Source organism: Triticum aestivum, chromosome 5B (genome assembly GCF_018294505.1).
Source record: "Triticum aestivum cultivar Chinese Spring chromosome 5B, IWGSC CS RefSeq v2.1, whole genome shotgun sequence".
Classification (NCBI taxonomy): domain Eukaryota; kingdom Viridiplantae; phylum Streptophyta; class Magnoliopsida; order Poales; family Poaceae; genus Triticum; species Triticum aestivum.
Window position 1 is genome coordinate 650,089,963 of NC_057807.1, and position 72,089 is coordinate 650,162,051.

Sequence of the window (72,089 nt, forward strand, 5' to 3'; positions counted from 1 at the left end):
ATGGGGATCATTGGACAGCGGTCAAAAATTGTCCTTAGAGTAAATAAAGGACATGTTTCTCGATTATGGAGGTGATAAAGAGTTCGGCGTAAAGGGTTACGTCGATGCAAGCTTTAACACCTATCCGAATGACTCTGAGTAGCAAACCGGATACGTATAGTGGAGCAACCATTTGGAATAGCTCCAAGTGGAGCGTGGAAGCAGCATTTACAATATGACATAGAGAATTGCGAAATACATACGGATCTGAATGTTGCAGACCCGTTGACTAAAACCTCTCTCACTAGCAAAACATGATCAAACCCCAGAACTCATTGAGTCTTAATCACATGGTGATGTGAACTAGTTTAGTGACACTAGTAAACTCTTTGGATGTTGGTCACATGGCGATGTGACCTATCAGTGTTAATCACATGGCGATGTGAACTAGATTATTGACTCTAGTGCAAGTGGGAGACTGTTGGAAATATGCCCTAGAGGCAATAATAAATTAGTTATTATTATATTTCCTTGTTCATGATAATCGTTTATTATCCATGCTATAATTGTATTGACAGGAAACTCAGATACATGTGTGGGTACATAGACAACACCATGTCCCCAGTAAGCCTCTAGTTGACTAGCTCGTTGATCAATAGATGGTTACGGTTTCCTGACCATGGACATTGGATGTCGTTGATAACGGGATCACATCATTAGGAGAATGATGTGATGGACAAGACCCAATCCTAAGCCTAGCACAGAGATCATGTAGTTCGTATGCTAAAGCTTTTCTAATGTCAAGTATCTTTTCCTTAGACCATGAGATTGTGCAACTCCCGGATACCGTAAGAATGCTTTGGGTGTACCAAACGTCACAACGTAACTGGGTGGCTATAAAGGTGCACTACAGGTATCTCCGAAAGTGTCTGTTGGGTTGGCACGAATCGAGACTGGGATTTGTCACTCCGTGTAAACGGAGAGGTATCTCTAGGCCCACTCGGTAGGACATCATCATAATGTGCACAATGTGACCAAGGGGTTGATCACGGGATGATGTGTTACGGAACGAGTAAAGAGACTTGCCGGTAACGAGATTGAACAAGGTATCGGTATACCGACGATCGAATCTCGGGCAAGTACAATACCGTTAGACAAAGGGAATTGTATACGGGATTGATTGAGTCCTTGACATCGTGGTTCATCCGATGAGATCATCGTGGAACATGTGGGAGCCAACATGGGTATCCAGATCCCGCTGTTGGTTATTGACCGGAGAATGTCTCGGTCATGTCTGCATGATTCCCGAACCCGTAGGGTCTACACACTTAAGGTTCAGTGACGCTAGAGTTGTTATGGGAATTAGTGTGCAGTTACCAAATGTTGTTCGGAGTCTCGGATGATATCCCGGACGTCACGAGGAGTTCCGGAATGGTCCAGAGGTAAAGATTTATATATGGGAAGTTCTATTTTGGCCACCGGAAAATGTTCGGGATTTTTCGGTATTGTACCGGGAAGGTTCTAGAAGGTTCCAGAGTGGGGCCCACCTGCATGGGGGGACCCACATGAACGTGGGTAGTGGGGGCAAGGCCCCACACCCCTGGTCAAGGCGCACCAAGATCCCCCCTTAGAAGGAATAAGATCATATCCCGAAGGGATAAGATCAAGATCCCTAAAAAGGGGGGATAACAATCGGTGGGGAAAGGAAAGGATGGGATTTCTTTCCTCCCACGTTTGCCAACGCCCCAATGGACTTGGAGGGCAAGAAATAATCCCCCTCCACCCCTATATATAGTGGGGAGGCACATGGGAGCTGCACCCTTGCCCCTGGCGCAGCCCTCTCCCTCCCCAACACCTCCTCCGTAGTAGTAGTGCTTGGCGAAGCCCTGCCGGAGAACTGCAAGCTCCACCACCACGCCGTCGTGCTGCCGGAGCTCTCCCTCAACTTCTCCTCTCCCCTTGCTGGATCAAGAAGGAGGAGACGTCCCCGGGCTGTACGTGTGTTGAACGCGGAGGTGCCGTCCGTTCAGCACTAGGATCTCCGGTGATTTGGATCACGATGAGTACGAATCCTTCAACCCCGTTCTCTTGAACGCTTCCGCTTAGCGATCTACAAGGGTATGTAGATGCACTCCCCTCTCTCTCGTTGCTAGTTTCTCCATAGATAGATCTTGGTGACTCGTAGGAAAATTTTGAATTTCTGCTATGTTCCCCAACAAATAGTTCCTTAGATTCTACACTAATAAGCATGTGGTCGAACTCTACACTAAAACATATCATCGACTAGATTCCACACAACATACCATATCATTGGACTGTACACTAAGTATTTCATCGGATAATTTGCATTTGTAAGTATAACATACCATATCATGTCGATCAGCCATGGTACTTGTCAGGCGGGTCACGAATGGCACCCCGACAAAGTCAGCACGTGGCGGAATTATGTCCCACAGGTTGGACACCTCCTCCTCGCTCAACCTCGTTCTTCGAACTACGATGGCTTCATGAAGTGGGTCCTCATCATCTTCATCGAGTGGGTCCTCATTATGTTCATCATATTCATCATCTTCGTCATCTTCATCATCTTCCACCAGGTTGAGATAAATGACAGCCAACTTCGGTCTTTCTGCTCTGAAGGAGAAGCTGATCAACTCACCACCAGTAAGACGCATGCGGGCGACGAAACGGGCCCATCCATCTCCTCCAATCTGCGACATATTGCGTCCTTCCTCGACCTCCATAGTGTACGGCCCCCCAGGAGCCTCAAATGTCACAGTGTCTCTTGTCAGCTTGTTGAATTTCAACCTCACATTGCATGGGATGATCTGTATAAAATAAGAAAAATGACACAATGCAGTAATGCCAACACTAAAAATAAAATAGTTATTACACTTCATCTAATTTCTTACCGCCGCATGATGAAAACTCGGCTGGAAGTAGATGCCGAACAACTTGCCAGTTGCAAGGCTGCTGGCGCACCTTGACTTGCGCAGTCGACATAGTGGTGGTGGTGGTGGTGGCGCCATTTTTCCTAAAGAAATATGAGCAAAGGATTAACGATCCACTTCACAGGAAAGAAAAATAGTAGCATGTGATATTTTTGGTTCTTCCGCGAGAAGCAATTTGATGGACAATTATAATCCTAAGATCTAGTAACATATTAGATGACAAGGTACCACCTACATTTTGCCAAAAAATAACTTATTACAAAAAAAAGCATCTACCTATCCATGTACAGAAAAATAAAAATAAAATGGTGCATACTAAATCAACTAAATCAACTAGGCTACTAAATCAACTAAATCAAAATGTTCTAAATCAACTAAATCAACTAGCCTACTAAATCAACTAGCCTACTAAATCAACTAAATCATGTCAACTAAATCAAAATGTTGCATATGAACTAGCCTACTAAACCAACTAAATCAACTAGCCTACTAAATCAACTAAATCAACTAGCCTACTAAATCAACTAAATCAACTAGCCTACTAAATTAACTAAATCATATCAACTAAATCAAAATGTTGCATATGAACTAGCCTACTAAATGAAAATGTAGCAGGAAGGAGGGAGAAGGAGGGGCGACTCGAGGAGGGAGAAGAGAGTGGGACGGAGGAGGAAGGCGGAGCGAGGAGGGGCCGGCCGGTGGCCAGTGGAGGAAGGACGGAGGAGGAAGGCGGAGCGAGGAGGGGCCGACCAGCGGTGAGTGGAGGCAGGACGGAGGAGGAGGACGGTACCGAGTCCAGCAAGGAGGAGGAGGTGACGGCGGCGTAGAGGGAGGAGGGGCGATGGGGGAGGACCGGCGCGGGGGGTGAGGGGGAGATCCAGTGAGTGTGTGAGTGTGAGTGGATCGGATCGAGGAGAGGGGGGTGGGAGATGGAATGGCTTAGCAGTAGCGCGCTATAGATAAAGGCACTACTGCTAAACTACCTAGCAGTAGCGCCTTTCACAAAGAAAGCGCTACTGCTATGTGTCACCATGTAAAAAATAGACTTCAAAAATACATTGATCATCAACGATCTTTTTGTGTACAATCTGATTTGTCAATATGAGTCCTCACCTGTTTAGGAACAGGTGAAGACTCATATTGCGGCCACAAATTCTACACATAGAGTTCAATGAAGACCAAGTGCTTGTCAAAGTATGAGAAGTAACATATTTAAGCTGGTACAAACTCTCTTCACGGAGTGAGGTGGGACTAAATTTTTGTAGTAAACTTAGCAGTAGCGCTTATTGGCGAAATGCGCTGCTACTATGCTACGTAGCAGTAGCGCTCTTAGTGATAGCGGGCTGCTGCTAGAACTAGCCTCGTGGGAATTATATCAGCAGCGTGTCTTAGAGTGGGCGCGGTACTGCTATATCTATTTCAGCAGCGAGTTAGTCTTGCGCGCGCTACTGCTACGTAGCAGCAGCGCCTTATTTTAGAGCGCGCTGCTGGTAAGATTCTGTGTATAGGCTTTTCCCTAGTAGTGTATTTGTGATCTTTAGTGTTGAACTATATTTGTGACTGAAAAAATGTCAGCTATATATGATTGTTGTTTGTTTAGTCATCTATAATTGTTTGCTTTTTTACATTTTGCAAAGATTTCAACCCTACCGCCATAGGCCGCGACGGTAGGGTGTGGCACCCAACTGCCAGCAGGAGTGGCGGTAGGTCCCCAACTCGCGCGTCGAGACAGACACTTGTCTATTGGGGTGCACAATAGGAAGGGACCCTACCGCCAGGGGCAGTGGCGGTAGGCTGTGGTTCCCTACCTCCATAGCCTGTGGCGGTAGGCCCAGGTACTCGCGCGCACAGCCAGACACTTGTCTGGTGGTGTGCGCAATAGGACGGACCCTACCGCCATAGGCTATGGCGGTAGGGTGTAGTGGCCTACCGCCATGTGCAGTGGCGGTAGGTGTTGATCCCTGCAAAACCCCTAGTAGTTAGAGATGGGTGTGGTAGACTATGTTGCACAGGGCAAAATGAAAAAAAGTGAGATGCAACACCCGGTACATAGTTCAAGTGACACATGTCATGTCCAATAATTGAAATAAGAAGCAACACCCGGTACATAGTTCAAATGACACATGTCATGTTCGATAGTTCAAATGACACACATCATTTCCACAAGTTCAAATGGTCAACATCATGCCAGGTTGCATCGTAAGTACCCAAAAAGGATTGCCTAATAAGCCGGAAAAGAGGCCCTAACCTGCTTAATATGTTCGATTAGTGCAACACGCTTTGGATTAGGCTTTGGTTCTTACTCTGCAGAACCCGCCCAATGGATCATGGAACCCTTTTCCTCGCGGAACCAGGCCCATCGTGCATGTCGGGTTGGATTCTCCGACACTCCTTGTTTGATTGCCCATCCAATGATCTGTCCGGGCTTTGCCATGTACACCTCCTCAAATTCGTCAATGCTTACGGAGAACGCTATCTCCATTGCCAAAGTCCATCTACAATCATCTTCCTTCTCCTGCAACTCATTAACTATCTTCCATTTTTCTCTCTCGAGCTCTCCAGGGAACTCACAGAACACATACTTGTTGAAATCAATCATAGCCGCGTTTGCCTCTTCACAACTCTTAATCCATTTTCGAAGCTCCCTCAGCATCCTACGGTGTCATTCTACTTCACACTTCTCATATGCTATCTGCACCTCAGGGGTCCTTTTTTACATGCTACATTGAATGGAAAAAAACAAAACTAGGGTCAAATGATATAAGACAAACACATTGGACATTGAATGGAAAAAACCAAAACTAGGGTCAAATGATATAAGACAAACACAAAGCATAACTTATTCACAGTGACCTAAGACACAAAGTTCTTAGCGGTTCAAATGAAATAAGGTACATAACATAAGATCGAATTCAAATGACTTGGCTTACATAACATAAGTGGAAATTCTATTCGTCCATCATAATCGAATTCAGATGACTTGGATTACATAAATGATAAGGGTACATGCCATTATATTCCAAATGACACTAGAACATCATGTGTTTGAATCCACTCTATTCGTTCATCAACACGACATCTTTGTCGTACGGCCCTGGGTTGCAGCAAATGACATCATTTCTTTCACGGACCCAAGCCCAACGAGAAGCCCGACTAGCTATCGGCGAAGATGGTTGCCTAACTAGCCAATCAATGATCTGGCCGGGGTTTTTCAAGTACATCTCATGCACTTCATCCCTTGTACCGCACAATGCAATTTGCCTTGCAAGAGGACGTCTATGAAATTTCTCTTCATTCTTGAGCTTGCTTATGTTTTTCTGTTTACCTTCATAGAACTCAACTTTGTCATCGTCACACTCACTCACATAGTACTTTGAAAAGTCACTACAAGCCGCATTCAACGCATCGGCGGCTTCTACCCACAGCTTCATCTTTTCCTCAATGACTTCACTTTCATGCTTTGCCGCCACCTCCGCGGAAGACTCAATGAAGATGATTGGTTGCATCCTACAAGTCGAGGGGTAACTATAACGGTCATCGTAAGCATAACCTTAAGCACTAACCGTAAGCACCAACCCCCACCCCACATTTGATCTTCTCACACCAAAAAACCAAAGGCATCATAAGCTTAACCCTAAGCACTAACCCTAACCACAATCCTAGTTTGTACTATGAAGTGTCAGATCCACTAACTTGGCACTATAGTAAGCACATATAACCTTACAAATCAACTTGATAGTTGATTTAACACAAGATGACTAAAACTTTAATCATTAGCATAACCCTAATCACTAACCCTAACCACAACCCTAGTTTGTACTATGAAGTGTCAGATCCACTAACTTGGCACTATAGTAAGCACATATATAACCTTACAAATGAACTTGATAGTTGATTTAACACAAAATGACTAAAACTAGGGTTTGCAACAAAGCTAACAATACAACCAAATGATGTGATTCCAACCAAAAAAAGTGAGAGGGGTGATAGAAATACCTTCAAAGATGAAAATAGTCCGGATCCACCAGACAAATCTCAAAGAATGAATATGGAATAGGGAGGGCTTCAATGGGGAAGGAGGTGAAAAATAGAAGACCAGCTCGGGAAGAAAGATGCTAAATGGGTAGGTATGTGTGTGTGTGTGTGGGGGGGGGTACCTTATCCTTTTCAAGTGGTTGTGGTGAGGGAAGGACCCTACCGCCATAGTCTTTGGCGGTAGGACTGCGTACCCTACCGTCAGAGACTATTGTGGTAGGGTCTTGCCCTCACCACAGCAACAAAACAGACCTATGAACAGCAGTTTTCACAGTTTTTTCAGATCAAACAACAACATATATGCACAGTTTTCATAGCAGTTCATCATATGTAATAAATAGAGCATAAATAGTACAAAATAAGTCCAACATAACACTAGAAATATAAGTCCTCAAGTCCAACATAAAACTTGAAAGAAAAGCCCTCAAGTCCAAAGCAAAACAATAGCTCATGATAGTTCAACATGGCCAAACACTAGTTTAACATGCCCAAACACTAGTTCATCGTCCCATTCTTCCTCTCTTAGAGCACCCCTCATTCACGGTCTTCTTGCGGCGATGAGGGAGCAGCTTTTGGAACGGTGACGGGATGAATGGATCATCATGAGGGTGAGAAACCCTTTTTGCTTGGGAGGCCGGTGGTGCATCCATCATTTGTGACATGTTCATCTCTTCCGGGGCTTCGTTGTCCTGCAAGTCCACCTCCTCTTCCTCCTCAGATTCACTAGTCACTGCCATCACCGGCGTGGCTAGAAGAAGCACGAGCGTGGCTAGTATTACCACTGGCGTGGCTAGAAGAAGCGGCGGCTCCACTAGCCTGCACCATCGATGTGCTCGGAGCATGCACATCTACGTCACCCGGGCTTGCGCATCCAAGAATGGTGACTAGCTTCCGTCAACGTTTCATGAAACGCTGCAGCAACGACAACAACAAAGAGACAAAGATTTTTAATCCAATAGAGTAAGGACTTGTGAAGTAAAAAGACTTGTGAAGTAAAACATTTTTAATGCAACAGACTAAGGATCTCGAGTGCTTACTTTCACTGTTTCCTTCAAGGTAGCATCTGACTCGGGAGTCCCGGGGTTATGGATTAGTGCGTTCGAGCCTTCGATGATACTTCTATTGAGCTCAAAAGTCTGAAAATTAAACGTAAGCTCAAAAGTTTAAACAATCAAGATAATATGAATCCACTCTTCAAATATGTTCACAAGACTTACCACTCTATCAGTCAAGGGCGCATACTCTCTGTGAGAACCTTGGGTACTTCTCACTATGGCGTCATACTCATCATCTGATTCATTGTTTGCATCATGATCTGCAAGATCTGCGTCGGTCCACCTTGGCCTCAAACGCACTCGAAATCGCCTCCCATTGTCATACCACTTTAGATGAGTTTCTTTGTAATTCCTCATGTCTGCCAAAGTCATATCCATCTCTCTAGAACCAAGCCTCTGCTCCCACATCTCGACATACCTAGCATGGTGTTGTCCCCACTCAATCACATTCTGATTATTCTTTCGGTTCTGACTGCAAAGAATGACAACAACAAAGCATAAGAAACAATTTGAAACATTGTATTGTTGGTTAACATAGCCTCGGTTAGGTAACTCACTTGTGAAGCTCAAGTCCACCCGTGCTTACTGGCTCCGGTTGGGTGTGTTGCCTCATACCATATTGCATGGCCACTCGATGTGGTAGATGCCACTCGACAGCATAAATGCATATGAGAGCGCATCTGATCCGCCAAAGATGGGAGTCCCTAGTGCACATCTGGTTCAATGTGAAACTCCTATTTGCCTCGTAAGGCCTCCAATTAACCTGTCAACGAGCTATTAGTTCGGCTAATGCATTTGATGGAAGCTTAGAGAAAATATTGAATCGGTATACCTGACGATATGTGAGGCTGTCCATCTCGTTGATGAAATTCTTGTACAAGGACTTGTTCTTGCTTCCAAAAATTCTTACCCGGTCCCAAGAGAATGCCACGGTGGGGAGTCAAAAAACACCATCTTCTTCATTAAGACCTACCCACACGTGCGGTGAGGGATGCTTTTCAGGACACCCAACCGGCAAACGCTCCCACATCCAGACCGAGAGGCCCCAAATACATCCATCCATGCATGGCTTTGAGGTGGTTTTCCTACATGTGACGTCGAGCTGCAAACCAAAAATAAAACTGGTTAAATGTACTAACATAAGAGTTGGAGGAGTGCTGTTTGTAGGATTCATGAACATACTACCATGCTTATTGGATATTTGCATTACTTGTTACCTGACGGTATAAGTAGGCGAGCCCAGCAGACCCCCAACTGTACTTCTCATCCCAGTCGGCCAAGAAGTCAAGAAACATCCAAGGAGCAACATCTCCAGAGCAGTCTGCAAAGACCACCTGTGATAGGAGGTGCCACATGCACGCTCGAGCATACTGCTCCATGATCTCCTCATTAGCTTCTCCAGGTCATCCCGACCTACGATGCTGGAGCCAAGGGAATGGGACACCGGTTGTCCTATTGTCAGTCCTTCCCTAGGCACTAAGAGAGGCCGAGCAGTCACCGATGAGAGTTGTAACCCTCGCACGCCAGTTCTTGCCGTCCACTCGTCCCGGTGAGAGCCTTGCCGTCAATGGGAAGCCCGGTGATCATAGCAAAGTCCTCAACCGTCACCGTCAGCTCGCCACAAGGGAGATGGAAGCTGTGTGTCTCCGGCCGCCAACGATCGACGAGGGCGGTGAGAGCTGAATGGCACATCGACGGTGGCACGCGCTTGAACTGAAGAAACAAACGGTAGTAGCCCGGCACACTCAAAGTACGGCTCGTAGCGCACGTCATATTGCAACTGGTTTTCCGTCGTGTGGATCCTAAAGCGGAAGACAGCAAGTTTCTATAACAATTGAGAAAATATGTCAGAAGCTTCCTTCATTCAAAAAATAGCATGAAAATGACAAAAACAATTGTTTCTCAAAATTGTTACCTCTCCACTCTCGATAGCACGGGCATGATGGTCCTTGTCAAAAGCAATGTCAAGCCACGTATACAAACGCCCATTGTCCTCATCCTCGGCCATCCTAACAAATATATAATTTTTTCACTTATTAGACAACATCGTCTATACATATGAATAAAAAAACTAAAACCAAACATCTTCAATTATAAACTGTGAAATATGAAAATACCGTACAATGACTATGCATTCTCCATCACAACAAAAAGCATCTATATGAAATACACACATTTTCACACTATGCATTAACCACCTACAAATTTTGCAAAAAATTCATCCTCACAATTTTACAATGCATTAACCATCTAAGAATTTTGCAATGCCTTCATCCTCACAATCTTGCATTCACCATACAGAGAAATTTCTCATACAATTCATATCTACATAACAAAAGAAAATTGACCAACATATATGCATTCACCAACATATCCTCACATATCTCACTATGGTTTCACCCACACATCCTTTCATAAGCATAATACTAAATCATATACTACTAAACAACTAAAACATCATTAAAAAATCAACACCAAAACCTAGGTCGCACCTACTGCTAAAAATAGCTTCAAAAATAAAAAAGCATTTCGAAGCAACACCAAAACCTAGGTCCCTCCTACTCGTAAGCATACTTTTGCCCCTGAAGTGGACCCAGCTGATTTAATAGATGACGAAGCTGAGTTTGAAGCCTTGAGTGGCATTGACTGGGCCTCGTGAACTTTCCAGGACAGAACAGCCGACGGAGAGGCAGAGAAGGATAACCCGGAGTTTTCAAGCCCACCGAATGAGTAAAGCGTCATGTGAAAAACAATGCTTCATTTGTTCAGACTCGGGGACTCTTGTAATAGGGTAGAAAAACTTGTCCATGTTTGTCATGCCTTCGCGCATACTCCTAGCGCTTTACATTTTCGTAAGCCACCGTTTCTATATACTTATGGCTTATGTTGATCGGTTATGCCCTTGGTGTTTTAAATTTGCTTACCTTATCCTGCACATAAAAACAAACAAAAATTCCCTTGGCGGTTTATTGCACCGGGGGTCCCATAAAGTATTGACAACCCGGAATACCAACCAGAGATACCATATACGAGCCGGTTTACGACTATAGTTGTTTAAACATAACCATGATAACATACCTGCGATCCCCTTGATAATCTTTCCTGCTGATATGATGCTCACCTGGTATTTAACAACCTGGTGTGACCAATATTAAACCGGAAAAGACAGAAAACATCACATAATGCCTTTCACAAGGTCTCAGTATATTCAAAATAATTTATGCTTATAATGGATAATAACCAACATTTACAGGCTTCTGATTCGAATACGATCAGTAAACCGTTCCAAAGGGGTTAAGCTAAGATTTGGATATGATCATATAGACCCCACTGGCTTGGCGATGCCGATCAAATGGGTATCGACAGCTATGTTCTCTTTGGTTCGAATACGACCTATGTTTGAGCAGGAAGCCCCCAAGTGACCATAAGAGTTGTTTAATGACGCTGATTCGAATACGATCCATGTCAGATCTAAAGGGGTTAAGCTGTGATTCAAATACGATCAAGAAGCCCCCAAGTGGGTTTGGCAGTATGCCGATCAAGCGGGTATCGACAGCTATGTTCTCTTTTGTTTGAATACGACCTATGTTTGAACAAGAAGCCCCCAAGTGATCATGGCTAGATTCAGATATGATCATAAGCCGGACCAAAGGGAAAGCCGGATTCAGATATGATCCACTCCCTGTTGGTAGTGTCCACCACTTGATAAAGAAGACATAAAAACATTCTTTATGGGGAAAAAAGGACAGAGGTCCTGCTTTATTGTTTTATATAATATGTACATCGTCAAAAGTGTATACATCTTAAGAGCCGGTGGCTCAAGTATAGTAAGGCCGAAGATGGGCTATATTCCACGGCCGGCGGGTCTCCTCATCCGACTTACATGAGTCCTTGTGCTCTGGAATATCAATGAGGTAGTATGACCCGTTGTTCAGATTCTTGCTAACCACAAAGGGTCCTTCCCAAGGCGGAGATAGCTTGTGCATGTCAGATTGATCCTGGATGAGCCGGAGCACCAAATCACCTTCCTGAAAGGTTCTGCTCTTGACCCGGCGGCTGTGATAACGGCGCAGGTCTTGCTGGTAAATCGCCGAGCGGGCTATTGCCAACTCTCGCTCCTCATCCAACAAGTCCAGTGCCTCCCGACGAGCCTGTTCGTTGTCCGCCTCAACATAAGCCGCAACACGGGGTGAGTCATGTCGAATGTCACTTGGTAGAACTGCCTCTGCTCCATAGACCATGAAAAAAGGTGTGTAACCCGTAGATCTGTTAGGCGTAGTGTTGATGCTCCACAGTACAGAGGGTAACTCCTCCACCCAGCAACCCGGAGTCTGTTTTAAGGGGACTAAGAGCCGGGGCTTAATACCCTTCAGTATCTCTTGATTAGCTCTTTCTGCTTGACCATTGGATTGAGGATGAGCAACGGCCGAAACATCAAGCCGGATATGTTCTCGCTGACAGAACTCTTCCATGGCTCCCTTGGAAAGATTAGTACCATTATCAGTTATAATGCTGTGTGGGAAATCAAAATGAAAGATCACCTTTTTCATGAACTGAACCGCTGTGGCCGCATCACACTTACTAACTGGCTCTACCTCAACCCACTTTGTAAACTTATCCACTGCCACCAAGAGATGTGTCTTTTTATCCTTCAACCTTTTGAAAGGTCCAACCATGTCAAGCCCCCAGACTGCGAACGGCCAGGTAATTGGGATCATCCTCAATTCCTGAGCCGACACATGAGTACATCATGAGAACTTCTGACAACCGTCACATTTACTGACCAGATCCTCTGCATCAGCATGAGCCATGAGCCAGTAGAAACCATGACGGAAAGCCTTGGCCACAAGAGATTTTGAGCCGGCATGATGACCACAATCTCCTTCATGAATCTCATGAAGTATCTCTTGTCCCTCTCCAGGTGACACACAGCGTTGAAACACACCTGTTACACTGCAATGATGCAACTCAACATTAACAATCATCATGGATTTGGATCGTCTGACAATTTGTCTTGCCAAAGTTTCATCCTCCGGTAACTCTCCCCGTGTCATGTAGGCCAAATATGGCACTGTCCAATCCGGGATAACATGAAGAGCTGCCACCAGCTGGGCCTCTAGGTCTGGCACCGCTAGTTCTTCCTCGGTAGGCACCTTGACAGAAGGGTTATGCAAAACATCAAGAAAGGTGTTAGGTGGCACCGGCTTACGTTGAGATCCCAGCCAGCTTAAAGCATCAGCCGCCTCATTCTTCCTTCGATCAATGTGCTCCACTTGATAACCTTTGAAATGTCCAGCCACAACATCTACTTCACGTCGATAAGCCGCCATGAGAGGATCCTTGGAATCCCACTTGCCTGACACCTGTTGAGCCACGAGATTGAGTCGCCCAGACACCTTACCCGGCTTAATTTCATCTCCTTGGCCATCCGGAGACCATGGAGTAAGGCCTCGTACTCAGCTGCATTATTAGTACATGGGAACATAAGCCGGAGTACATAACGAAATTTGTCACCTCGAGGGGAAGTTAAAACAATTCCAGCCCCCGAGCCTTCTAGCTGCCTGGACCCGTCAAAGTGAATAGTCCAATATGTGTTATCTGGCTTCTCCTCCGGCGCCTGCAACTCGGTCCAATCATTGATAAAGTCCACCAAGGCCCGAGACTTAATAGCAGTACGTGGCATGTACTTCAAACCATGAGGCCCAAGCTCGATAGCCCACTTGGCGACTCGTCCTGTGGCCTCCCTATTCTGGATGATGTCTCCCAAAGGGGCAGAACTTACCACAGTTATAGGATGACTTTGAAAGTACTGCTTCAACTTTCGGTTGGCCATAAACACTCCGTAAACGAGTTTCTGCCAATGTGGATACCTTTGTTTAGACTCAATGAGCACCTCACTGATATAATAAACCGACCGTTTAACCGGATGCTCCTTGCCAGCTTCCTTACGCTCCACCACGATGGCAACATTGACCGCTCGTGAATTAGCAGCCACATATAACAACAACGACTCTCTGCCAATGGGAGCCGCAAGAACTGGTGGTTCAGATAATTGCCTCTTCAAGTCTTCAAAGGCAGCATCCGCAGCATCACTCCAGACAAAAGTGTCAGTTTTCTTCATCATCTGATATAATGGAAGGGCCTTCTCACCTAATCGGCTTATGAACCGGTTTATAGCAGCCACACGACCCGCCAGGTGCTGAACATCATTGATGCACGCCGGCTTAGTCAGAGAGGTAATCACTTTAATCTTCTCCGGATTAGCTTCAATGCCTTTGTTTGACACCAGAAAACCTAAGAGCTTGCCCGCAGGTACACCAAACTCACACTTGGCCGGGTTAAGCATCATCTTGTAAACCCGGAGATTATCAAAGGTCTCTTTCAGGTCAGATAGCAAGGTTCCCTTTTCTCTGGACTTCACCACAATGTGATCTATGTAAGCATGAACATTACGCCCAATTTGATCATGCAAATAGTTCTGCACACACCGCTGATAAGTCGCCTGGGCACTGTTGAGTCCAAATGGCATAGATACATAACAGAAGGCTCTAAACGGAGTGATGAAAGTTGTCTTCTCCTGGTCCTTAACTGCCATCTTGATCTGATGATAGCCAGAGTAAGCATCCAAGAAGCTCAAACATTCACAACCCTCCGTAGCATCAATGATTTGATCAATACGGGGGAGAGCAAAGGGATCAGCCGGACAAGCCTTGTTTAAGTCCGTGTAATCCACACACATCCGCCAAGTGCCGTTCTTCTTGAGCACTAACACCGGGTTAGCCAACCACTCAGGGTGAAAAACTTCAACAATGAACCCGGCCGCTAAGAGTCGGGCGACCTCTTCCCCAATAGCTTTCCGTCTCTCTTTGTTGAACCGTCGGAGAAACTGCCTGACCGGCTTATACTTTGGATCAATATTGAGAGTGTGATCAGCGAGTTCCCTTGGTACACCCGGCATGTTAGAAGGTTTCCATGCAAAGATGTCCCGGTTCTCACGGATGAACTCGATGAGCGCGCTTTCCTATTTAGGATCCAAATTGGCACTGATACTGAACTGCTTAGAGGCATATCCTGGGGTAAAGTCAACAAGCTTTGTCTCAGCGGCCGATTTAAATTTCCACGCCGGGTCATGCTCAGTAGTTGGTTTTTTGAGGGAGGTCATATCCGCCGGGTCAACATTGTCTTGATAAAATTTGAGCTCCTCCGCGGCACAGACAGACTCAGCGTAAGCCGCGTCGCCTTCTTCACATTCCAAGGCCACCTTTTGACTCCCATGCACAGTGATGGTGCCCTTGTAACCCGGCATCTTGAGCTGTAAATAAATGTAACACGGTCGTGCCATGAATTTAGCATAAGCCGGTCGCCCAAACAGAGAGTGATATGGACTCCTGATTTTAACCACTTCAAACGTCAATTTCTCAGCCCTGGAATCATACTCATCTCCAAAAGCCACCTCCAATTCAATCTTGCCAACTGGGTAAGCCGACTTGCCAAGAACCACCCCATGGAAAACAGTGTTGGATGTTCTCAGATTCTTCTCAGTCAACCCCATGCGCTGAAAAGTCTCGTAATAGAGGATATTGATGCTGCTACCTCCGTCCATGAGTACCTTAGTGAATTTATATCCACCAACCTGGGGTGCTACCACCAAGGCTAACTGACCCGGATTATCGACTCATGGAGGGTGATCCTCTCTGCTCCATATAATGGGTTGCTCTGACCACCTCAAATAACAAGGAATTGTCGGCTCAATCAAATTTATGGCCCTCTTATGAACCTTCTGGTCACGTTTGCATAAGCTAGTGGTAAACACATGGTACTGCCCACCACTCAACTGTTTCGGATGGCTTTGATAACCCGACTACTGCTGCTGTTGTCCTCCCTGGCCAGATTGCTGCTGATTATTTCCACCCGGTTGTCCCTGAAAACCGGAGTTTGAACCGCCGCCCGGGCCATGAAAACCGCCAGCCCCTGAACCGCCGCCAGATCCATGACTGCCATCAAAGGTATTGGAATTTTTAAACGCCTTCATGATCGCACAATCTTTCCACAGGTGTGTAGCGGGGTGCTCCCGGGTGCCGTGTTTCGGGCAGGGCTCATTGAGTAGCTGCTCAAGAGATGGGCCTGACCCGCCGGATCGAGGCCACTTACCCTTACATCTCTGATTGTTACCCTGTGCATTAGCATTGGCTACAAACTCCGGGTTGCCGTCCGCCTTACGCTTATTGCCGCTTTGGTTCACCGTTCACCGGGTTGTGCTGTTGATCCTTTCAATTGTCGTTCCTTTTTCCCTTCCCTGTCTTCTCATCGTCAGACATGGGATTCTTGGTACTATCAGAATCGACATATTTGACTAAAGCCGCCATTAGCGTACCCATATCCTTGCAGTCATGTTTAAGGTGCCCCAGTTTCTGCCTCAGCGGCTCAAAGCTGCAATTTTTCTCTAACATGAGGACTGCAGAGCCGGCATCCATCTTATCAGATGAATGAATTATCTCCTTGACCCGGCGTACCCAATGGGTGGTGGAATCACCCTCCCCCTGCTTACAATTTGTCAAGTCCACGATCGACATAGATTGCTTACAGGTGTCCTTGAAGTTCTGGATGAAACGGGCTTTTAACTCCTCCCACGAACCAATGGAATTGGGTGGTAAGCTTTTTAACCAAGACCGGGCCGTTCCATCTAACATCATGGTGAAATATTTAGCCACTGCCGCGTCACTGACTTCCAACAACTCCATGGCCATCTCATAACTCTCAATCCATGCTCCAGGCTGTAAGTCGGCCGTGTAATTTGGCACTTTTCGAGGTCCCTTGAAGTCCTTGGGCAGGCGCACATTGCGCAAAGCCGGTACCAAACAAGGAACACCACCGGTTCTGGTGGCTACTCCCGTCTCAACAGAAGTCGTTGGATACTCTAGAATATTCTGATGAGCCACCTGTTGAGCCGCCAGCTGAGACACCCGCTCATTCTCCTGATGTACTCGGTCTTGCACCGGGTTATAGCCACCATGTTGGCGTTGGGCGTTGCTTGACAAAGCTTCAGATTCCATGTGCCTGCTGTAACTCGGGCTCCGGTTCTGACGAGGCGGTGCTAACCAAGGCGGAGGAGTTGAATGGATCCTATCTCTGCTGTAAGAATAGGTCTCTTGCTGAGCCAGGGCCGTTTGGAGAAGCTCTCTGACCCTCCGGGTCTCCACCGCTGTTGGGTCATCACCGTCCATGGGCAGAGCCGCCAAGTGCGCCGAAGCCGCGATTAAGTTCTCCATGGGGTTGGAAAAGTAACCCTCCGATATCGACACATAACGCGGTGGTGCCATGCTCACATGAGGAGGCGGCATCTCTCGAGGCTGAGTCGGTCCTCCTACTCCGGCTGTCATAAACTGATTGGCATCTGTTGGGTTGCTTGGGCCTGCTTCGGGTGTAGCGAAAAGAACCCGAGGGTCATAATTCGGAGGTAAACTGGATTGGGTTTTCTGTTGTCTCCTCATCATTACCTCATTGGATGCGTTTAAGCTCATCGTGAGCTGGTAAGCTTCTGACTGCAACCGTTGTGCCCGGGCGTCGAGAGCCACCCGCTCTGTAGCTAGTCTAGTATCCTCAGCTGCCAAGGCCTCCTTGGCCTGAGCTATCTCCTCATGCACCCGTGCCACCTCCGCGTCATGCTCATCTTTGTTCGCAGGGATAACCGTGGCGGTTAACAGGGTCGTAAGCTTGTCCATGAGGTCTATCAGCACCTGAGTCGTCGGGCGCACAGGGCCACCTGCCCCGGCTGTCCCTATCCCGGATGTTATTGCTGCAGTAGTTGTAGAATTAGAACCGGGCTGAGTCCCAGCCATAAAGATTCCTGCCCATCTTGGCGGCTCATAGGGGTCCGAAATATTGATGCCATCGGAACAGCCCCCGAGCACGTCGTCTTGCACCTGGTACAACGAATCTGTTGAACCGGCGGATGAATCACCCTCTGACTGGACGACCGTCTCACCACCATCTTCAGATCCTTCAGAAAGTTCCTCTCCGTGGATGCAGCCCACGAAAGCACGCTTCATGACGGGTTGAGCTCAGGTCTTCCTCGCACGCTGAGCCGTCTCGACGAGGTCGGTGCTGCTATCCGGCTCAGGTCCCGGCTCTCTAATCTGGCCGACGAAGACGTGGATTCTGCCGAAGGGGACCCGGTATCCGTACTCGATTGAGCCGGCATCGGGGCCCCAGCCTTCGTCGTCGATGTAGATCTTGCCGCGATGACTCTTGGTCATCCGGCCCATTACGTATCCCTTGAGCCCTTCGAAGTTGCCCTTCAAGAACTCAAATCCACCGTGCGCTGGCCCCATGGTGGGCGCCAACTGTCGTAGAATTGTCACGTCAGATGTCCTCGTGAAAGGACTTAGTTGTGGAGCCATCGCAACTAGGAAGCTTGAAGGGGTTAATCGGGACAAGGGACACAAGAGGTTTTATACTAGTTCGGCCCCTTACGGTGAAGGTAAGGCCTACTTCTAGTTGGGTTGGTATTGATGTTTCAATGACCAGGGAGCGAGATACACTATGCCCGGCTCTTGATGAGTTGTTTCTTGCCCTAAGCCGCCAGTAGGTCGTCCCCTTATATACACGGGTTGATGCCCTGCGGCTTACAGAGTCCCGGCCGGCTTATAAACAATGTCCGGCTCGGCGACTAGTTAAGTCTACCTTATGATACAAGTCATATTGTTGTGGCGGTTCACTACAACGGGCCTTAAGTCGCCTGTGGGCCTTAAGCCCTCTATGAACCGCCATCTTCATGCTTTGGTCTTGGGCCTCTTTCTGGTGAGTCCTCTTTGCGTAATCCGGCCCCTCCTGGGCGGCTTACACAAATAGTTATATCCCCAACAAAAACTGATTGGAGGGAATGGAGGAGCTTACCGGCCTCTTCGATTTGCCCCAAAGATCCGTGAAAATGGTGGAGGGAAGAGGGAGATCGAGGGAGGTGATCGTGAGGAGGAGAGAGGCACTGCTGCCTCTGTTCGACTCGAGGGGAGGAGGAAGAAAGGGTTGGTGGGTGGGCCCGCCCGCAGCCACCAAGCACGAAAGGAACCTACTGCCACCGTCTCTGGTGGTAGGCTGCCTAGACCCACCGCCGCGGTAAGTGGCGGTAGCCACTTATCCACGTCAGCAGGCAGATGGTGCCGTTGACGTTGACCCCGGTCCCTACCGCTAGAGCCGGTGGCGGTAGGGATTTCTAGCGTATCGCCAGCTCGGGTGGCGGTAGGAAAGGGGTCAGATCCGAAACACTTTCCAAAGAAGTGTCAGATGCGGCTAAATGTGGACAAAAGGGTCAAAACAGTGAATTTCCCTGCCACGTGGCGGCTACGAAATGAATGGCAACTCGCCGGCGCAGGCGAGGCCGCGGCTATGAAGGTCGACCGATTAGGCAGCGGAGGCCGGCGGCTTGGCACGAGGCCTCGGCTGTGGCCGCAATAGCGGAGACCATGTCCGCGTCCGCTCCCCGGGTCGTAGCTTCAACTGCAGAGGCGGCCGGCGGTTTGCACAGTGAGTCGGAGGCCACGCCAACGAGGCTCCTTGTTCGGGGTGGCTTAAAAGTAGGGGCTTGAAAATGACAGCTTGCAGAGGACTACAGCGGCGGCGTACCAACCATGGCAGAAAAAACGCGGCAGAAGATGTGGTGTGCGAGCCTACGGCCGCTACAGGCTCTGGCGGCTCGATGCAGGGGCCGCAAATGTTGGTCGGTCGAAACAAGGCCGATGAGGTAGATGAAGACTATGGCAGTATAGGCGGCGACGGGTTGCCGGTGATGTGGTCGGCCGCTCAGCACTGCCCCGGCGCTTCCATGGTGGCATAGTGGATCAACGACAGCAACTGAAGGCCGGCCGCAGAGACGGCGACGAAGGCGCTCTGGTGGAGGCTCAGGGGGGAAACCACGGCGGCTCGTCGCGGTGAATCCGGGTCGTGGCAGAAGGCAAACCGGGTCGAAACAGGGTCACATGGGGATGGCTCAACAGAGGCGACCCAGTGCGGGGACAACTCGATGGAGGTGACCTGGCGCGGCCTCAGGGGAGAAGGAGAGGCCGCCCAGCGACTCGTGGAGGCGGGTTCCAGCATGAGGGCCAGAGGTGACATGGAGGTGGAAACGGCAGAGGAAGGTGGCGGGTATGACGGCTCGGTGGTGCACCGACAGGAGCGACTCAGCCGATTGAAGGTGCGACGATTCACAGGAGCCCCTTGGCCGTGACAGCCCGCCGGTGTGCTGCTTCATGAACGGCCGAAGGTGAGTCTTGCGAGAGAGCCTCGGCGGAGGCGGCTCACAGGCGTGACCACTGTAGGAAGAAGATCAAGGCCTCGACCCAACGACGGTCGGTGGAGATAGGAGTGGTCCGGCCCGCTCGAGGCGAGGTGGAGTTAGTACAGGGGCAGCCTGGTGGCGGCTTGCATAGAGTGAGGCCAGGGTGCAGGTGCAAACCGGTGGGCGCTCGAAGTGTAAGCCGACCACAGCAGGCGCGGGCGTTGGAGGACCATGACTCCGTAGAGATGGAGCGAAGCTGCAATGACGACTTGAGGATGGAAACAGAAATCGAGTCCCCGACTTGCCGGCGCTGAGCACTCCGCAACTTTTGCCTTGTAGTTTTGAAAACTGGAGATTGATCCGATCTTGCATCAATTAATTACGCAAGACAAACGCCACATTCAATTTTCACTAGAGTTTGCTGTATTGCGTAATCGGACATTGGAGGCCGTATTCAACACGTATCTGTCCTAACACGTGGTGTGACCCAATAGCAGTGGTCGAAGATGATTTTTGAGTGTTGGCCTTTCACTGGACGGCGAGTTGCGCCGGTTTGACTCGGATACAGGCTGATTCGATGTAATGGCTCGATGGATTAGTAGATGCAGCGCTCGACAGCCATTGAAGGATTCAAAAATATATGAACCGTAGTACTCTAGTAGCACTGCCTCTACGTAAGTAGTACTTCTAGTAGATGAACATGTTGGTTCTCACGCAAAGGGAATTTCACAAGCAGCCACGAGTTGATGCCTTGGGACTTGTAGCATGTCCAATCCGCAAAATAGACTATAGTAGGAACCATCTCGGTGACTTGGAGATCTGACGGCTTTTCAGCAAAAAATTGATCCATTCCGATGAATCGCCTGGTCGCGCGTGGCAGCGTACATAGATACAACCCTAACTTTTAATCCAATCTCGTATATGCCGTTCCAACAGTTGGTCAACGACGCAGATCCTTCCATGCCAATGGCAGAAAACTTCACAGCGAATAACATCGGCTCTTCATCATCCAGATGATCACGACCCTCTCGAACCCTAGAAAAAATCCCTCCAAGAATTCAACACCACCGTGCGCGAGCCCCATGGTGGGCGCCAACTATCGTGGAATTGTCACGTCAGATGTCCCTTAGCGTGAGGACTTAGTCGCGAGGCCAATGCATCTATGTGGTAGCTTGAGAGGGGTTGGGAGGAATCGATAGATGCAACATAGACAAGGATTTAGACAGCTTCGGGCCCCGTAAAACATCATCCGGTAATAGCCCTACATGTTGTTTGTGGCTAGGTCTCATTATGCTCATGAGGGAGACACCGTAAATCCGGCTCTCCTCTCTTTGTGTCTAGCCTTAACCATTATTTTTCTTGCCCTCTCTTGGGGTGCCCTGCCCCTCCTTATATAAGTTGAAGGGGCGGGTTACATGTGGAGTCCTATTAGGATTAGGACTAGTCTATTACAAGTGGAGTCCTAGTCTTGCTTCCTTTGTAAGCGAATACTCCTTACACTTTCCTCTTAAGCCGACCCACCATAACATGAGCCAGCCTGCTGGGCCTTGGGCCTAGTCTTCTCTCTGACCCGCCGTCGGGGCCGTTAGTGAGTCGCCAGGCTTGTGAGTCGTCACACCAATGAGCCGCCAGACTCGTAAGTCGCCAATCCTCCGGCGGGTTACCAATGAAACGCCAGGTCCGTCCGGGTCATATTTCTGGTCGGGTCATACCACGGGGTATATCCCCGACAACGCGGGTGGGGCGGGTGGGGTGCGGTTGGCGGAGGAACACAGGCGGTGGGGGCCGGTGGTCCGGCCGGTGGCCCATGCAGTGTTCTGTATGGGAAGAATCAGAGACGAGGAAGAAGAAGGGTTAGGAGACGTAGTATCTTCATCCAACCGCCTGAAATGGTCGAGAGATAGCAGGGAGTTGCATTCTTAATGCGCTCTGGTTCATCATGTGTGGGCACTACGCAACAAACATTTTATTATCCAAAATCTACTTGCTCTTCTTTAGCATGTTCCTCTTCTGCTCTTCTTTAATAAGTACTCTCTCCGTTCCTAAATACAAGTCTTTGTATAGATTCCACCATGTGCTACATATGGAGCAACATGAGTGAATCTACACTCTAAAATGTATCTCGATACATCTATATATGATCCATAGTGGAAATCTCTACAAAGACTTATATTTTGGAACGGAGGGAGTATGATAGTAGTACAGTATGTTCCTTGTAGTGAAGATGAGCAGGGACATTTACAGTGTAGAGGTCTATACGGTCGGTTGTGATGGACACTCTTCGGGCCTCTTTGATTCGTAGGATTTTGTAAACATAGGAATAGGATTTGTAGTGGCCTGCCCACTTGAATCCTATAAGAATAGCAAGGAAATGTGGGGAGTTGTGTCGCCTTTGAGAGTTACACTGATATTAACAGTACCGCACCTTCAGTTGAAGAGAGCTGGTATCCGAAGCCTTTCTAGCCATACCGGCAATACTAGCACAGATATTCCAGCAAGTTCCACTTTGCTGATTTTGCTCTAATGCTTACGGTTTCTCCGTTATATCTACACTATGATCTGTGTAGCTGCTTTGTGTCGCACTAGCAACAGTCCACTCTTGAAGCTAAACACTGCAATGACTTACAAAATTGGCACCAAGGCATTGAGTGCCATTCTGGATGCAATGAAACTCATACGCTCCCCACCTGTTGATTCTTGTTCAGAATATGATCCTAATGACTATTCTAACCACGAGGAGTCAAAGGCAGATGGCCTGTCCTGTTCACCCATCAAGGTGCCTGTTCTAATTTGGCAAGGTTTTATTGATTGCACGTATCTTGCATATGTTGTCTTGCATTTCTTCTACTTTGTTGCACCGCCATCTGCTTAGTTTACTCATCATATATGTCGAGATGCCATGCCCATCCATTATCAATACATATTCCATCTGTCAACATACCATGTTTTTCCACTCAAATGTTGTTCTTGTGCATCAGACATCAAAAAGAAAGAGGGTGATTACCGAACCTGAAGGAGCACCAGCAAAGTCCTTGAAAAACATGGTGGTGCCGGAGAAATCTGACAGCACTCCACTTATATTAGTTGTACAACCAGTGACACAAAACCTAGGACCGACTCCAACAGACTGTACCCATACTTCACTGGCCACACCACTAGCCCCACCACGTAGGACCTGCACTCCAGCAAAAGGTATGCCGATTTCAGTTGCCATAGCACCAGCCGTTCCATAGAAAAACCCGACTCTAGCAAAGAGTACAGCAAGTCTACCGGCCAAAGACCTATCCCAACTGCAGAGACGGCCAATTCCTGCAGATTGGAACCCTATTCCAGTTATTCCCAATTTAAAAGACAATGCTTTCACTGTTGTTAGGGACTACGTGCATATATTCCCATCATGGGAAGATTATAGTGAAGACAACTACCATTTTCACATCTTCCTGTCCCACTTACGTGTAAGTGCTATTATTCATGGTGATTATTTTCCTGTTTTTTGCTGATTGAACACATCAATGATTTACATTACACTGTTGTAAGTAGGCGAGGGTCGATCTGGATACTCATGATGAGCAAAGCTTGCTTGCGCTTTTCAAGGAAGCATTGCAGCAGTATCGGTGTTACTTGAGGAAATCACACTTTGATGGCAAGTCTATAAACGAATTTCCGGTGAAGTCTCATGTGCTAAATTTAGAAGACATTGAATGGAAAAACCTTGTTATGCACTAGTCTCGTTCCCAGGATGAGGTACTGTCTATGATATCACAATTTGAACTTCTACTTTTCCGCATGTGCCTTATGGATCTTTTTTGTAGGAAATCTGCTCGAAGAAGAATTCCGGTTTGAAAAGAACGACAGGATATCGCAAATATGATGCCCACTGCTTTGCTCTTGTTAGTACATGTTGTCCTGTATCACTGTACTTGCATACATACCTGGTTCATTATGTGACAGCAGTATGCATGATAGCTTGCTTATCAATTGTTCACTCCAAATTATCTGATCTGTATGAATGGTTATATTAGTGTAGAATATATCCAATGCCAATGAAATTTTTTAGCTCTGCATTGTTCTTGTAAGTACCCGCTGTCCTTTATCAGTGTACTTATATTGACAGGTAGTTGTTCATGTACAATCACTCTGCACCTTATTTTCCTTTGCCCTCCATTTTCTACACATCAGATCTATATTTACTCTTACCATAAGGTTGGATAACACCGATGGTACTGAAGAAATTCAGCTCTGCATTGCTCTTGGCTGTACCTTTTGCCTGTATCGGTGTACTTACATTTATAGCTACTTGGTTATGTAGCATCACTCTTCATCTTATCTTAAATATTCTCCATTTTTTCTTATATTACCACATCTATATTTACTCTTAACAAAATGTAGAATAAATGCAATGCTTATGAAGAAGATTCTGTGGTAAACTTCTTGAATTGTCCCCCCCCCCCATCAGCATGGACAAGCACTACGGCACAACACTGATGCAACGGCATGTAAACTGCCGTGAGAAAGCACTTTAAGCAGCACACTATCTGCCAGGACAGTATTTCTCCCGGCAGATAGAACCGCCACGAGAACGGCTGCCGGGGATCACTTCTCCTGGCAGATAAAATATTCCCGGCAGTCCAATTGCCCTAGTGCATTTATTTGCCGGCAGTTTCTATTCTCCCGGTAGATTAGGAAAGACACGCGGACTACCAGTTACTGGCAGTCTGCTGGCAGAAGAGTGTTGACCCGGCAGTTGTTTTGCGAGCATGTAGATTTCACTACCTAATTGTTCTAGGCATCCCCTATGTACTATCCATTTAGTATTCAGTCATCAGGACATATCACACGTACAATTTATGCATACTTCGATCAAACTCACATCTCATCCATACACTTCAATCAAAATAATATCAGGCCTCATCCAGAACCTTAAAATGTCATTGGATAAACATAACAACCATAATATACATATAAGGAGGTTGTGCCACAAAAGGTACATTGCATATATGTTTTAAAATGTGCCACACAACCAACAAAATGAAATAGTGCGACATATGGAGAAGTACATGTTTCTGGGTGTGCCACACAACCAAAATGAGCAGATGGCTTATCAACCAGCAAAATGAGTGGAGCAAGTGTGTCCAGGTTTCACAAACTAAACAAACATATTACATAATCACTCCACCAACTATCGTAGGTCTTCCAAATCTTCAGGAGCTTGAAAATCTTCCAAGTCTTCATCGACTTGTGTACCTCTGGGAAACCTGCAACAGATAGGATACCCAATAGGGAACCCTCATTTCAGAATTTAAATAAACATTGAAGTTGACATGCTACAGTTAAACTTGAGGAACATTTACAAAGACCTGGGCAGTAGTCATTCTTTGCATCTCAAGGAATAATATGCACATGTAGAAAAGAATACACCATAGTATAAAGTGGCATTTTTTTGACAAACAAAACTATGCGCCTATGCCTCATCCAGTATACAGGAACACAAATAGTGCTCATGTACAGCCAAGTAGTAGCGAACAAAGCATGAAGGAAAAGGCATCAACTACGTCAACTGTCAAGAAAAATAAGAAAGAAAAGGCTGATGATTCTGCAAGTAACCTAGTGCCAAACAGGAGTAACCTAGTGCCAAATAGTTCAAAGATGTATTTTATAAACCATGGCATCGACTAAAGTGACAGCTTATCAAGAATTGACAGCATCTATCTATTGTATTATTAAACAAAAAAAGGAACATTTAAGATTTTTCAACCTTAAGTTGCGAAACTTTAACGGTGGAGACTAATCAATTTAGAAATAAGGTAGAAGTATATACTACTTGGCATGCATCTAAAAAAGAGGCCATGTGCAATCAGGGACTAAATATGTTCTTGTTGCTAGAATACTCATTCCTATTTGTGAAGGTACCAAACTCCTTGCAATCTGCATCATATAAAAGTTCAAGTCACGCTGGAAACGAACAGTCAGAATCTAGCTGTAGTATAACATGGGATAAATATTTTAGTGTACTTGAAACAAGAAAAAAATGCAATGACGGATCTATAACTGGACTAAATGAACAGGACAACATGTATACAGAGACAATAGTGGAAGATGTTAAATCCTAATTAAACCAGATAACGAACTGTAGTGCACATTCAATTCAGAAATAGTAAATTTTCAGTAGTAGATCCAGAATTGGACAAGCATTTAAGAACAAATCAAGAACTTTGCCAAACTAAATACTCTTTTCAATGGACATGTAAAAGCTTCCACTAGTTATATGCAAGAATATGCATACACAAGACATGAAGAACAACATCCAATAAAAGTATCCATCGATCCAGTCACATAGATCAAGCAATTACCATGCAACAACTTAACATCACACACATAGCAGCCAAGAGAAACATGTATATTACCTCCTTAGCCTGCCTGTGGTTGCATTCCTGCTTTTTCCATGGACTTGTCCACTTCCAACTGCATACATAGAAGCAAAGCTTTTTCAGCAATCAACCATCATAGTCATTGGTAGGTTTAATCATAAGAAAATAAGAACAAAATCTCACATGCTTGTATGGCCATGCGATACATCGCCCTTGAGCTTGCCCCATGGTGGTCATGTTCCCAACACTACGAGGTAGTATAGCATACCTTTTTATTACATAGTTCACGGCAACCTCACAATATTCAGAGCCAAGCTCCTGACCACCTACCTCCTTTCTCCGATCAATTGATAGAATGGTTGCTTTTGCCATTGGGATACTATGATCTCGATAAACATTATACAGTATCACATCCTTTCCTTTTTGAGTAAGCATGAAAAAGAACTTAGATAAGTGAAAGTGTCTTTGTCATCCTAAACAAGAAAGAGCAACAAAATATAAACAAAGTACAATCTGACCTGCTGATTTTTTTGTGTGATTGCAACTTCCTTGCTTGTTGCCATCTTGTGGCGATGAAGTGCCACATCCTCACTTTGTTGTGTGAGCCCTGTTGCCTTCTTCTTTTGCAAAATGGTTGCTACCTTCTCTTGCAGCACCTCATGTTGAGCGGTACTAGAAAGTATAAAGTTTTTCTGAGTGGATGCTATTAACTTCTTTTGCAAGAGTGCTTCTTGAGACTTCTTATGCAAAATGGTTGCTTCTTTCTCTTGCCGCACCTCATGGCTGCGTGTGGCAGATTCTACACTCTCTTCATGATCATACTCCCCTTCATGTTCATACCCCCCTTCATGTCCATACCCACCTCCATATCCACCTTCATATCCATCTTTATGTCGATACCCACCTCCATACCCGCCTCCATATCCACCTTCATATCCATCTTTATGTCGATATCCACCTCCATATCCATCTTTATGTCGATATCCACCTCCATATCCACCTTCATATCCATCTTCATGTTGATATCCACTTCCATGGGCACCTTCATATCGATAGCCACCACCATGGCCACCTTCATATCCATATCCAGAGTGAGACAAGTCATACTCTTGATTGAACTGAATATTTTGCTGCACTTTTGATTGTAACAGTCTCCTCATTTGTTGAAGTTCATCCTTCAGAGTTGTAACTACTGTTTGGAAATTATTCTCCATTTTATCTACACGCTCGACAAGAATTGCATTTGATTGCCAAGCTTCTTTTGCTTCTTCCTCAGCCATTTGAAGCTTCATGGATTTCAGCTTTCTAGTACCCGGCATGCCCAAACCTGCAACACTTGTTCCTAGACCTATACACCTCACATTCCCATTCCTCTCCTTTTCCGCGACATGCAAGAACATGTCACCTTGCTTGATGCTTTTTTCTAAAAGTTCTGGACGCTCATTTGACTTCTCTTCTATCTTTTTCTACAAGACAGAACATATGATCCATGAACACATCAGTAAAATAGTGTCTACTAAAGACTATAACTCCAATGTTCTAGAGAAAAAACTAACAAGTACAAAGCCTAAAGATTGTTGCAACTCAAAATACTTACAAACATAGTTGCTGCAGCCACACTTGAAGGGGCACCAGTCTTCTTGCACGTGTGTGTTTCTATAAACAGTTCATGTCTTTGAGGGGGATATCCATTCTTCTTATGCTACATTCATTTTCTTATAATTAGTTCATAACAATAAAAAATGGTGCAAAATAGAGTTATATAAGATCATTATATACCATTTCATGAGAAACACGAGCATGAATTTTGTTGCCTGATGTATGCAATAATTCCATCTCCATTCGATTTTTTCTTCCTTGCTCGCTACGTTGCTACAAATATTGATTCAATGAATTGTAAATTAGGCAAAACTGCAGGAAAGTGCACAGATATTTTCTTGCAACGTACCTTCCCTGCTTCAGTTTTCCAAAAAGCAACACTTGAATTGTAATATATTTTATTCCTGACCATAAGATTTTCATTATCTTCACTTGTGGAAGACAAAATCTGAGATACAAGAGCAACCCCGCTGCTTTGGGTAGGTCTACCCTGATCATACAAATTTATGTGGAAATTGTACCCATCTATGGTATAGCTATTACACTTCCTTGCAGCTAAGAAGGGCCCGTTAGCTAAAGTTTGAATCTCTTCAGAAATATCTTCACCATTCGCAATTAGTTGTGCCACATGGAGCTTAAACCACTCATGGAATTTCTCATGGCGAATGCGACTAATCTCTAACTTATTCCAGTGGCCAATCGAAGTTAAATAGGCATCATACTTGTTGTAAGAGTTAAGTGTGCAAATTCAGCAATATGACAAATATCGTTCATAGGCTCAAAGGAAAGAAATTCTTAGAAATAAAATACCTCAAATATGAATCTATGTTATCATAATTAAACAAAACATATCAATGTGCTTGCAGCCATGACTTGTGATCTAAAGTCACTATATGCTTTCCAGCCAAAAATCGACCCTTGTTGGTAAAAAAATGGCATAGTAGATACATTGGCCTCAGGGGCGTCATTTCTGCATTTTCTGTTAAATCTAGTCTCACATCCATGTAAATAACGGGAGCATAATGTAAGGCTCTCGTCAAACACATAACCCTCTACAATTGAACCCTCGGGGTGGCTCTTGGTACGAACAAACCCCTTTAGCTTCATATTATACCTATATAGTATATACGTAAGATATATCAGATTATTTTGGGGGAAGCAAGAAACCATATGATACCAAGAAAATAGGTTTATAGGGATGACCTTTCTACTGGGTACATGATGTTGTACTTTATTGGCCCCCCTATCCTCACTTGGGTTGGAAGATGAACCATCAAGTGAACCATAAGATCAAAAAATGATGGCAGAAATATGGCCTCAAGAATGCTCAAGGTCTCACTATTTCTCCCTCTAGCTTCTCCATGTCACTTATGCTAATGACAGGAGAATATATTTGCTTGAAGAATCTGCTGACACGAACCAAGGCAATACCGACTTCCTTTGGCAATGTGTTTCAAACAGCTAGTGCAAGAAATTGCCGTAAAAGAATGTGATCGCCATGGCTCTTCAGCCCAACAATCTTTTTCTGCTTCACAAGGACATTCCGGCGTATATCAGATGCACAACCATCAGGGAACCTAGCTTCCTTAAAAATTCCACAAAATGGTTTCTTCTTTTCATTGTCCATTGCGTAGGGTGCAGCAGGCAAATGAAGTTGTTCACCTACTGGGACAGGTTGGAGAGCTTTTCTTATTCCGAGATGCTCTAGATCTCTACGAGAGCTATAATTATCTTTTGATTTTTTATCCATGCATAGAAGTGTGTTAATTATATTTTCACATACATTCTTTTCAATGTGCATTGCATCAAGATTATGAGGCTGCAGCAAGTCTTTCCAGTATCTCAACCTAAACCATATGGATTTTCTTTTCTGAACCATTGGTGGTTCGCCAACCTTGCGCTTCTTCATGGTTGTTTTCCCAGAAGGGTCCTTTCCAAAAATAGTCTTCATATTTTTAGTGAGGGTCAAAACTTCCTCTCCAGTAAGTGGTACAGGTGTTGTCCCTAATTCCACACCATCAAAGGATTCTTCATCAAATCTGTATTCATGGTTAGGATCAAGAAACCTTCGATGACCCATATAGCAAAATTTCTTGCCTTCCTTCAACCGAAGAGAGCAAGTATGTGAGCCACACAATGGACAACCAAATTCACCAGAGGTTACAATCCCAGATAGAGTGCATAAGCCTGGGAGGTCTAATATAGTTGACAATACAGTAGCATGCAGGTTGAAGGGTTTACCGGTCGAGGCATCATAGGTTCTAACACCCTCCTCATTAAGCGAGTTCAAATCATCAATAAGTGGTTCAAGAAATACATCTATATCTCTCCCAGGTTACCTTGGACTAGGAATTAGCAAAGAGAGGATGAAATTATGCTGCTTCATGCACAACCAAGGAGGAAGATTCAATGGAATTACTACAACGGTCCAGACACTATAGGATAACTTCATTGTCCTAAATGGATTAAAACCATCAGATTCTACAAGCAGCCTCATGTTGCGACTATCTTTAGCAAAATCTGGATATTTGCCATCAAAGTCCTTCCAAGCAGGTGCATCCGTTGGCTGCCTTATTAGTCCATCGCTTGTACGTTCTTCAGCATGCCATCTGCAGTCCATTGCACTCTTTGCGGACACAAAAAGGCGTTGTAGCCTCTTCTTTGTTGGAAAATAACGAAGAACCTTTCTTGGGACCTTGTGTATATGTTTTCCATCAAGACTATTCTTTTCAGATTTCCACCGAGAAGTTTTGCATGTAGGAAAAATATCCTTATTTGCATGTTGCTTCCAGAACAAAATGCAATCATTCTCACATGCATGAATTTTTATATAACCAAGATCAATACATTTTATCATCTTCTTAGCTTCATAAAAGTTTTTGGGTAGCTTTGCTGTTGGAAAGGCCTCTTTTAGCAACTCTAGCAGTATGTCAAAACTTTTATCACTCCAACCTACAAGAGATTTTGTGTGGAGTAACCTAACAACAAAACGTAGCTTTGAGAAGGTTGTGCACCCTAGATAAAGCTCCTCCCTATCATCAGCTATGAATTATCGGAAAGTATCTTCATCCTTCTTCTTTTTCTTCTCTAGAAGAGGGTCAACGCCCTCAGGCTCTGCATCCTGGTGACTTGGATCCTCCCCACTAGTACCATCACTAAAATCCCCATTTTGATGTGCTATATCTTGAATCATTTCAAGCATCTCATCATAGTCATCTAAGTCAATCTCCTCTTGAAAATCATCAGGTTGAACCTCATCATGGTCACTCTCGGATGCAAGAGATGATGATGCCTCCCCATGATATATCCATCGTTTGTACCCATTAATAAACCCATCACACAACAAGTGCTCATAGACAACATTAGCTTCAAACCAACAACAGTTCAAGCAAATTCCACAAGGACATAGTATAGTGTTCCCTCTTGCTGAATGCGTAAAAGCAAAATCTATGAATTTCTCTACCCCATCTATATATGCTTGTGTATTTCTAGCTTTATCCATCCAACTCTTGTCCATTACTGACCAGTTTCACTAAAATTGCCTAACATGCGAGAAAGTATACTTCCATTAAGGAAAAAATCTAGTAACAGAATGCAAATCATCAATATCTAGTACATGCAACAAGAAATACAATATGAAGAAGAAATTTCATCACACAACAGAATATAATTAACTGAAACATGTCATTTCAGAAAATACAAATACCAAAATAGCAGTAAGAATGTCATCATCTATATCATAAAAGCATAGCACATGTTTGTACACATATCGTATTTGGCAAAACTCAAACAAAGATGGTACTACCTTGGGGCATTAACTAAACAAACAAAGAACTTAAATAACTAGCTTTCTTTCATCTCAAATTAAAGTGAACTCCAAAGCTCAACTAAACAACTTAGTTAGGTGTCAAAAAATCTAATTAAGGTATGCACTTGTTAATCATCAATGGTACCTGTTCTTTTATCTGAAGGGCTACTAGCAGTAGTAGTGTTCATTTTTAGACAAGCAAATAACCTTCAAACGTGTTTGGCTCATGGTTTTTTGTTGTTATTGGATCAAAGCAATTAAAACTTCATGCTTTGTTCTAACTGACGGAATAGTTCAGTGCTGCTACTTTTCAACATTATTTTGAGCAGAAGCTTCAAAGGGCAGGAGGTGTTCTATCCATCAGCAAGGAAGAACAAACGAATTCGTTGGGATCAAACTAGCAATGTAGTCTTAGGGGCATTGATCTCAAGATCCATAGCTGCACATTCAGAACAAAAGAAGGCACAAAAATTGTTATGAAACCTCACCAGCTGTCAAATGAAGTACAATAGACAGTGATGTCGATGTTCAGTAGGCAGAGCTGCTCGCTGGAGAGGAGCGCCAACCCGCGGACTGCTGCTTCAGGGGCTTGTCGAGGAGGTGCCTACTTGCTGGAGAGGAGGGCCAACACGCGGTCTGCTGCTTCAGAGGCTTGTGGAGGAGCAGATCCATGACTTGGTGCTCGCCTGCTCCGTGAAGCTTGCTCAGGGAGGAAACAGAGATCGATCTGGAGTTCAGCGACGACTACAGTGGCTGATAGCGGCTTGGTGGCAGGCGGAAACAAAACTCGGGGAGGAAACAAAGATCGATCTGGAGTGCGGCGACGACGATAGTGGCTGACAGCGGTTTGGTGGCGGGTGGAAACAGAGCTCGGGGAGGAAACAGAGCTCAGTCTAGTGGAGGGCGGTGGATGGTTGGTGGCGGCGGCGGTGGTGGATGGTCGGTTGGGGGCGGCGGCAGTGGTTGGTTGGGAGCAGCGGTGCTGGCGATGGATGGATGGTTGGGGGCGGCGGTGGCTTGTGGTGGTGAGGGGTGGAGGAGTGCTACCTCTTGAGCATGCGTTAGTTTTCCCTTGAAGAGGAAAGGGTGATGCAGCAAAGTAGCGTAAGTATTTCCCTCAGTTTTTGAGAACCGAGGTATCAATCCAGTAGGAGGCTACACTCAAATCCCTAGTACCTGCACAAACAAATAAGAACATTGCAACCCATGCGATAAAGGGGTTGTCAATCCCTTCACAGCCACTTGCAAAAGTGAGATCTGATAGAGATAATAAGATAAATATTTTTGGTATTTTTATGATATAGATTGGAAAGTAAAGATTGCAAGATAAAATAGATCAGAAACTTATATGATGGAAAATAGACCCGAGGGCCATAGGTTTGACTAGTGGCTTCTCTCAAGATAGCATAAGTATCACGGTGGGTGAACAAATTACTGTCGAGCAATTGATAGAAAAGTGCATAGTTATGAGAATATCTAGGCATGATCATGTATATAGGCATCACGTCCGCGACAAGTAGATCGAAACGATTATGCATCTACTACTATTACTCCACACATCGACCGCTATCCAGCATGCATCTACAGTATTAAGTTCATAAGAACAGAGTAACGCATTAGGCAAGATGACATGATGTAGAGGGATAAACTCAAGCAATATAATATAAACCCCATCTTTTTATCCTCGATGGCAACAATACAATACGTGCCTTGTTGCCCCTGTTGTCACTGGGAAAGGACACCGCAAGATTGAACCCGAAGCTAAGCACTTCTCCCATTGCAAGAAAGATCAATCTAGTAGGCCAAACCAAACTGATAACTCGAAGAGACTTACAAAGATAACAAATCATACATAAAAGAATTCAGAGAAGATTCAAATAATGTTCATAGATAATCTTGATCATAAACCCACAATTCATCGGATCTCGACAAACACACCGCAAAAAGTATTACATCGAGTAGATCTCCAAGAAGATCAAGGAGAACTTTGTATTGACATCCAAAGAGAGAGAAGAAGCCATCTAGCTAATAACAATGGACCCGAAGGTCTAAGGTAAACTACTCACACTTCATCGAAGAGGCTATGGTGTTGATGTAGAAGCCCTCCATGATCGATGCCCCCTCTGACGGAGCGCCGGAAAAGGCCCCAAGATGGGATCTCACGGGTACAGAAGGTTGCGGCGGTGGAAATAGGGTTTCGAGGTGCTCTCGGATGTTTTCAGGGTATATGAGTATATATAGGTGCGAGGGGCCCACGAGGGTGGGGGCGCACCCAGGGGGGCAGACACGCCTCCCTACCTCGTGGCCTCCTTGCTTCTTTCTTGACGTCCACTCCAAGTCCTTTGGATCACGTTCGTTCCAAAAATCACTCTCCCGAAGGTTTCATTCCGTTTGATATTCCCTTTCTGCGGAACACTGAAATAGGCAAAAAAAACAACAATTTGGACTGGGCCTCCGTTTAATAGGTTAGTCCCAAAAATAATATAAAAGTGTATAATAAAGCCCATTAAACATCCAAAACAGATAATATAAGCATGGAACAATCAAAAATTATAGATACGTTGGAGACGTATCAAGCATCCCCAAGCTTAATTCCTGCTCGTCCTCGAGTAGGTAAATGATAAAAACAGAATTTTTGATGTGGAATGCGAACCTAACATACTTATCAATGTAATCTTCTTTATTGTGGCATGAATGTTCAGATCCAAAAGATTCAAGATAAAAGTTTAATATTGACATAAAAATATTAATACTTCAAGCATGCTAACCAAGAAGTTTATGTCTTACCAAAATAGCATAGCCAAAGAAAGCTTATCCCTACAAAATCATATAGTTTGGCCATGCTTCATTTTCGTCACACAAAAATGCTCCCATCATGCACAACCCGGTTTCAGCCAAGCAATTGGTTCATACTTTTTAACGCGCTTCAGCCTTTTCAATCCTCACGCAATACATGAGCGTAAGCCATGGACATAGCACTATGGATGGAGTAGAGTATGATGATAGGGATTATGTGAGAAAACAAAAAAGGAGAAAGTCTCACATTGACATGGCTAATCAACGGGCTAAGGAGATGCCCATCAATTGATGTCAATACAAGGAGTAGGGATTGCCATGCAACAGATGCACTAGAGCTATAAATGTATGAAAGCTCATCAAAAAGAAACTAAGTGGGTGTACATCCAACTTGCGTGCTCACAAAGACCTAGGGCATTTTAAGGAAGCCCATCATTGGAATATACAAGCCAAGTTCTATAGTAAAAAATTCCCACTAGTATATGAAAGTGACAAAATAAGAAACTCTCTATCATGAAGATCATGGTGCTATTTTGAAGCACAAGTGTGGAAAAAGGATAGTAACATTGCCCCTTCTCTCTTTTTCTCTCATTTTTTTATTTGGGCTTCTTTGGCCTCTTCTTTTCATTTGGGCTTCTTTGGCCTCTTTTATTTTTCATAAAGTCCGGAGACTCGTCCCAACTTGTGAGGGAATCATTGCTTCCATCGTCCTTTCCTCACATGGGACAATGCTCTAATAATGATGATCATCACACTTCTATTCATTTACAACTCAATGATTACAACTCGATACTAGAACAAAATATGACTCTATGTGAATGCCTCCGACGGTGTACCAGGATATGCAATGAATCAAGAGCGACATGTATGAAAGAATTATAAAGGTGGCTTTGCCACAAATACGATGTCAACTACATGATCATGCAAGGCAATATGACAATGATGGAGCGTGTCATAATAAACGGAACGGTGGAAAGTTGCATGGCAATATATCTCAGAATGGCTATGGAAATGCCATAATAGGTAGGTATGGTGGCTGTTTTGAGGAAGATATAAGGAGGTTTATGTGTGATAGAGGGTATCTTATCACGGGGTTTGGATGCACCGGTGAAGTTTGCACCAACTCTCAAGGTGAGAAAGGGCAATGCACGGTACCGTAGAGGCTAGCAAATTGCCGAAGGTTAAGAGTGCGTATAATCCATGGACTCACATTATTGCAAAAGTTTATTAGCCCTCGAACCAAAGTACTACTACGCATTCTCCTAGGGGAAGGGTTTGTAGGAGTTAACCATCGCGCGATCCCGACCTCCACTCATAAGGAAGGCAATCAGAGAACACCCCATGCTTCAAATTTGTCACACAACGTTCACCATACATGCATGCTACGGGACTTGCCAACTTTAACACAAGTATTTCTCAATTTCATAATTACCCAACTAGCATGACTCTAACATTACCACCTTTATATCTCAAAACAATTATCAAGTATCAAATTTATCATAGTGTTTAATGCACTCCATATGAAAGTTTTTATTGTACCCAACTTGGATGCCCATCATATTAGGACTAATTTTATAACCAAAGCAAATTACCATGCTGTTCTAAAAGACTCTCAAAATAATATAAGTGAAGCATGAGAGATCAATAATTTTTTACAAAATAAAACCACCACCGTGCTCTAAAAAGGTATAAGTGAAGCACTAGAGCAAAATTGTCTAGCTCAAAAGATATAAGTGAAGAACATAGAGTATTCTAATAAATTCCAATTCATGTGTGTCTCTCCAAAAGGTGTGTACATCAAGGATGATTGTGATAAACTAAAAATCAAATATTCAAATCATACAAGACGCTCCAAGCAAAACACATATCATGTGGTGAATAAAAATATAGCATCAAGTAAAGTTACCGATGGACGAAGACGAAAGAGGGGATGCTTTCCGGGGCATCCCCAAGCTTAGGATTTTGGTTGTCCTTGAATTTTACCTTTGGGTGCCTTGGGAATACCCAAGCTTAGGATCTTGCCACTCCTTATTCCATAATCCATCAAATCTTTACCCAAAAACTTGAAAACTTCACAACACAAAACTCAACAGAAAATCTCATGAGCTCCGCTAGCGAAATAAAACAAACCACCACTTTACGGTACTGTAATGAACTCATTCTTTATTTATATTTGTGTTAAAACTACTTTATTCCAACTTCTCTATGGTTCATACCCGCCCCCCTAGATACTAGTCATAGATTCATCAAAATAAGCAAACAACACACAAAAAACAGAATCTGTCAAAAACAGAACAGTCTGTAGCAATCTGTAACTCTCGAATACTTCTGGAACTCCAAAACTTCTACAAAATTAGGAAGTTCTAGGTAATTTGTCTATTAATCCTATGCAAAAAGAATCAACTGAAAATAACGTTTCTGTGATTTATGAAAATTATTCTCGTGCGTGCAAAAGTTTCTGTTTTTCAGCAAGATCAAGTTAACTATCACCGTAGGTTATCCTAAAGGTTTTACTTGGCACAAACACTAATTAAAACATAAAACCACATCTAACCAGAGGCTAATGAATTATTTATTACTAAATAGGAACAAAAAGCAAAGAACAAAAATAAAATTGGGTTGCCTCCCAACAAGCGCTATCGTTTAACGCCCCTAGCTAGGCATAAAAGCGAGAATAGATCTAAGTATCACCATAATGATAAGGTAAATCACGAAAACTCATCTCATATTCCCTATGTTCAGCAGCAAGTTTTCTTTGTGGCAAGAAAAATTAATCAAAAGGGCTAAATTTAATGGGACAAAAGTCCCCAAGATCAAGCTCGGGAGGTATGGGTTCCTCCTTTGGCCCCTCATATTGCACAACCAATTCATCATTATAAGCATTGTTTTGGCAAAAAGTCATGAGCCTTTGCTCAAGAGAAAATCCTAACCCATTGTTTTGAATAGAAAAATCATCATTAAGTTCGGAGATTCTATCAACTAGAACATCGGTAGGATCCTTTTTTCTAAGGTTTTCATTATAAGCAAGGATATAGCATCCGCAAGACTACTAGTTCTATGAAGAATAGATCCACCCATAGCAGGCAAAGCACCGGCACAAGTAAAGAAACCTTGAATAACCCCTTTTCCAATAATATTACCACTATCGATTCGAAACTTTTGAGTATGTAAGATAGTGGGTTCTTCAGCAGGATCATCAAAAGCATCAAAGTTTCCCATGTTATTACTATTGTCCTTATCAACGATAACCTCCCCAGTTTCAGACATAGTGGCAGCAAATACCACAAGAAGAAAGCGAAAAAGAGGCGAACGGGAAAAAGAGGGTGAATAAAACGGCAAGGGTGAAGTGAGGGAGAGGAAAACGAGAGGCAAATGGCAAATAATGTAATGCGAGGGATAAGAGTTTGTGATGGGTATTTGGTATGTCTTGACTTGTGCGTAGACTCCACGATAACGGTGCCAGAAATCCTTCTTGTCACCTCTTGAGCATGCATTGGTTTTCCCTTGAAGAGGAAAGGGTTATGCAGCAAAATAGCGCAAGTATTTCCCTCAGTTTTTGAGAACCAAGGTATCAATCCAATAGGAGGCTACACTCAAATCCCTAGTACCTGCACAAACAAATAAGAACCTTGCAACCAACGCGATAAAGGGGTTGTCAATCCCTTCATGTCCACTTGCAAAAGTGAGATCTGATAGAGATAATAAGATAAATATTTTTGGTATTTTTATGATATAGATTGGAAAGTAAAGATTGCAAGATAAAATAGATCAGAAACTTATATGATGGCAAATAGACCCGGGGGCCATAGGTTTCACTAGTGGCTTCTCTCAAGATAGCATAAGTATCACGGTGGGTGAACAAATTACTGTCGAGCAATTGATAGAAAGGTGCATAGTTATGAGAATATCTAGGCATGATCATGTATATAGGCATCACGTCCGCGACAAGTAGATCGAAACGATTATGCATCTACTACTATTACTCCAAACATCGACCGCTCCAGCATGCATCTAGAGTATTAAGTTCATAAGAACAGAGTAACGTATTAGGCAAGATGACATGATGTAAAGGGATAAACTCTATATATATGATATAAACCCCATCTTTTTATCCTCGATGGCAACAATACAATACGTGCCTTGCTGCCTTTGCTCTCACTGGGAAAGGACACCGCAAGATTGAACCCAAAGCTAAGCACTTCTCCCATTGCAAGAAAGATCAATCTAGTAGGCCAAACCAACTGATAATTCGAAGAGACTTGCAAAGATAACAAATCATACATAAAAGAATTCAGAGGAGATTCAAATATTGTTCATAGATAATCTTGATCATAAACCCACACTTCATCGGATCTTGACAAACACACCGCAAAAAGTATTACATCGAATAGATCTCCAAGAAGATCGAGGAGAACTTTCTATTGAGATCCAAGGAGAGAGAAGAAGCCATCTAGCTAATAACTATGGACCCGAAGGTCTGAGGTAAACTACTCACACTTCATTGGAGAGGCTATGGTGTTGATGTAGAAGCCCTCCATGATCGATGCCCCCTCCGGTGGAGCGCCGAAAAAGGCCCCAAGATGGGATCTCACAGGTACAGAAGGTTGTGGTGGTGGAAATAGGGTTTCGTGGTGCTCTCGGATGTTTTCAGGGTATATGAGTATATGTAGGCGAAAGAAGTCAGCCAGGGGAGCCACGAGGGGCCCACGAGGGTGGGGGCACGCCCTACCCCCCGTGGGCGCGCCCTCCTGCCTCGTGGTCGCCTCGTTGCTTCCTTGACGTCCACTTCAAGTCTCCTGGCTTGTGTTTTTTCCAAAAACGATTCTCGTGAAGGTTTCATTCCGTTTGGACTCCGTTTGATATTCCTTTTCTGCGAAACACTAAAATAGGCAAAAAACAGCAATTTGGACTGGGCCTCTGGTTAATAGGTTAGTCCCAAAAATAATATAAAAGTGTATAATAAAGCCCATTAAACATCCAAAACATAAAATATAATAGCATGGAAGAATCAAAAATTATAGATACGTTGGAGACGTATCAAGGAGCTGCGGTGGTGAGGGGTTACGCTAGCGGCGGGGGTGTGGGGGCTACGCTGGAGGAGCTCTGAGCGGAAGGCGGACGCGCGCCAGCGGTGAGCTAGGATTTGGGGGCGGCGGCGGGGCACGGTCGATTTGGTGGAGGCGCAGGATTGGGGATCGATTTGGGGGAAGCGTTGCGGGTCTCTATGGTCGCAGGAGGGCCGGCGCGTCTATTTCACAATGGGCCAAAAATTTCGTCAAGTCACGCGCTTTTTTCCCTTGCTGGCGCGTGCTAGCTAGGCCGTTTTCTCGTTTCGCGCCAAAGAAGGTCTCCTGCATGGGCCGACAGAAAGTGGGTCGTGATTTAGTTCTTCCGATAGATTATGGGCCGTAAAGTATGCCGGCAGTGCACGTGCCATTGTTGTTGTAGTTCTCCCGGCAGTTAGACCGCCCTAAGATGCTTCTAGCAGCAGTAACAGATGTCCCGGCAGACAGATTGCCCTTAGGCAAGTTTTCTCCCGGTAGTTAACTGCCCCCAGTCAAGTATTGCGGTGTAGTGGGGCTTTATAGAGCCTGTCTTCACCAATAATGTAAGTTTGTCCTTCTCAAGCCTTCGAACTTTGTTGTGTATATTTAGTTAGGCATGACTGCAACAGTTGTTTATTTTTGGTGTTTGCATCAAATTGTATGTTTAAAGTTTATTACGTTGTTCATAAACAAAAGTTTGTCCTTCTCAATTTAAGTTTTCAGTTGTACAACCAAGTTCCTTCTTCATACCATGCAAATTAAACTATACAGAGAAAGTGATCCTCTTTTGCACTACATGTATGCTTCTGTTCTTGATCCGTAATCCAGTGGTGTGGTGAACCTACCCACTACAGCACAATGTCTTATTCTGCAATGTCTTAACTATGAACAATGTCATATCATTCTACTATTATTTAAACCGTCTCTTTATTTGCCAATCTGAAATGGGATAAATTGACAGCACACTAACATTGATACTTATGAGTTCTTGATCTGTAATCCAGTGGTGTCATGAAGCTTCCAACTCCTTCACAATGTCATTTCATGCCATGTCTTGACCTGGACAATACCATATTGTGTTAATGCAATTTTAAATTGTGTCACTTTATTCGTCAGTAAGAAATGTGATGAATTGTCTGCACTGATACTTTTATGTGCAAAAACTGTCATCTGTCTGCTTGTTTATCTTTCAGAGTGAGGAGGATATAAGTGTTAAACAAGTGTAGTCTCATCAGCTTGCTCAGCTGCTTGCGCTGCAGCTCCCGAGCAGGGCTAACCTTTCTTGAACTCTATTGAAGTGCTGTCAGTTTTGTATATTATTTTGTCGGCGTGTTTATTTGCACTGGTGGCGATCTTTGATGCCCAGTGTATGTAATCTGCTGTCTGCTTGTGCTTTATTATCATAGTGGCGAACTTTGATGTCTAGTGTATGTAATATACCGTAATTTCTTTGTTGTATAGTCTAGATTTTTTTCGTATTCACGATGCTGCAGTTATTTTACTATATATATATATATATCCTGTCTTCGTAGTAAACCGGCCGAACCGTAAAATTATGGTACATAATCGGGCCGTCATGCAAATCACTATGTATGATCCGCATCATGGGCCCCGTCATCTTCGTCCGTTAACAGGCCTAAATGTAAACTGGCCCACTAGTAGATTCAGGCCTTTAATAGGCCGAGTAAACCGCCGGCCCTATTTTCGCAAGACAAGTCAATGGGCTTTTAGGAGGCTGTAAAGTAGGCTGGGCCTGAAACATGCCGAACAGCTCATGGGCCGGCAGCAAGCAGAAATAGACCCCGGCCCATGATTGTGCCAATCAAATCACGGGCTTTTAACAGGCCAAAATTGTCTCGGTTCTTGTTTGGCCCAATCAGATTATTTGGCTGTGAGCAGGCCGGATGCAAACCCGGCTGTAGTTAGGCCCAACTATTTGATGGGCTTTTAACAGGCCGAAATAAATAGTGCCGCAATGTTAAATGGGCCTTTAACAGGCCAAAGCTAATATCAGGTCGAATTACAAAATGGGCCTTTAGCAAGTGGGCCCAAAAGCATAACGTCCAGTTGACGGGCCGAATCTCATATGGGCCATAATTTAGCCCAAAGCCTCTTAAAGGGTCGGACCTGATCTGGGCCGCAATTTGGCCCAGAACGTGGTAGGCTTTTAATGGGCCGGATCTCATATGGGCCTTTATTAGGCCCGGAACATGGCAGGCTGTTAATGGACCGGATCAAATATGGGTCGGCATTTGGCCCAAAACAGGGCAGCCTGTTAATGGGCCGGCCTACTAGTGTCCTCAAAATCTTGTGGGCCTTCAGCTGGGTCGGCCCATTATGGTCAATGAAATCTTGTGGGCCTTTAGCTAGGCCGGCCCATTATGGTCAGCAAAATCTTATGGGCCTTTAGCTGGGCCGACCCATTATGGTCCGCAAAATCTTATGGGCCTTTACCTGGGCCGGCCCATTATGGTCCGGAAAATCTCGTGGGCCTTTAGCTGGGCCGGCCCATTATGAACCGCAAAATCTTGTGAGCCTTTAGTTGGGCCGGCCCATTTAAACTTTATGGACCACTTTTGGGCCAGTCCACGTGTCAACATATCATAGGCGCATCTCGCTCATTGGATGAGTGATACCTGTGCAAATGCAGAGCTGACACGTGTTTCCTCCAGCCAATGATGATTTTACACATGGAAAATCCCCATTGGCCCAGGCTGTTAACGGGTTATTGGATCCAAAACTGGACCCGATAGCTTATCGGCGTTCCGTTACGGTGGATGCCACGTGTCGGTCACCCTTGATGAAAGCACTTCTGTGACGCGCGATTTATCGTCATGGAAGTGGACACTTCCTTGATGATAGTTTTGGTTATGTCATGGAACACTTCTACGACAACACAGGTATGACTATCTTGATTCTACCATAAAATCGTCATGGATGTACATGCATGACAGAAAACGTGACCTACTGTGACAAACACGTATCATTGGAAGTGTATTTTTTTAGTGCTAGCCTATTACAAGGCTATCATCAGTCCCAAATGATTCAAAAAAATTTCAAGCAAGTTATGACATCATGATAGGAGAGCCGCCCTTCAAGTCAATTTTGCTCATGTTGAGTGGAGGATTCTCGATTAGCCTACGTCGGTTCTTTGCATCCGTCTGTTGTCTGGAAATCAGGTGTTTTCCAGTTAATGCCCATTAAAGCTTGGAATTCAGCTTCATCATTAGTGAGTTCAGACGGGTCAACTTCAGGGGCAAAAGTATGCTTACGTGCTGGCGGGGTCAGTTCGACAGCTTCATAAACCGGAGCCTTCTCTCTTGAGTTTTCTGTTGTATAAGCCCCCTGATACCACGAGAGGTTAGTTTCTTCGGCCAATTTTGTGGCTAAGGGGCACACCTCCCTCACGCATATGGCAAAGTCATCTGCAATGAAGGGCATCCCGACTTGTTTATATCTTGGGCAGCCATTGGATATCTCAGTGCTGGGTCTAGCTCAGGTTGCCATGCTTTTGCACGGCTTAAGGCAATAATGGCGCCGGCTCTGGTGGATGATCGCTTGATTTCTGCAATTCTTTGTGGCAAGACGGATAATTGATTCAATACATCTTTGATAAGTGAAGGTGGCTCCTTGGTGTGAGTAATAGCAGCAATGGTGCATTGGGTGCCTGCATATAACTGTTCCACCAAGGTGTAAGCCGACTTCAGCTTCACAAGCATGTCTTGCCCAAGATTGGCACTCCTGGGACCTGTAATGTAAAAGCACAAGCAGTTAAGTCGTCGGGCGGGTTAAGGATTAGGCAGTGGGATTTATTGAGATACTGCAACTTGCTTACCGAAGATAGCACTGGTCATCTATGAAATATGACGCTTTAAACCAGATTGTTCTGCGGCAACCTCTTTCAAAGTGGCTTCAGCAGACTCTGCCCTTTGCATTAAAGCATCTTTTTCTTCGTCCTAGGCTTTTTTATCAGCAGCAAACTCGGATTTCAGCTTCTCTGATTCATCAAGGCTAAACTTGAATTTGGCTTTAGCCTTCCGGTATCTGATTCTTGATGATCAAGATTTTTCTTCAAGTTAGTGGATATTTCCTGCATAGGCAAGATTCAAGCAATCATATTGCTATTTATAAGTCCCAAGCCCTTTGCAAGCAACAACACTTGGCACTTGGGGGCTAATGTGTGGAAGTTCTCTTTGTGTATGAATGTTATGAACCGGGCCAGCTTTATCAAGCTAAGCCGGCCGATGAGGCCTAGGAGCTGGAGTTCTTTTACATATTGAGAATGAACCGATTCAATTTTGTCAAGTTAAGTCGGCCCATGGGGGCTAGGACTTGGAAGATTTTTGTTCTATTCATGAGAATGAGCCATCTCAACTTTGCCAAGATAAGACGGCTCATGGGGGCTATGATTGGAAGCTTTTTTATTCACTGATAATTGAAGTCTTTGCCATACTCTGCTAAACCTATCGTATGATTAAGACTTGGGGGCTAGAAGATATATATTAATAAAGGAAGTAAAGTTTGTACCTCATATTTTTGATGCATCTGCTTGACGATGCCCATCTCAAGATCACGACTGGTATGAACTTGGCTAAGATAGCCACAGAGGAGTTCGCTGACGCCCAGGTGAGAGTAATTGGATAGATCAAATTTAACTTTTCTCCTTTGGACAAGTTCCTCCTTGGCAGTATGCTTGGCCAGAACTGTGGGATGCCCCAGCTCTATGTAGCTGGTGCCAGTGACAAAAACATCTTCAGTTTCCTCAGCTGGCTTGGCTGGGCTTGGAGGTTTAGCTCCTGAAGAATCAATAGTTGTAAGGTCCACAGGGATCTCTGGTATCTCTGGTATTACCTCGTCATCAGTGTTTTCAGTATTTTGAATTGAAGCTTCAGATTCTGGCGGCTTGTTCTCCGGTTCAGGAACCTGGGGGTCTTTGGTTGGCTTGACTATTTTGGCTTTCTTGCTTGGTTTAGCCTTGCCACTGGAGGAGATAAAAAGGTCGATATGAAGTGTTGGCAAAGTTGAAAAGATGAAGTTAGAAATCATTAGCCAGGAGCAGTCATAAAAGCCGGCAGCTGAGTCCCGTTTGAGTCGTCAAAAGAGGAGTTTGAGGTTCTCTGATAGTTTGAGTCGGAAGTATTAAGTGGACGGTGAATAAGACCTGCCTTGGGATAAGAAGAGTTTGAAATTTGAGGCACCTCTTTCCGGCGCTTGCGAACTGGGGTGTTGGGTAAGACGAAGGATAATTCTCCGCCCCCACTGGTCTGGGTCTGGTGCCGGATCTCATGTTGTTGTTGCTTCAAAAGAAAGTTTGGATCCAAGTGATCTAAAGGACATAAAAATCTTACTTTCCAGGTCACATGTCGAATTTTTTGTCTTGGCAAAGGCTCTGAGCCGGAGGAAATGATAGTTACCTCGTTGTCATCCGCCTGGCTGGCCTTTGTATCATCCCGGGAGAGCTCAGTGTCAATAAGATGTATAAAGAATGAGCCAAGGGAGTCAAGTTCTACCTCTGACTCATCGTCATTGTCAAGGTCAAAGAGTTCTGATACGTCAGTTTTCTCATTGCACTTTTTTGAGACCTTGCTTTTAGTCCTGAGTTGTTGTGTAGCCTTCTCCTTTGGATTGTATTTCTTCTCCCAGAAGGCAGATTCGGCCTGTGCAAATTAAAATAAAGATAAGGGATATGCAGTTGGTATAAGCAGAAATATAAGGTGTGCACCGATCACTTACAGGTTGAGGCAGGTTAAGTGTTTAGAAAGGGCTTAGGCCCACTTTACTGCAGTTCTCCAAAGTCTTCCCAAGCAGACTTTTTTTCATTTTGTTGATGCCCTTGTCATATAAACGCACTGAGATGTGGCGTAAAGAGTCTTTGGCGTCGCCGATGTAGGTGCACATCAAGCCGAACCAGCGGCTTAGGTGTATGATTCTCCATGCAACCCAACAGCAAACAAGGTCGACACTGGTAAGCCCATTGGCTAGCAAAGCTCTTACTTTGGAAAACGTGGCTCTGTACTTGGCTCATTCAGCAGTTGTGAGCCGGCCTGGAAGGGGGTGTCTTGGGCTAAGCTGGTCCTCGCGGAAACCTGGCAGAGGATTCTCATCTGATGGAGAAGTGTCTTGGTAGTAAAACCAAGTTTGGTTCCAATCCTTGGGATGATTGGGGAGAGTGGCGGTAGGAAAAATTGCATCCCTTTGTCTTTGAATGGAAATCCCGCCAAGTTCTAAGTTGGGTCCATCTGGGAACTTGTTCTGGTGGTTCAGATAAAAATACTCTTAGAAGAGTTCAACACTAGGTTCTTCTTGGAGGTATACTTCGCAAAATACTTGAAAATTGCAAATATTAGGCACGGAATTGGGTTTGATGTCTTGAGGATGGAGCTGAAAGAAGTGTAGTACATCATGGAAAAACTTTGACCCTGGCGGGGAGAAGCCCCGGTTTGTGTGATAAGCAAAAACTATGACCTCATTTTCCTTGGGTTGAGGTTTGGCTTCACCCGGTTCCGGAACACGCCAGTGGATAGTTTCTTTAGCGGCCATGATGCCAGTCTCAACATATTCCATAAGTGTTTGGTCCGTTACAATGGAGGGCACCCAGTTGCAGGTGGTGACAGTCTTAGTCATGTTTTGGCCTAAAAGGAAAATAGCGGCGAATGGTAAACCGTCTAGTAATGATGATGAATTCTTATGAAGAGTTAAAGATATTATAAACCGGCAAGATATGGCTAGATCTTGATAGCATTGCTGAAGAGTGGCGGTTTAAAAGATTCAGATTTAAGCCGGTGTGCGTCTGGCGGGTTACGGGTTGCTACTTAAACCACCGTGGAGGGCTAATGGTTATGGATCTATGATTAAAATTTATGCCAAGTGCTAAACAAACATTTTTTACATATCAGTTCAATTGCTTTGGATCTACAACAGTTCAGAAAAGGAAAATAAATGGTAAGCCTAAAGTTACGGCAACAAAAGAGCTCATGTGTTTGGATGGATCTTATATAGATAAAATGGATCTATTGTGATTAAAAGAGGACGGTAAACTGATACCGTGCGACCCCAATATCATACTCAAATCGAACTACAATAGTCTAGGGGAAGAATATGAAGAACAGTGATGAACTTCGATGGACTAGGGAAAACCCTAATGGAGATCTGACATGAGGGAGACGGAGTACTTACTGATGTTGTTCAAACAGCGGAGGAGTGCGGTGATATCTGGACGTGTTCAGGGTGATGCAGCGGCCGGATTTGGTGACGCTCGAGGTGGCGATGATGAAGCTCGGGCGGTGCTAGAATGGCGCGAGAAGGAAGAAGACGCGAGGGCAGGGGTGAAAGGTGGAAAAGAGGATCCCCTGCCCCTATTTATAAGGAGATGGATAAATGACACACACGGGAATCAAGGAGAGCGAAAAAATGATTATGTGGCTATATGAATGCCTCGATTTTTGAAAAGTTCATTAGGATAAAAATCCGTGGAGATATCATGGGCCATGTGCAGAATTAATGCGCAATGACATCATGGCGGGTTAACACAATTCTGAAATGTGATGTCACGGCGGGTTACAGTGGAGTGGTAAGGAATTGAGAAGTGAAGATTCCTCTAAGGGAAGTGATGAAGATTGATGTGAACAGGTTCAAATCAACCTGGGGCCCAATGTTGGGGATATAACTACTAGGTATGACCCGCCCAGGAGGGGCCGGGTCATGCTATGGGTGACTCAAGATGAAGAAGCCCAAGATGTGAAGATGGCGGTTCATAAAGCAAGCTTATTGAAGGCCCAAGACCTAGAGGCGACTTAGGGCCCAAAGGGATGAGCCGCCATATGTTTAACTTCTTATGTAAGGGAAGTATTGTTAGAAACCGAGCTACTCACATTGTGTGAGTCAGCCGGCACTCTGTAAGCTGTCAAGTCTCAACCTATGTATATAAAGGTGAGACCCGGCGGCGGGTTAACTCAAGAAAGAATAGATCGAGAACCAGGTCAAGCGTATTAGCTCCCTGGTAATCAAAACCCAAGTAATACAACATAAAGCAGCAGTAGGCTTTTACCTCACGAAGAGGGGCCGAACCTGGGTAAAACTCTCTGTGTCCCTTGTCCCTTTTTAACCCCTTCAAGCTAACCTAGCGGCGATGGCTCCACACCTAAGTCCTCTTGCTAGGGCATCTGTCGTGTTAAGTCCACAACAAAGATCTTTACCAGTCGAACTGCTATGTCAACATACGTTATTCCCTTTGTCATCGGTATGTTACTGACCCGAGATTTGATCGTAGGTATCTCCATACCTAGTTCAATCTCGTTACTCGCAAGTCTCTTTACTCATTCCGTAATGCATCATCCCGCAACTAACTCATTAGTCACATTGCTTGCAAGGCTTCATATGATGTGCATTACCGATAGGGCCCGGAGATACCTCTCCGATATTTGGAGTGACAAATCCTAATCTCGATCTATGACAACCCAACAAACACCTTCGGAGATACCTGTAGAGCATCTTTATAATCACCCAATTACGTTGTGACGTTGAATAGCACACAAGGCATTCCTCTGGTGTCTGGGAGTTGCATAATCTCATAGTCGGAGGAATATATATTTGACATGAAGAAAGGAATAGCAATAAAACTGAACGATCATTATGCTAAGCTAACGGATGGGTCTTATCCATCACATCATTCTCCTAATGATGTGATCCCGTTCATCAAATGACAACACATGTTTATGGTTAGGAAACTTAACCATCTTTGATTAACGAGCTATTCAAGTTGAGGCATACTAGGGACACGGTGTTTTGTCTATGTACTCACACATATATCAAGTTTCCAGTTAATGCAAATCTAGCATGAATAATAGAACATTTATCATGATATAAGGAAATATAAAATAACAACTTTATTATTGCCTCTAGGGCATATTTCCTTCAGTCTCTCACTTGCACTAGAGTCGATAATCTAGTTCACATCGCCATGTGATTTAACACCAATAGTTCACATCTATATGTGATTAATACTCATAGTTCACATCACCATGTGACCAACACCCAAAGGGTTTACTAGGGTCAATAATCTAGTTCATATCACTATGTGATTAACACCCAAAGAGTATTGATGTCTGCTAGCACTACATCATTATTTCCCCAAAGAGGAAGGGATAATGCAGTATAGCGACGGTAGGTATTTCCCTCAATGATGAGACCAAGGTTACCGAACCAGTAGGAGAACCTCCTCACACCACGTAAACATCACCTGCACACAAATAATAAATACTCGCAACCCAACGTGTTAAAGGGGTTGTCAATCCCTTTCGGGTATGGTGCCTCAAGATAGGCAAATAACGTGAGGTAAAACTGGTAGATATGATAAATAGATCGTGGAACAAATAAATTGCAGCAAGGTATTTTTGTATTTTTGGTTTAACAGATCTGAAAATAAATGCAAAGGAAAGTAGATCGCAAAGGCAAATATGATGAAAAGAGACCCGGGGGTCGTAGGTTTCACTAGTGGCTTCTCTCGAGAAAAATAGCAAATGGTGGGAAAACAATTACTGTTGGGCAATTGATAGAACTTCAAATAATCATGACGATATCTAGGCAATGATCATTATATAGGCATCACGTCCAAGATTAGTAGACCGACTCTTGCCTGCATCTACTACTATTACTCCATACATCGACCGCTATCCAGCATGCATCTAGTGTATTAAGTTCATGGAGAAACGGAGTAATGCAATAAGAATGATGACATGATGTAGACAAGATCTATTTATGTAGAAATAGACCCCATCTTGTTATCCTTAATAGCAACGATACATACGTGTCGTTTCCCTTTCTGTCACTAGGATCAAGCACCGAAAGATCGAACCCATCACAAAGCACCTCTTCCCATTGCAAGATAAATAGATCAAGTTGGCCAAACAAAACCCAAATATTGGAGAAGAAATACGAGGCTATAATCAATCATGCATATAAGAGATCAAAGAAGACTCAAATAACTTTCATGGATAAAAACATAGATCTGATCATAGACTCAAAGTTCATCGGATCCCAACAAACACACCGCAAAAAGACTTACATTATATGGATCTCCAAGAGACCATTGTATTGATAATCAAGAGAGAGAGAGGAAGCCATCTAGCTACTAACTACAGACCTGAAGGTCTAGAAAGAACTACTCACGCATCATCGGAGAGGTACCAATGGACATGATGCACCCCTCCGAGATGGTGTCTATATTGGATCTAGTGTTTCTGGACTCTGCGGCGGCTGGAATTGATTTTTGTCAACTCCCCTAGGGTTTCTGGAATATTGGGGTATTTATAGAGCAAAGAGGTGGTTCATGGGGCACCCGAGGTGGGCACAACCCACCAGGGAGCGACTGGGCCTCCAGTCACTCCCTGGTGGGTTGTGCTCCTCTCGGAGCACCCTTCAAGTGCTTTACTGGCCCACTCGATGTCTTCTAGCCCAAAAAAATCCACAAAAAGTTTCGTTGCATTTGGACTCCGTTTGGTATTTATTTCCTGCAATGTAAAAAACATGCAGAAAACAACAACTGGCACTGGGCACTATATCAATAGGTTAGTACCAAACAATGATATAAAATGACTATAAAATGATTGTAAAACATCCAAGAATGATAATATAACAGCATGGAACAATCAAAAATTATAGATACGTTGGATACATATCAGCATCCCCAAGCTTAATTCATGCTCGTCCTCGAGTAGGTAAATGATAATTACAGAATTTTTGATGTCGAATGTTGCCTAACATGTTCATCACATTTCTTTTCTTTATAGCATGGACATTTGGACTTTTATATGATTCAAAGCAATGGTCTAGTTTTGACATGAAGACTTTAATACTCAAGCATACTAACAAGCAACCATGTCTTTCAAAATATCAACACTAAAGCAAGTTATCCCTAGCCCATTATGCTCAATCATTGATCCATTCATGAAACACACTCAAATATTAGCTACACCCAATGCTCAAATACGATCATAGTGCCCCTTGGTTGATGCTTTATAAGAGAAGATGAAGACTCAAATTCAAAATAAAACTTGCATAAGTAAAAGAAAGGCCCTTCGCGGAGGGAAGTAGGGATTTGTAGAGGTGCCAGAGCTCAAAGCTTAAATTGAAAGATAAAAACATTTTTGAGAGGCATACTTTTCCTGTTGGGGAACGTTGCAGAAAATAATAAATTTCCTACGGTTTCACCAAGATCAATCTATGAGTTCATCTAGCAACGCGAGAGAGGAGTGCATCTACATACCCTTGTAGATGGAGCGGAAGCGTTCAAGAGAACGGGGTTGAGGGAGTCGTACTCGTCGTGATCCAAATCACCGAAGATCCTAGCACCGAACGGACGGCACCTCCGCGTTCAACACACATACGGTCGGCGTGACATCTCCTCCTTCTTGATCCAGCAAGGGGGAAGGAGAGGTTGATGAAGATCCAGCAGCACGGCGGCGTGGTGGTGGATGCAGCAAGGGTCCCAACAGGGCTTCGCCAAGCGTCTGCGGGAGGGAGAGGTGTAGCAAGGGGGAAGGGAGGCGCCAAGTCCAAGGGTGCAGCTGCTCTCCCTCCCCCCTCTATATATAGGGTCCCCAAGGGGGGGCGGCGGCCAAGGGGGGTGCCTTGCCCCCCAAGGCAAGTGGAGGCGCCCCCTCCCCTAGGGTTCCCAACCCTAGGCGCAGGGGGGCCAAGGGGGGTGCACCAGCCCACCAGGGGATGGTTCCCCTCCCACTTCAGCCCATGGGGCCCTCCGGGATGGGTGGACCCACCCGGTGGACCCCCGGGACCCTTCCGGTGGTCCCGGTACAATACCGGTGACCCCCGAAACTTTCCCGATGGCCGAAACTCGACTTCCCATATATAATTCTTTACCTCCGGACCATTCTGGGATATCTCGTGATGTCCGGGATCTCATCCGGGACTCCGAACAACTTTCGGTTTGCTGCATACTAATATCTCTACAACCCTAGCGTCACCGAACCTTAAGTGTGTAGACCCTACGGGTTCGGGAGACACGTAGACATGACCGAGACGGCTCTCCGATCAATAACCAACAACGGGATCTGGATACCCATGTTGGCTCCCACATGCTCCTTGATGATCTCATCGGATGAACCACGATGTCGAGGATTCAAGCAACCCCGTATACAATTCCCTTTGTCACTCAGTATGTTACTTGCCAGAGATTTGATCGTCGGTATCCCAATACCTCGTTCAATCTCGTTACCGGCAAGTCACTTTACTCATACCGTAATGCATGATCCCGTGACCAGACACTTGGTCACTTTGAGCTCATTATGATGATGCATTACCGAGTGGGCCCAGAGATACCTCTCCGTCATACGGAGTGACAAATCCCAGTCTCGATCCGTGTCAACCCAACAGATACTTTCGGAGATACCCGTAGTATACATTTATAGTCACCCAGTTACGTTGTGACGTTTGGTACACCCAAAGCACTCCTACGGTATCCGGGAGTTACACGATCTCATGGTCTAAGGAAAAGATACTTGACATTGGAAAAGCTCTAGCAAACGAACTACACGATCTTGTGCTATGCTTAGGATTGGGTCTTTTCCATCACATCATTCACCTAATGATGTGATCCCGTTATCTATGACATCCAATGTGCATAGTCAGGAAACCATGACTATCTGTTGATCAACGGGCTACTCAACTAGAGGCTCACTAGGGACATATTGTGGTCTATGTATTCACACATGTATTATGATTTCCGGATAACACAATTATAGCATGAATAAAAGAAAATTATCATGAACAAGGAAATATAATAATAATCCTTTTATTATTGCCTCTAGGGCATATTTCCAATAGTCTCCCACTTGTACTAGAGTCAATAATCTAGTTACATTGTGATGAACCGAAAACCCATAGAGTTCTGGTGTTGATCATGTTTTGCTCGCGGAAGAGGTTTAGTCAACGGATTTGCGACATTCAGATCTGTATGTACTTTGCAAATATCTATGTCTCCATCTTGAACATTTTAACGGATGGAGTTGAAATGACGCTTGATGTGCCTGGTCTTCTTGTGAAACCTGGGCTCCTTGGCAAGGGCAATAGCTCCAGTGTTGTCACAGAAGAGAGTGATCGGCCCCGACGCATTGGGTATGACTCCTAGGTCGGTGATGAACTCCTTCATCCATATTGCTTCATGCGCTGCCTCCGAGGCTGCCATGTACTCTGCTTCACATGTAGATCCTGCCACGATGCTCTGCTTGCAACTGCACCAGCTTACTGCTCCACGATTCAACATATACATGTATCCGGTTTGTGAGTTAGAGTCATCCAGATCTGTGTCGAAGCTAGCGTCGACGTAACCCTTTACGACGAGCTCTTCGTCACCTCCATAGACGAGAAACATGTCCTTTGTCCTTTTCAGGTACTTCAGGATATTCTTGACCGATGTTCAGTGTTCCTTGCCGGGATTACTTTGGTACCTTCCTACCAAACTTACGACAAGGTTTACATCAGGTCTGGTACACAGCATGGCATACATAATAGATCCTATGGCTGAGGCATAGGGGATGACACTCATCTCTTCTTTATCTTCTGCCGTGGTCGGGCATTGAGCCGAGCTCAATCTCACACCTTGCAATACAGGAAAGAATCCTTTCTTGGACTGATCCATATTGAACTTCTTCAATATCTTATCAAGGTATGTGCTTTGTGAAAGACCTATGAGGCGTCTCGATCTATCCCTATAGATCTTGATGCCTAATATGTAAGCAGCTTCTCCAAGGTCCTTCATTGAAAAACCCTTATTCAAGTAGGCCTTAATGCTGTCCAAAAGTTCTATATCATTTCCCATCAGAAGTATGTCATCTACATACAATATGAGAAATGCTACAGAGCTCCCACTCACTTTGTTGTAAATGCAGGCTTCTCCATAAGTCTGCATAAACCCAAACGCTTTGATCATCTCATCAAAGCGAATGTTCCAACTCCGAGATGCTTGCACCAACCCATAAATGGATCGCTGGAGCTTGCATACCTTGTTAGCATTCTTAGGGTCGACAAAACCTTCTGGCTGCATCATATACAGTTCTTCCTTAAGATAGCCGTTAAGGAATGCCGTTTTAACGTCCATCTGCCATATCTCATAATCATAGTATGCGGCAATTGCTAACATGATTCGGACGGACTTCAGCTTCGCTACGGGAGAGAAAGTCTCATCGTAATCAACCCTTGAACTTGCCGATAACCCTTAGCGACAAGTCGAGCTTTATAGATGGTAACATTACCATCTGCGTCCGTCTTCCTCTTAAAGATCCATTTGTTTTCTATCACTCGCCGATCATCGGGCAAGTCTGTCAAAGTCCATACTTTGTTTTCATACATGGATTCTATCTCGGATTGCATGGCTTCAAGCCATTTGTTGGAATCTGGGCCCGCCATCGCTTCTTCATAGTTCGAAGGTTCACCGTTGTCTAACAACATGATTTCCAGGACAGGGTTGCCATACCACTCTGGCGTGGAACGTGTCCTTGTGGACCTACGAAGTTCAGTAGCAACTTGATCCGAAGTACCTTGATCATCATCATTAATTTCCTCTCCAGTCGGTGTAGGCACCATAGGAACATTTTCCTGAGCTGCACTACTTTCCGGTTCAAGAGGTAGTACTTCATCGAGTTCTACTTTCCTCCCACTTACTCCTTTCGAGAGAAACTCTTTTTCCAGAAAGGATCCGTTCTTGGCAACAAAGATCTTGCCTTCGGATCTAAGGTAGAAGGTATACCCAATGGTTTCCTTAGGGTATCCTATGAAGACGCATTTTTCCGACTTGGGTTCGAGCTTTTCAGGTTGAAGTTTCTTGACATAAGCATCGCATCCCCAAACTTCTAGAAATGACAGCTTATGTTTCTTCCCAAACCATAATTCATACGGTGTCGTCTCAACGGATTTAGACGGAGCCCTATTGAAAGTGAATGTAGGTGTCTCTAGAGCGTATCCCCAAAATAATAGCGGTAAATCGGTAAGAGACATCATAGATCGCACCATATCCAATAGAGTGCGATTACGACGTTCGGACACACCACTACGCTGAGGTGTTCCAGGCGGTGTGAGTTGTGAAACGATTCCACACTTTCTTAAGTGCGTACCAAATTCGTGACTTAAATATTCTCCTCCACGATCTGATCGCAAGAACTTTATCTTTCGGTCACGTTGATTCTCTACCTCATTCTGAAATTCCTTGAACTTTTCAAAGGTCTCAGACTTGTGTTTCATCAAGTAGACATACCCATATCTATTTAAGTCATCAGTGAGAGTGAGAACATAATGATATCCTCCGCGAGCCTCAATGCTCATTGGACCGCACACATCAGTATGTATGATTTTCAATAAGTTGGTTGCTCGCTCTATTGTTCCGGAGAATGGAGTCTTGGTCATTTTTCCCATGAGGCATGGTTCGCATGTGTCAAATGATTCATAATCGAGAGACTCTAAAAGTCCATCTGCATGGAGCTTCTTCATGCGCTTGACACCAATGTGACCAAGGCGGCAGTGCCACAAGTATGTGGGACTATCGTTATAAATCTTACATCTTTTGGTATTCACACTATGAATATGTGTAACATTACGTTCGAGATTCATTAAGAACAAACCATTGACCAGCGGGGCATGACCATAAAACATATCTCTCATATAAATAGAACAACCATTATTCTCGGATTTAAATGAGTAGCCATCTCATATTAAACGAGATCCAGATACAATGTTCATGCTCAAAGCTAGCACTAAATAACAATTATTGAGGTTTAAAACTAATCCCGTGGGTAAATGTAGAGGTAGCGTGCCGACGGTGATCACATCGACCTTGGAACCATTCCCGACGCGCATCGTCACCTCGTCCTTCGCCAGTCTCCACTTCTTTCGCAGCTCCTGCTTTGAGTTACAAATATGAGCAACGGCATCGGTATCAAATACCCAGGAGCTACTATGAGCACTGGTAAGGTACACATCAATTACATGTGTATCACATATACCTTTAGTGTTGCCGGCCTTCTTGTCCGCTAAGTATTTGGGGCAGTTCCGCTTCCAGTGACCCTTCCCTTTGCAATAAAAGCACTCAGTCTCATGCTTGGGTCCATTCTTTGACTTCTTCCCGGCAACTGGCTTACCGGGCGCGGCAACATCGTTGTCGTCCTTCTTGAAGTTCTTATTACCCTTGCCTTTCTTGAACTTGGTGGTTTTATTGACCATCAACACTTGATGTTTCTTTTTGATTTCTACCTCTGCTGACTTCAGCATTGAAAATACTTCAGGAATAGTTTTCACCATACCCTGCATATTGTAGTTCATCACAAAGCTCTTGTAGCTCGGTGGGAGCGACTGAAGGATTCTGTCAATGACCGCCTCGTCCGGGAGGTTAATGTCCAGCTGGGACAGGCGGTTGTGCAACCCAGACATTTTGAGTATGTGCTCACTGACAGAACTATTTTCCTCCATCTTACAACTATAGAACTTGTCGGAGACTTCATATCTCTCGACCCAGGCGTGAGCTTGGAAAACCATTCTCAGCTCCTCGAACATCTCATATGCTCCGTGTTACTCAAAACGCTTTTGGAGCCCCGGTTCTAAGTTGTAAAGCATGCCGCACTGAACGAGGGAGTAATCATCATCATGTGACTGCCAAGTGTTCATAACGTCTTGGTTCTCTGGGATGGGTGCTTCACCTAGCGGTCCTTCTAGGACATATGCTTTCTTGGCAGCTATGAGGATGACCCTCAGGTTCTGGACCCAGTCCGTATAGTTGCTGCCATCATCTTTCAGCTTGGTTTTCTCTAGAAACGCGTTGAAGTTCATGTTGACATGAGTGTTGGCCAATTGATCTACAAGACAATTTTGCAAAGATTTTAGACTAAGTTCATGATAATTAAGTTCATATAACAAATTATTTAATGAACTCCCACTCAGATTAGACATCCCTCTAGTCATCTAAGTGTTACATGATCCGAGTCGACTAGGCCGTGTCCGATCATCACGTGAGACGGACTAGTCATCATCGGTGAACATCTCCATGTTGATCGTATCTTTCATACGACTCATGTTCGACCTTTCAGTCTCTTGTGTTCCGAGGCCATGTCTGTACATGCTAGGCTCATCAAGTTAAACCTAAGTGTTTTGCATGTGTAAATTTGTCTTACACCCGTTGTATGTGAACGTTAGAATCTATCACACCCGATCATCATGTGGTGCTTCAAAACAATGAATTGTCGCAACGGCGCACAGTTAGGGGGAACACTTTCTTGAAATTATTATGAGGGATCATCTTATTTACTACCGCCGTTCTAAGTAAAAAAGATGCAAAAACATGATAAACATCACATGCAACCAAATAGTAGTGACATGATATGGCCAATATCATATAGCTCCTTTGATCTCCATCTTCGGGGCTCCATGATCATCTTCGTCACCGGCATGACACCATGACCTCCATCATCGTGATCTCCATCATCGTGTCTCCATGAAGTTGCTCGCCAACTATTACTTCTACTACTATAGCTAATGGTTTAGCAATAAAGTAAAGTAATTACATGGCGTTAAATCATTGACACGCAGGTCATACAATAATTAAGACAACTCCTATGGCTCCTGCCGATTGTCATACTCATCGACATGCAAGTCGTGATTCCTATTACAAGAACATGATCTCATACATCACAATATATCATTCATCATTCATCACAACTTTTGGCCATATCACATCACAAAGCAATTGCTGCAAAAACAAGTTAGACGTCCTCTAATTGTTGTTGCATCTTTTACGTGGCTGCAATAGGGTTCTAGCAAGAACGTTTTCTTACCTACGAAAAAGCCACAACGTGATTTGTCAACTTTTATTTACCCTTCATAAGGACCCTTTTCATCGAATCCGCTCCAACTAAAGTGGGAGAGACAGACACCCGCTAGCCACATTATGCAACTAGTGCATGTCAGTCGGTGGAACCTGTCTCACGTAAGCGTACGTGTAAGGTCGGTCCGGGCCGGTTCATCCCACAATACCGCTGAAGCAAAATAAGACTAGTGGTGGCAAGAAAGTTGACAACATCTACGCCCACAACAGATTTGTGTTCTACTCGTGCAAAGAGAACTACACATAGACCTAGCTCATGATGCCACTGTTGGGGAATGTTGCTGTCACATCCCTAGATCTGGTTTGCCTAGCCTAGCCCCTCATGTGTGCATCATGTTTAAATTTCAATGAATTTGAAATGGGGATTGCCCAAACCCTAGCATAAAAGGAATTAACTAGGTTCAACTAAAAAATTTCTCAGTGATTCCAAATGGCTTTTAAAAATGTTCATCATTTCTGGATAATGTTGGAAACAATAACCAGAGGTGTTGCACATTTTTCCATGACATATTTGGGCTCTGAATTAAATCATATAGTATTTGAATTTGGGCATTTAAATTCTAGTAAATATTTTAAATGTCCAAATAATCCCAAACTAAAATGTTCCATGATGGATATATTCCATTTAGTGGCCATGAGCAGTTTGGTGATTTTTGGAGTTGCCTAGGTATTTTTAGAAAAACCACAAAGTTACAGAAAATTAGAAAAGCAGACAGAAATAAAAAGAGAGAGAGAGAGGGAAACTGACCTGGCAGCCCACCACCAGGCCCACCTAGCCGGCCCAACCCAGCAGCCGCTCCAGCGAGCCGCTTGTCTTGGCCAGCCAGGCAGGCAGGTGCTTGACGCAGGCTCCAGCACGCGCCACGCAGCTGCCCGTCGCCCTGCTTCCTCCCCTCGCTGCTCTGCTGGCCTGGACGCCTTCCACGTCCTGCCCCGAACCCCCTGGACACCTCACTCGCTCTCCTGCCTCTCTCCCTTGCTCTCCCTCCGCCATGGCTGACGCTGCTGCGCCCGCGCCACCGTGAAACCGCGTCCACCATCGTCCCTGTACCGAGCCACCATGTCCAACAACTCCGCCATCGTCGACTCTGTCGAGCAGCCGAGCCCCGAGCGCTCGCGAGCCCTCCTTCGTCTTCTTCGAGCTCATCTTCACCGAGCACCGTCGGAGATCCCCTTCACCGTCGCCGCCGCACCAGCTCGTCCCCGACCGCGTCGTCTGCTCCTACGTGACCTCCGGAGCCCAGCTACCTCCTTCCCCTTTCCTTTCTCGCTCTTGAGCACCGTAGCGGCTGCACGAAGCTTCACTGCACGCGCCGCCGCCGAGCTCATCGCCGACGTGACTCCGGCCACCCACTGGCCACACCACCATGTCCAACGCAGTCACCGCACTCGCAGGAACCCGTAGCACCACTCCACGCGCCTCGTCGTGCCCCCTAGCGCCGTGTTCGACCTCGGCCAAACTCTGGCGACCGCCAAGGTCGTCGCCGGCGATGTTTCCGGCCACCCCATGCTCCACCACCGCCACCAAACGCTGCGGCTTGTTCCCAGCTACGCGTAGATGCCCTCCGCCGCTCATTTGGTCGCCGGAACGCGCTAATGCACTCTCACCTCCGCGTCTGGCCTCGCCAGCGGCTAAACACCGGTGGGTTTGACCCGTTGACCTTGACCGGGTGGGCCTAGGTTGACTCCCCTGAGTCTATGACAAGTGGGGGCCCCCTCTGCTAATTAACTCAGTTTAGAACTAACTAAGTTTAGTTAGTTTAACTAACTGTTGACACGGGGGACCCACTGGTCAGGTTGACCTGGACGTCCCTTTGACTCGCTTACGTCATGTTGACGTCAGGCTGACGCAGTAATGCTTTTCTGGATTTTAAATAAATCTATTTGATTTATTTAATTCCAGAAAATGTCCAAGACTTCTAAAAATCATATTAAATCAACCGTAACTCCAAATGAAATAAATTATATATGAAAAATGATCAGAAAAATCCAATATATCCATCTGACCATTTTCATGCATGTTGGGACAACTTAAATTTGTTGTTTAGGACAATTCAATTAGTTGGCATTTAAGAAAGCACATATGGAGTTTGAATTTGAACCTAGTGTTCAAACCCACTCCATTTAACTTGTTGCTAGTTGCATTAGGCCAATCAACAGCATATTGCCATGTCATGGTCATGCATCATATTGTGCATTGCATTCATTGTGTTTCCTTCTGTGTTGCCGGTATTTGTCCCCTTTTGATAGATGTGATACCAACAATGAGATCGATGACACCGATGAAGAGCTATACTATCTTCAGAAGTGCCAGGAAAGCAAAACCCCCTTGTTCATTCCGATACAATCCTACTCTCTCGCTCCTACTCTCTTTTACTGCATTAGGACAACAATGATTTATCTCTTACTTGTTGCGGTAGCTGAACCCCTTTATCCTTTGCATGACCTGTCATTGCCACAGTAAATAGATGAAACCCACTAGCATGAGTAGGATTTGTTTGAGCCCTGATGTGCCTACTCATTCATGCTTGTTTGTCATGCCTGCTACTGCTTAGAGTTGAGTCAGGTCTGATTCATCGGGGATGAATCAGAGGTGTGTGAACATGTCCTACTGTGTGTGAGCTAAGTGTGTGAACACGATTTGGTAAAGGTAGCGGTGAGAGGCCATGTAGGAGTACATGGTGGGTTGTCTCATTGAAGCCGTCCTCAGGAACTGAGTTCTGTGTTTGTGATCCATGAAACAGCTACTACCATGCATTGGGCCCTGAAATATGACCCTGCTCGACTTCTTAATCACCCTTGTCCTCTGTCTAGGAGTTGCAAGTAGTTTCTGGTGTTTGTAGTATGCTGGAGGCCGTGCGCAGCGCTGACCGGAGGGGTGGGCTGTGATGCGGTAGGCACGTGGCCGGGTATACCGGGCGTCCGTTTGGTGCCGCGGAACCCTGTACACATTGTTCGGGGCCGTATGTGGAAACCTCGGCCGGACTCCCTTCGGATGGAACCTGAATAGGCAATAAACCTGGACTAGAGACTTGAGTGTTTAGGTAGGTCGTGGTCTACACCCACGTCGGCTTTCGCTTGAAGTCTGCCGAGCACATGTCGTGTGCAGACACTAAGTGGTGGAAACATGTATGAAGAAGTACACCCCTGCAGGGTTAACATCATCTATTCGAATAGCCGTGCCCGCGGTAAAGGAGTTCTGGGTTGCCTATAACAGTTCATAGACAAGTGAAAGTGGATACTCTAAAATACGCAAGATAAGCGTGAGTGCTATGGATGGCATTCTCGTAGGGAGACGGGAGCGGATCCATAGTGGTGTATTGGTTGGTGAATATGTGGACTCGTGTGCGCCACCTCAAAAGAGTTACTTTCAGTCGTAGTTTAGGATAGCCATCGAGTCAAAGCTAGCTTGCTGCAGTTAAACCCCACCATCCCCTTTGTTGATAATGATGCATATGTAGATAGTTCTGATGTAAGTCTTGCTGGGTACGTTTGTACTCACGTTTGCCTATTTTATGTTTTGCAGAGAGACTTCAGTCTCGCTAGTAGTTCCGCTTGGACTTCAACGTTTAGCTTGTTACCTCAGCTACGATCTTGTGCCCTCGGCAGGATCTGGTAGATAGTCAGGCTTCTTAGCCTTTTTCATTTGTAGATGTCTGTACTCAGACATGCTAAGCTTCCGCTTGTGCTTTGACTTGTATGCTCTGAGTGTTGGGTCATGAGACTCATGTTTGTAATATCTCGCTCCTCGGAGCCTATTGGATATAAATACTTGAGTTGTAGAGTCATGTTGTGATGCCACGTTGTATTTGCACATATCGAGCATATTGTGTGTATGTTATTGAAATGCTTGGTATGTGTGGGATCTGACTATCTAGTTGTTTATCCTTAGTAGCCTCTCTTACCGGGAAATGTCTCCTAGTGCTTCCACTGAGCCTTGGTAGCTTGCTACTGCTCCGGAACACTTAGGCTGGACGGCATGTGTCCTTCTTCGTTCCTGTGTCTGTCCCTTCGGGGAAATGTTACGCGGTGTTTACCGGAGTCCTTCTAGCCCAGTTGCTACAGCCCGGATTCACTCGCTAATGACCGACACGTTCGTTGCTGGGTCATGTATGCCTGTCCCTGTAAGTTAGTGCCACTTTGGGTTCACGACTAGCCATGTCAGCCCAGGTTCTTTGTCATATGGATGCTAGCAGCACTATCATATATGTGAGCCAAAAGGCGCAAACGGTCCCGGGCTAGGTAAGGTGGCACCCGTGGGAATACCGTGCGTGAGGCCGCAAAGTGATATGATATGTTACATGCAAGATCGGTGTGACTTAGGATCGGGGTCCTGACAGTTGCAGAAAATAAAACTTTTCCTACTGTTTCACCAAGATCAATCTATGAGTTCATCTAGCAACGAGAGAGAGGAGTGCATCTACATACCCTTGTAGATGGAGCGGAAGCGTTCAAGAGAACGGGGTTGAGGGAGTCGTACTCGTCGTGATCCAAATCACCGGAGATCCTAGCGCCGAACGGACGGCACCTCCGCGTTCAACACACGTACGGTCAGCATGACGTCTCCTCCTTCTTGATCCAGCAAGGGGGAAGGAGAGGTTGATGAAGATCTAGCAGCACGACGGCGTGGTGGTGGATGCAGCAGGGATCCCGGCAGGGCTTCGCCAATCATCTGTGGGAGGGAGAGGTGTAGCAAGGGGGAAGGGAGGTGCCAAGTCCAAGGGTGCGGCTCCCCTCCCTCCCCCCTCTATATATAGGGTCCCCAAGGGGGGCGCCGGCTCTAGGAGATGGGATCTCCTAGGGGGCGGCGGCCTAGGGGGGTGCCTTGCCCCCCAAGGCAAGTGGAGGCGCCCCCTCCCCTAGGGTTCCCAACCCTAGGCGCAGGGGGGCCCAAGGGGGGGCGCACCAGCCCACCAGGGGCTGGTTCCCCTCCCACTTCAGCCATGGGGCCCTCCGGGATGGGTGGCCCCACCCGGTGGACCCCCGGGACCCTTTCGGTGGTCCCGGTACAATACCGGTGACCCCCGAAACTTTCCCGATAGCCGAAACTCGACTTCCCATATATAATTCTTTACCTCCGAACCATTCCGGAACTCCTCGTGACCTCCAGGATCTCATCCGGGACTCCGAACAACTTTCAGTTTGCTGCATACTAATATCTCTACAACCCTAGCGTCACCGAACCTTAAGTGTGTAGACCCTACGGGTTCGGGAGACACGTAGACATGACCGAGACGGCTCTCTGGTCAATAACCAACAGCGGGATCTGGATACCCATGTTGGCTCCCACATGCTCCTCGGTGATCTCATCGGTTGAACCACGATGTCGAGGATTCAAGCAACCCCGTATACAATTCCCTTTGTCAATTGGTATGTTACTTGCCCGAGATTCGATCGTCAGTATCCCAATACCTTGTTCAATCTCGTTACCGGCAAGTCACTTTACTCGTACCGTAATGCATGATCCCGTGACTAGACACTTGGTCACTTTGAGGTCATTATGATGATGCATTACCGAGTGGGCCCAGAGATACCTCTCCGTCATACGGAGTGACAAATCCCAGTCTCGATCCGTGTCAACCCAACAGATACTTTCGGAGATACCCGTAGTATACCTTTATAGTCACCCAGTTACGTTGTGACATTTGGTACACCCAAAGCACTCCTACGGTATCCGGGAGTTACACGATCTCATGGTCTAAGGAAAAGATACTTGACATTGGAAAAGCTCTAGCAAACGAACTACACGATCTTATGCTACGCTTAGGATTGGGTCTTGTCCATCACATCATTCACCTAAGGATGTGATCCCGTTATCAATGACATCCAATGTCTATAGTTAGGAAACCATGACTATCTGTTGATCAGCGGGCTAGTCAACTAGAGGCTCACTAGGGACATATTGTGGTCTATGTATTCACACATGTATTACGATTTTCGGATAACACAATTATAGCATGAATAAAGACAATTATCATGAACAAGGAAATATAATAATAATCCTTTTATTATTGCCTCTAGGGCATATTTCCAACATTTCCCACCAACGAAAATGACTTAGAGCTCCCAACACTTTCCATGCTAGATACATCATAGGCGGTTCCCAAACAAAAAATAAAGTTTATTCCTTTTTTCACCATTACTTTCACTTTCCATGGCTAGCCGAATCCACGGTTGCCCTCCATACCAACACTTTCCAAGGAATTTATTATTTGACAACATAATGTAAATTCATTTATCATTTCGGGACTGGGCATCGCTAATACCTTTGTCGTACTCTCGTGCAATGACAAGTGAAGAAATACTCATCGTGAGAATAACACATCTAACATGGAAAATATTGGCCACCACTCACCGCCTCGCGAGCGGTAGAGCACACAAAAGAGAAACTTATTTTGAAAATTACAGATGGCACGTGCAAATTTGCTTAGAACGCATGGAAATACCGCATATAGGTAGGTATAGTGGACTCATATGGCAAAACTGGTTTAAAGGGTTTTGGATGCACGAGCAGTGTTCATACTTAGTGCAAAATGAAGGCTAGCAAAATGATTGAGAAGCGACCAACCAAAAAGAGAAAAATCTCGTACCCAAGCTTTAAGTATAAGTAACACCGAATAATGCACCATAAGTAGGATATAAATTTCATTGCATAACTATTGACTTTCGTGCTTGCATAGGGAATCACAAACCTTAACATCAATATTCTTACTAAAGCACACTTACTCATCAACATGACTCACATATCATAACATCATATCTCAAAACCATTACTACGAATCAAGTTTATTTTGTCCAATGATCTTCATGATTTTTTTTATTATACCCTCCTTGGATATCTATCACTTTGGGACTATTTTCATATATTTCTTTTGACAAACTCAAACAAATATAAGTGAAGAACATGAGCATAATTTTTATTTCTCTCAAAATAATCTAAGTGAATCAAGAGAGAATTTCTGAAAATTTTACTAACTCCCAAATAAATCTCAGTGAAGCATGAGAGCATTTCTTCAAAAAATAACAAAGCACACTATGCTCAAAAAGATATAAGTGAAGTGCTAGAGCAAATCCATGGCTCTAAAAATTTAAGTGAAGCATAGGAGCAATCATAACATAATTTTTGGATCTCTCAAAAAGGTGTGTTTAGCAAGTATTCAACACTTAAAACACAAATCAAAACAAGAAAAGAATCGTATCATACAAGACGCTCCAAGCAAAACTCATAATATGTGACAAATAAAAATATAGCTTCAAGTAAAATACTGATGGTTGTTAGAAGAAAGCGGGGATGCCACTCGAGGGCATCCCCAAGCTTAGTTGCTTGCTACTTATTGAATATTATCTTGGGGTGCCTCAGGCATCCCCAAGCTTAGCATTTTTCTAATCCTCATTCCTTCATCCATCGTAAGATCACCCAAAACTTGAAAACTTCAATCACACAAAACTCAACAAAACCTTCGTGAGATCCATTAGTATAAGAAAGCAAACCACCACTATAAGTACTGTTACAAACCTATTCATATTTTGTTTTTGCATTGTATATAATTTATTCCAACTTTTCTATGGCAAAAATCATCAAATAAAACCATAGAATCATCAAAACAAGCACACAACACAAAGAAAACAAAATCTGTCAACAACAGAACAGTTTGTAGGAATCTGGATATTTCGAATACTTCTGTAACTCCAAAAATCTTGAGAAATTAGGAAAACCTGATTAATTTGTATATTAATCTTCTGCAAGAAGAGTCAACTCAAAAGCACGTTTCTTTGATTTATGAAAATTATTTTCGTTAGTGCATAAGTTTCTGTTTTTCAGCAAGATCAAAACAACTTTCACCCAAATCAACCCAAAGGCCTTGCTTGGCACAAACACTAATTTAAACCACAAAACACATCTAATGAGAGGTATATTTGTGTATTTACACATGAACAGGAAATAAAAAGCGAAAGTTTATTTTATTTGTTGGGTTGCCTCCCAACAAGCTCTTCCTTTATAGCCATTAAGATAGGCATGAGATTTCAATGATGCTCACATGAAAGACAAGAATTGAAGCACAAAGAGAGCATCATAAAACATGTGCCAAACACATTTAAGTCTAACATACTTCCTATGCATAGGCATTTTGTAAGCAACCAAATTATCAAGACAAGAAACATCTAGCATATGCAAGGAAGAAGAGATAATAGCAATCTCAACATGACGAGAGATAAATTAGTAGCATGAAAATTTCTACAACCATATTTCTCTTATAATAATTACATGTAGGATCATACTCAAATTCAACAATATAGCTATCACATAATATATTCCCTATATGACCCACATGCATGCAAAGTTGACACTCTTCCAAAATAGTGGGATTATCATCAAATAAAGTCATGACCTCTCCAAACCTACTTTTATCAAATAAAATCATAAGATTGATAATTCTCCAAAATAGTGGGATCATTATTACCTAAAGTTGACACTCTTCCAAACCCACCTTCAATATTATCACAAACATATTCATCATGAGGCTTAAATAAATTTTCAAGATCGTAAGAAGAATCACCTCAATCATGATCATTGCAATAAGTAGAGGACATATCAAAATTAGCATCCCGAAGCTTGGGATTTTGCATATTACTAGCATAATTGACATTAATATAATTTATTATAACACCATTGCAATGATGCTTTTCATTCAAGGAGCTATCATGAATCACTTCATAGATTTCTTCTTTTATCACTTCATCACAATATTCAGATTCATGAATCTCAAGAAAAACTTCATAAAGATAATCTAGTGTACTCAGATCACTAGCAATTTGTTCATGATAATTGGATCTCTTAAAAAGATTAGCAAGTGGATGAGGATACATATCAAGAGATATTTAGCAAGCAAAGATGCAAGCAAATAGAAGACACATGGCACACAAGCAAAGAAAAAACCTGACGAGGAAACGGCGAACGAAAAAGAGAGCGAAAAAACAGTAAATTTTTGTTAAGTGGGGGAGATGAAAACGAGGGGCAAATGGCAAATAATGTAAATTGCGAGGAGATGAGATTTGTGATTAGGAACCTGGTTGATGTTGAAGATCCTCCCTGGCAATGGCGCCAGAAATTAATTTTGATGTCTGCTAGAACTACGTCGGTATTTCCCCAAAGAGGAAGGGATGATGCAGTATAGCGACAGTAGGTATCACTACAAAAAAAAGACACATCCGTGACATTTTGGGCCGAACAAAAAAAGTTCTGCCATACTTATGACACTTCTATGATGATAATTGTGACAAAAACCGGTATCATCATAGATGTGGTGGGCTCCTACTTCTATGACAAAAATTCATGATAGAAAATGGGCTTTTCGTCTTGGGCGGGTCGGAGACGCAGCTGCATGATATTCTTTCGGCCGTCCATGACAGAAAAAACCATGGTAGAAGCGAGGGCGAGGAAGCGATTGCACTGCGGGCTATGCGTTACTGTACCCGAGCGATCGATCGATGGTTGTTAATTGAACTCGATCGAGCGATTCCTTCGCTACTGCTGCTAACTGAAGCTGATCGATGCTCCCTCTGGATGAACAGTGAGTGTTGCGGGGGGTTTGGATGAAGAGTGAGTGGTGGGGGTGGATGAACAGGACCTCGTGGTGTTGCCTCTGGATGAACAGAACCCCGATCGATCGAGCCGGTTGGGGCTGGATGAACAGGACCCCGTGGCGTTGCCTCTGGATGAACAGGACCCCGATCGATCGAGCCGGTTGGGGCTGGATGAACAGGACCCTATGGAGGGCTGGATGAACAGGACGACCCCGTGGAGGGCTGGATGAACAGTAGATGGTGGAGGGGTGGATGAATAGTAGCCCGTGGAGGGGTGGTTGAACAGGAGCCCGTGGAGAGGGGTGGTTGAACACTAGCCGGCGGAGTAGCGCGTGGTGGAGGCTGGATGAACAGGAGCCCGTGGATGAACAGTCGTAGGTGGACGCTGGAGGAGGTCGACGGTGGATGAACAGTAGCCCGTGTAGGCTGGAGGAGGTCGACGGTGGAGATGAACCGTATCTTGTGGAGTCCCGTTTTGCAGTACGCCACACCCCTCCCGATGAACAGGACCCCTGTTTCGACCGTAGCGCTCCAACACAAGTCCGTTTCGTCCATTTTGCGGTATGCCACACCCCTCCTAATCAACAACACCCCGTTTCGACCGTAGGAGGTCCAACACAAGTCTGTTTCCTCCGTTTTGCGGTACACCAGACCCCTCCTGATGAACAGGGTCTTGTTTCAAACATGGTCGGTCGAACACAACGCCGTTTCCTCCATTCTGCGGTACGCCATGCCTCATTTCCATCGCCTGTTCCGTCCAAGCCCTCCTGATGAACACGACGGCGCATTCTGTTCCGACCCAATCGTTTAGATCCCCATGAACACGACGACGATGATGTTTCTTTGTTCCGACCTAGCCATGTACACGAGCCCTGGCCGTACGTATGCGCGAGTAGGCGTTCGAGACCCCGCCCGTATGTACGTATGTGGCCGTATTTTCTTTCTTGCACACTGGCCGCTGTACGTACATGTACATGCTACGTGTGCGCCTCTACATCCACCAGTATGTACATACACGTTCGCGACCAGAATGACAATGCTATGTACGCTTCGACCGGGTGGGTCCCAACTGTCACGCACTTCCATGCGTGCGAAGATGTAGCTGGTGGGTCCCAGTAGTCAGGGGGGCGAATCATTTTTTTGCCCGGACGCACTTCCTTGCATGCGAAGATGTAGCTGGTGGGTCCCAGCAGTCAGGGGGGAAACATTTTTTTTGTGAAATACGGTGGCCCGACCGGTGGGTCCCTGCTGTCAGGTGGAGGAATCATTATTTTCTGTGTAACAAAGAGGCACTTCCTTGCTGCGACCGTGGACCCAGTTGTCAGCCTCTCCATGTACAATCCACGTCTGATGGAAGTCGTTCCTTGACCATGTTGACCACGCAGCGCCGAGAGCACCAGGGCGGTAGACGACAGCAAGACCTAGGAAGGGGACGACACAGAGCCGGGGAAGACGCGGCAGTGGATGCCCACGCGTAGAGGAGTATGAGGGTTCACTGGTTCGGCTGCGGTGTGAGGTTGTCGTCGCCGTAGAATAACAGGGGGTGTGGGTGAGTAGAGGGATGGCCTGGCCAGTGGTGGGAGAAGTAGGGGGCGGTGAGGCCTCCGCGGCATCACAGCCGGCCATGGGAGGCAGGAGCATGCGGCACGACCGGAGCTACTTTGGGCGGCTGGAGCAAGAAGACCAGAGGTTGAAGAAGCACTACGGCCGTTGGATGGACATCGTACGGTTACTGGAGCTAGAATCGTTCATATTGACTAAAATTGACAAAGGCCTCCGTCCCAGTCAACTTAGTAGGCCCACAAGTCAGCCTCCCACCAAGGTGGGTCCCAGCTAGCAGGGGGTATTCATTTTTTTGTGCGTAATAAGGAGGCACTTCCACTGGATCCGAGCTGACAGCGGGGGGAACATTTTTTTTGCGAAATACGATGGCCCGTTCGGTGGGTCCCAGCAGTCAGGGGGAAATGTTTTTTTTGCAAAATACTGGTGGCCCATCCGGTGGGTCCCTGCTGTCAGGTGGAGGAATAATTATTTTCCGCGTAATAAGGAGGCACTTCCTTGCGGCTATCGTGGACCCAGCTGTCAGCCTCTCCACGTACAGTACTCTTCCGATGGAAGTTGGTCGTTAACCACATTGACCACGCCGCGCCGAGAGCACCATGGTGGTGGACGACGGCGAGGCCTAGGAAGGGGATGATGTAGAGCCGGGGAAGATGTGGCAGTGGAAGCCCGCGTGGAGAGGAGTACGAGGGTTCACCGGTTCGGCTACGGTGTGAGGCTGCCGTCGCCGCAGAATAATAGGGGGTGTGGGTGAGTAGAGGGATGCCCTGGCCAGCGGTGGGAGTAGTAGGGGCGGTGAGGCCTGCGCGGCAACATAACCGGCCACGGGAGGCGGGAGCAGGCAGTCCCGTCGGCGCTGCTTTGGCGGCTGGAGCAAGAAGATCAGAGATTGAAGAAACACGACGGCCGTTAGATTGACATTCAATGGTTACGTCTGCTAGAATCATTTGTTGACGTATATAATAACTAAAAAAAATCTTGCATATGCGTCAACTTAACAGGCCCACAAGTCAGACCACTCTTTTTTTAATAATTTACATATAGCTCATTGCAACTTCTTATGCAATTTATTGCAGTCGTTTTTTTGGTTGGCCAGGGCCAATTTCGCATACTTCTGTGGGTTCCAAACTATTTTTAATACCGAAATGTCGAGCCAGATTTAAAGTACTTTGAAGATATATTTAAATTAGGTTAATGCCCAGTGGAATAGGAATCTGAAATTGTGAAAAATTTCAGAAATTATAAAGTAATTGCCAAATTGTCATCTGTGTTTATATTTACAACCCATTTCATATTACTTTCAAGATTTGCAGGCGTCTTGAAAGAGTTGCAGCCCATCAGGGCGTAGAAAAATAAGTAGGCCTGGATTGGGTATTCTTCAGAAAAAATAAACTAGGCTCATTTTCACAAAGAAAAAATAGTTGGGCTGGTCACATGGTGAACATAAAATATAAGCCTGGGCTAGACGGGCCACAACCCAGTTCAAACCCTGCTCCATCTCAACAATACCACAAAAAAAATACTGCTCGAGTAGCTACGTCCCAGGTGTTAGCCGATCTTGTGCTATTCTCTTGTCTATTGACTATATACGCTCACAATGTCGTGGGTCCCAGATGTCAGGGAAAACACTAGGAGGAAGCATTTTATTTTTCCATATGGTGACGTGGTGGGCCCCTACTTTCATCCTCTCCACGTACTTCTGCCGATTCCTGTTGTTTGTTGACCATGTTGACAACGCGAGAGGGCGGCGCCGTGGCGAGCGCACCAAAGCGTGCGGAGGACGTCGGCGTTAATGATTTAGGAGACGGTGGGGCGGCGATGCGTGCGCTGAGGCGCAGCCAGCCGTGGGAGGCGGAAGCAGGCGGCCCCGCCGGCACTGGTTTGGTTTTGGTGGCTGGAGGAAGACATGACTGAAGAAACACGACAGACTGTAAAAGCAGCAGGAAGTACTTAACAACCTTAACTGAAACCAGCAGGGGCACTTAACAACCAAAGCTGAAAGCAGTATGAGTACTTATACAGGTTCAACCGTACAAAGCACGCCTCGAACGGTGCTACTTTGCCTGCAGTTAACCAAGGGTGAGGCTGCCAAGCCCCAGGACAAGGCCCAGGCGTCACCCCGCGCATCCACAACCTTCTGAAAGCGGCTTCATCTCGCAACATGGTCAATAAACAGGATATTCGCTTTAGAGCCATGGAAAAGCATGCACATAATCTTCTGTCCTATTCTCCAAGATGGACGGGCCTTCATTATTTGAGACCACCCATGAATAAGTATCTTTTCACCTCCAAGGGGAATTGAGTAGGTCGACATAAACATCATGTTGTGACTAAGCGCAAGTCTGACCCCGACCATGGTCAGGCATCTGTATAGGAACAATAGCACTCGACAGTTCCTGTTTCAAGAAGATCACATTTGTAAAACTGTGTATAAGCAATAGTTTATGAACAACATATATAATAGAAAACAACTCGTACCATAAGTTTCTCGACACAGTTGGACCTGTTCAACGAGTGCAGTAGTGGCACACATATCCCACGTGGCCTCCCACCATTGGAAACGTCCCACAAGGACCTCAAGACGATCAATAAAGTGTAGGAACTGGTGGATGTCGTCCCAGTCAACTTCAGTGCCATTAGTAACAGCCGAGTTATTACAGAGTAACAAACGAGCAGACTGCTTAACTCTGAAAAAACCTACATGTGCCACCAATTATAAGAAAATATTAGTTAGAAGTAGCATCTTCGTGAGAGATTCGTTGCTACTTCTAAAGTTAAAATGTGATTAGTTAGACAGAATAGGTGGATTAAGAAGTAATCGAGGCAAGAAGCAAGAACCAGATACAAAACTAACATGGATGAACAATTGGAACGACGTCGGGGTGGAAGATCACAGTGAAGATGAGACCAGGTTCTGCTATTTCCATCAACATTCGTGCGCCAACTTCCAGTACGTAACACTTGAGAAAGTTTATCCAAGTTCGACCATAAAAAAAGCAGCGATCTTATTGGTTCATAAACCCAACTCGGAAGTAATATCCATGGCTTGTCTTCATTGTGACCATTAAACTAGTGTATTCAGTTATGGAAAGACCGAGCATCTTGAGTACATGTGTTCTGGCAGAGCAAATAATACACTGCAGGAAAAATAAT